The 72089-nt window shown below is 37.4% G+C and overlaps 2 protein-coding genes and 2 pseudogenes across 2 annotated transcripts in view; 2 read left to right on the forward strand and 2 right to left on the reverse strand.

The window, feature by feature from the left end:
• Positions 1-30416: 30416 nt before the first annotated feature.
• On the forward strand, positions 30417-38318 carry LOC143628517 (dicarboxylate transporter 2.1, chloroplastic-like). Its single transcript, XM_077098089.1, has 4 exons — positions 30417-31187; positions 35022-35335; positions 36244-36692; positions 37753-38318. The coding sequence occupies exons 1-4, from the start codon at positions 30417-30419 to the stop codon at positions 37866-37868; spliced, it is 1650 nt and encodes a 549-aa protein (XP_076954204.1). The 3' UTR covers positions 37869-38318.
• Positions 38319-45123: 6805 nt separating this feature from the next.
• LOC143628528 (pentatricopeptide repeat-containing protein At5g13270, chloroplastic pseudogene) lies at positions 45124-47450 on the reverse strand (annotated as a pseudogene).
• Positions 47451-70193: 22743 nt separating this feature from the next.
• LOC143628542 (small nucleolar RNA R71) lies at positions 70194-70294 on the reverse strand (annotated as a pseudogene).
• A 1655-nt stretch (positions 70295-71949) lies between these two features.
• Positions 71950-72089, forward strand: part of LOC143628529 (putative mitochondrial protein AtMg00860) — a 1491-nt gene continuing 1351 nt past the window's right edge. Inside the window, exon 1 of the mRNA XM_077098097.1 lies at positions 71950-72052. Coding sequence (XP_076954212.1) covers positions 71950-72052 — 103 coding nt within the window. The remainder of the gene's footprint in view (positions 72053-72089) is intronic.

Consider the following 72089-nt stretch of genomic DNA (forward strand, 5'->3'; position numbering starts at 1 on the left):
CATTTTATCCAAGTGACCAACTATGTTTCCAGTAGAGACCATATTCTTAAGGAATTCCATCTGAATCATCAATTCAGAATTCTTGATCTTCTCATCAGCATACATTTTTTCAGTCCCTCAATCTCAATAGTCATTCTTGATTGAGTTCTGTATGCTTACATACAATCTTCTTCTAGTCACTTAATCTGGTTTTCATAGGTTGCCTTACTAGTTTCATACATATTCAAAAAGGGTTCCTTTCTACCATACTCTGACTTCCACTTTCCCATCTCCTGATTAATTTCATCAATAGTCATGAGGAGATCAGAAATAGAGATATCAGAATGTACCTATGCATTTGAGGATTCAGCTTTATCCTGCACCTTGGCCAGTGCTTTTTCCATTTCTGTCATATGATTACTCCAATCAAACTCTTCATCTTGAGGTCCCTAGTGACTGCAACATTCCCTTGATCTCTAACCTGATTCATAGTGTTTTGATTTACTCTGTTCTGGTTATTATGAACCTGTATTCGGTTATTTAAGCTTGGAAGGGTTGTTGCTGGGGTTTGTTCTGTTGTTGGTAAGGATTTTGATTGGCTAGTTGATTTCTTTGATGTTGGAAGTTCTGATTTTGATTGACATAGTTTCCCACTTGCTTGGATTGATTGCATTCTCTGGCAAAGTGACCAGGTTGCCGACAGTTGTAGCAAATTGCCTTTGATTTGCCAAATCCTATCCTATCATTTGGTCAAGAAAAGCTTGTTCTTCCTGTCCTGTTATCTAATCTTTTGCTTCTCACAGCAAGCATTGCATCCTGCCATTTGATGTCCATATCCTCTAATTCATCTGCATCAATTTCCTCTAGGTCTTCCTACGCAATACTAGTGTTAACCAGGTTCTTAGCTACAAAGGCATGATATTAATCAGTGAACATGGAAAACTAAGCTTGATAATCTGTTCCATGGCTTGCATTGCTTGGCATGTATGGAGGGTGTCCACTTGCTGATGATAGGTTGCCATCTTCTATTTGTACATTAAACCATGACTGGCTTCCTCCACACACTGATCCTGTTTCAGGTGGCTCTTCAATAATTGGTTGTTGCTGGTTTTGACAGAAAGATTTCCCATAGGTGCTACAAGAGCATTTGTCATTGGAAAACTGGGCTTGTCTTCTCTGATCATATGATTCTCAATCATCTCGTGCTCAGCTGCTTTTAGAAAGACCAACACATCATCCAACTTCAGATTCGGAAATTTTACCTTTTCTTTGATGAATTTGCTGGCTGTATACCATTCACCAAATGAGGATAACGGTTTCTTGTTTAGGTCAAAGTCTGAGATTTGCAAGTCAGTTGTTCTTATCTCATTGACAATAACCATGAATCTCTGCAGCACAGACTTCAATCGTTCACCGTCCTTAAACTTGAATCTATCTAACTACTGCTTCAGCCTATCCATTTTGATGTCTCTTAGTTCAGTATTCCCTTCAAACATGTCAATAACAGCATCATACATCTCCTTTGCAGTTTTGTGATGATTGACAATGGTCAATATTTCCCAGGATAGACCTAGCTTCAGCATAGATAGAGTTTTATCATCTATTTTCTTTATTTTTAGTTCAATAGTGGCACTATTGTTTGTAGCAGTGGACGCAACATAATTTCCATTTGTAATAGATGTCCAAAGTTTCGAGTCATTGTAGTTTATAGCGGCTTCGAAAAGCAGCTTCCATTTAATAAAGTTCTCATGTCTAAGAAGCCTTGGAATCTTGTTCGTAGATATTTCTTGGTGTTCCATTTCAGCAGATCTGACCTCTTAAGCAGTCAAATAGAACAAAGCTTCAAGCTTTATCACAAACCTTCAGTCCCGTGGCCTTCAGTGAGCTACCAATAGCTCTGATACCACTTTTCAGGACCCGGAGTCGAGTGCAAACCTAGAAAAGGCTCACAAGAACACACCAACTCTATAACCCAAAGGCCAATTGAATATCCCGGCGGAATCAGGATATTCAACGGATGGGAGTGAAGGTGTGATACAAGAACAAACGAAACGCAAATGATAATCAATAAGGAAAGATTCAAAGACAAAGATTTACTGTAATAAATGCATCATTCAATGAAACAGTAAAGGAAAGTCAAGGGTTTCGTGAAGGTGGCGGCGGTGGCTATACGAGGAAACAAAAAGAATATTCTTTTAGAATGTTTCTAGTATTCCGTGCGTGCCAACGTTGCCCTAAAATGGAAACCTAGGACCCTATTTATAGACACTGACATTCCTTCTAGAATCCCTATCTATTACATAATGAAAGACAAAAACAAATACAAGTGTAAGAGTCCTCGAGCAATGTAAGAATCTTGCTCGAGCAGATTCACTATGCTAGGTATGCTCAATGAGTGTCTTCGAGCATACTTTACTTAGAATATCTTTAGTGAAGATATTCTCCTCCAGCAAGCTTCATTCCTCTTGACCAATCCTTGCTTCGCTCGAACTAGTCCATCGAGCAAGCCTATTCTTCTTGATGCCTTCAGCCTTGTCTTAACAGACTTATTTAACAATATTTATCATTCTAGGATGTAAATCTTTCTCGGGGGACTGAACCATGCTCGAAGTCCTTTCTTTGAACGTATGACATCTTCTTATGCATCCATGCTGGTCACTATGTGCTCGAACATTCTGTGCTCGGAAACACTTAGTTATAACTTGAATGATCAAGTTGTTTGCTCGATTGGCAATCCATACTCGATGGAAGAAACTTCTTGCTCGTTGAAGTGTAGCTTGCTCGAAGCCTTAACACTTACAAGAATTAACCACCAAAAGTTTTGAAAACCTTGCTTGAAGTAGAAAAACCATGCTCGATACCCTAAGCTTACTCGAAGTCCATACTTAGCCGTTTTCTAAGGAGGTTGAGAAGATTCCAATCTTCCATATCAAAAATACGACTCAACAAGAAATTTCGTCCCCGAAATTCAATATGCCAATTACGTCCCTTTAGGGAAAAGTTTATAAGTATTCATTTTAGGAATTCGTTCTTTTATTCCCGAATGTATTTGGTTCCCCGTTGTGGATACCACCGAACTTCATTTAATGAAATTTTATTTTGTCGTAACTGTTTGATTTTTCTCTTTCAACATTTTCACTAGTTCCTTTATAGAGTTTAGTCGTATACAAGATTTCATGTTGTACTAATTTCGTCCTGTCAGTAAGGCACTCGTTCTGATTCAATATATAAAATATCGGGAGTGAAATAATTTTGTTTAATACGTTACGGGGTTAACCTTCAAGGCATTTTGTACAGTTTCACGTATTTTAGAGTTAAATCATCGTTTTCACTAACTCAACTAACAACTTTCAAAGTTTGATAACTTCTCACGTATATCGGTATAGTCCTTTTGCTAGCCTCAGGCGGCTGTCAGTTTGTTTTTAATATTACGAGTTTTATCCACGGTTTCCGAAATCAATTCGGATTTAGTATTTTGGGGGGTCGCAAATTTTCAATTGAATGGCGAGTTACATTCTTACTCGTATAATATAATATATAGCCACTTGCATAATATTGCGATGATTGTTAATGTACGATGATTGAAATTACCGGTGTCACTTTCCTCAAATGCTTGAATAGTTTATTTGGTTTGATTGTGTCACACCCGACTAGCACAATGCGGAAGCGTAAAACGGGAATGCAACAGACACCTCTGGTATCAACACATTGTTTATAAAGAAACATTACAAACTAACTTACAATATGTTACATTTCCTTGTTTTGTCATTGTTTTACAGTCTAGGTGATACAAACCAAACTAGTTCGTTAACTATACGATCTTACTACTAACTCCCTTGCTTCTATTCACATAGCATCAGCCACACACCTTGGGCAAGTAACAGATCACCAAATCATTCCGATTTAGGTACACCTGAAAAGCAGTTTAAAACAGGTCAACTACTAGAGTTGGTGAGTTTCACGAGTTTCAAGAAAACAGTTATAAGTATTCACAAGTTAACACTTGTAATCATGAAATAAGTATGTATGTATGTAAATGATGTAATTATGCTAAGCTACAGTGAAGCCTTGACTGTATGTGTTGCGTGCATCCATTTCCCACGCTCAATAAACTACTGTGGCTCCCCTTCCGCCCACAAAATGCCCTGGTAGCTATGTCTAACACTACATAGCCTGTTTGTATAAATATGGTCATGTGCAAACGGCGCTATGTGACACGGCAACCAGGCCGATTCCGTTTAGGTTTGTCCAACCAATAGTACTATTCACAAGCCACCGGCTCAAAGTTAATCACTATGATCGTGGGGACTTTCATGTGTTAGCACTTAGATAATTCACATCAATACTTGTTTCAGGAATAATATGTAATCAAACATGCTTTTCACCCCAAAAGTTCGTAAAACAGTTCAGAAGTGGGGTCATGAAACTCACTGTTTAGTAGATAATCAGTAGCACGTCGGTTCGAGGTTTGTATAACTTGCAATCACGGTTTCCTATAATCAATACTATAATAATATTAATATTTTAATATTATTATAATCTCAATACTAAACTGGGCTGTATAACTAATCTGGGTATAGCTAGAACGCCCAGAAAGTGGTAATAGGCTTAGGTTGTGATGTTGTTCAATGTCTAATACTTAAAACCGAACTTGGCTCAGATTCCCATTTTCCCAGCTGGGCCAAGTTGTTCGTTTACGCGTTCAGAAAACAGTTATGGGAAAATAAACTTGGGTAAATGTATTGGTTAATAAAATGATTATGTTATAAAGAAGGATCACATACTGGGGTCCCGGATTAGCCACGGGGCCCGTTTCCGTTTATTCAGTTTGATTTAAGAAGAAACGCGCACAATCCACCCGGATTGTCTAGGTTTCTTATAGAAAAGTTTTTTTTTTAATTAATTAGTCCAAAAATATGATTTTTGATCACTCTTGGTGTTTTGATATTCTCGCAGGTTCGTTAGTCGCGAACTTGCCGGTTTTTATAAAAACTGAATTTGTTTAATCTTCAAATTAGCATAATTAATTAACCGTTAATTATTAAATTATGAAGATTTATCCACTTATCAATTAAAATATGTAGACTTTTATAAAAATATTTTTGTAATTATTTACTGATTTATTAATTTAAAAAAATTCATTTTATCAGTTATATTTCGCTTGAAAATCGTCCGTTTATCCCAAACAATTTCCAAAAAATCCACCAAAATTCCTAAATACTCAAATTATGTCCCAAAACAACTTGTATCAATTCTAGAATGTAAAAAGCTCGTGCAGTATTCTTTTCGGCCCAAATTCGGCTATAAAAATTCACACGAACGCATATACACAAAATACCTTTAGACTTCTCCAAATGATCCCAAAATTCATATGTGATGAAAATACATTAAATATGAGTTTCTAGAAAGTTTCATAATTTTTGGAGCATTTTAACTATTTTTCCCCATTAAACGTCGCAATTCTGTAATAAATTCGCCAAATATTCTCGGATGGTCGAAAAATTACCAAATTTGAACAGGGACTCAATGACATGTCCCTGATGTCCCTGAAAATTTTCAAGGCCTAATAATATGCACATCACAATCTTAACCTAAACAGCCCGTAAGCGAGTGTTTCGACATTACCTTAGCGGTTTTGGTTCGTTTCCGCCTTTCTAATAAACTTTTCAAGCTCTTGTGCTCCTATTTACGCTAGATACAAGTCCTATATCACAAACCAAGAAAGTTTCATCAATAGAACAGCCCTTTAACTTAGGGTTTCGGCTAGTGCACAAAAACGAACTTTTGAACCGTAAAAATGCCGTTTCAACCCTTTAATCCGTGTTTATGGCCAAAAAAAACTATCAAACCAGGTTCCTTACTATGTGTATGATCAAAACATGTTTATGGACCATTTTTAGGATTTTTACATGGTTAGGAATGATTTTTAGCAATTAAGACATGTTTTTATGGTATTAATCAAGGTTAAACAAGTATAAAAGTTATTATTTAAGTTGTTACCTTAGGGTTTTGGAAAAAATCTGGAGTTTTTGCTTGCAGCTGCTTGGACGTCAAATCTTTATCAAATAGAATGAGTAAACAAGCTTAAGGAGTAAGGTTTATAAAAAAAATGGGGTGTGGTGTGGATTGCGACCGGAAGCTTCATGGGCCCATTTTGGCCCAAGTTTCTGATTTTTCAAGCCCAAATATGAAAAGCCCAGTCCAAATTTTGTTCGGTTTTTGGCGCGAAAAACTTATCGGGTGCGTTAAACAGCGCGGAAACGAGTGTTTTTCGGCTAGTCTTGTGTAAAATTAAAAAAACATACTATACGTTTGTAAAAATCGAAAATATTTTCACGGATCACTTAAAACATTTCTAATAAGTGTTTTGGTAAGTCTTTTTCGGCTTATCGGATGATACAATGCTTGGTTTATAACTATCTTTGGCGTTTAAATCTATAGCGGGTGTTTAAACGAGCCTGTTTTCGTTTAACTTGTTTGCTATCAAACTAAGGCCATATTACTAATATTATTGCTTATATTAAACGTATATCACTTATAGATGGCCCCCCAGTATTTCTGGGTCATAACCCGACCTGTTCGGTTAATCGTTCATTTGTTACGCAAAAGGCGTTTATTTTCTTAATCGGTAAATACTTACTGAGGTGTACCTTGTTTTGGCTCAAATGTCACAGATTGTTTATTAGAGGACTACAAACCGTGTTCAGGTTGATTAGGGATCTAAAGTTTCATGCACAACTCGCCAAGTATAAGATTTTGTTAAGACGAGTTTTTCAGTTGAGTAGTTGTTACAAATCAAAAGAAGGTATTCGGAGTGGATTAGTAAGGGAACTATCATTCAGCTCGCATTGCTTACTCGGGATGATTTAGGAACATGTGTTAAGGTGTCCGTTGTAGTTTGTTCCCCCTTCCAATGGGGTATTTCAAACTGTTGTAACGTCCCCGAGGATTTTTAGTAATCCACCTTAACTTAATATAGTGCATAACTTTACAACATATGTGCCTATGATCTTTCTCATACCAGTTCCTCCATAAATTTCCCTTACATCTTTGATGTAACTGTTATAATATATAATTTAAGACGGGGATACAAAAGGCATTAGGGTACTAGGTTTTGTTCCGTGTACTAGATCACTTCTTTATCTAGAAGAGTTAGTATAACAGTTCTATCTCCATATATAAGATCCATGTGAACTCAATTAACTAATCCATACTAACTATTACATAACAACTCCTCACTTCCACTGGGAGTGCATTGACAGGGAATAGCCTGTTGTTTAGGTTAAGAGGACAGTTTTTTTTTGAATAGTATGGTTAATATTTATAGTCTTACATTTGGTGGTCTCTATAGTATAAGGATTTGTTATTGTACTAGCCGGTATATTTTTCCAAGGTATTAATTTGTATGAACGAAACGTCTATTAGTGGCCGTATTAAATAAAATTAAAGTATATTAGGCTAAACTAAGAATGTACCTGTTACTATACTTGTTCTATCCGATTGAATCACAATACGCGACCTCCAGTTGGGTTGGACGTCGATGTCGGTTCTTGCGTTTGTCTTCCCATTGCAATTGAATTTAATTTAGGGCAGTCTTTCTTGATGTGTTCCACATGACCACACTCATAACAGGCATAACGGTTTAATATGGGTTGGTTTTGGTGGATTTGTTGTTGTCGGATTGGTTGAGGTTGGGGTGGTTATGAATTATGAAATTGGGTTGGTTGGTTTATAGTATTCATATTGGTTCTACAATTTCGGGCATAGTTCTCCACTTTCCCACATTTGTGACACACATTGGTCCGACATTCACCAACATGATGATAACCACATTCCCCACACCTTGGGAAAGGCCCGTTATACTTATCTTGCTTCACATCAGAACTGATCATAGCGTAATTTTGTATTGTCGGGCGTGCACGTTTATTAGTTGGTCTTCCTTGTACTCTCGTCCCATACTCGGTTCGTTTTGTACCAGACGATTCCCCAGACATTCTCAGCATCCCACTTCTAACCAAATCAGAAGTTATAATGCCGGCTTGTAACACAACATTTTCGAAAGTTACAGGGCCAGTTGAATTAACCAGGCTCCTGACTTCGGGGGCTAAATTCCAAATGTAGCATTCAGTACGTTTAGGTTCTGGGGTAACTAACCATGGAACTAGACGAGTCAGTTCGTTAAAGCAGTGAGTATATTCCAAATGATCTGCACCCCTCATTTCTAGATTCCAAAGTTCTTGTTCTAATTTCTGAATTTCGTTTATCGGGCAAAAGTGTTTTAACATAAGATCTTTAAGTTCTGCCCAAGACATACGGTTCATTACCTCTTGTCACCGAATTTTCACAACAGTATTCCACCATAATAGCGCATTTTCCACAAACGTAGAGGTAGCAAATTTTACAATACAATCTGGTGGACATTGATAATATTAATGATGGATTCAGTCTTTGCGATCCACTTCACCAGTCCATTTGGTCCTTCATTACCACTAAAATCCATATGTTTACATAACATGAAGTTCTTAAGATGATATCCGTGTTGCGGGGGATTTTGGTTGTTACGCTATTGTTCAAGTTCGGTGGGGGATTATTATTATTGAGGGTAACATTACTATTCAACGGGGGAGTATTAATTGCGACAGTGTTAGAATTTGCCGGGGAAGCATTTGTAGTTGTATTAGTATTTGCCGGGGGAATAGCATTTACGGCCGCGTTAGTATTCGGTACTTGATTTGTATTCATAGTTGTGTTAATATCGACACCGAATTGTGCTGCTATTGTCGGAATTACTGTTTGTAATTTTTGAGCAATCATCTCGGCTACATTTGCCTCAGTCAGTGTGTTTACTTTCTTCGGGGCCATTCTATAACAATAACCAGTCATACCACAATTAACATAATTCACTTACGCAACTAATCACAGAAGGAATCACATTAACAAGCAATCAGGTATTTCAAGTAGCACGTATGTATCACACGAATCTGTTCTCGTGTCTATATACTAAGGATAGTATGTAAAGTTAGCCTAACAAAGGCCAATGTCTATACATATATCAAACGTTGTCACCTAGTGACAAGTAATTTTAACCCAGTAGGGGTCAATGTTCGTAATAAAATATTCAAAGCATCCTCCATATCAGAATAGCACACTACCAGATGCTTGCATGGGGTATCAAAAGCTATATGCCACAATATTGTACTATCCTTATCTATCCGAGTACACATTAGAACAATAATGAACAGTTCACACTTGCACAACAATTATCTCGGTATGAACCCCTCATTAGGTAATTGTTTTTGTCTGGTCTCTCCTGCACGTAGGCATCTAGCCGTTATGTGTTTAATCAGTATGTTATAATAGGAATGCACTCGTATATTCCATTAGACCCTTAGAGGTTGTTAAATATAACTATAGAATATATTCTTTCACCAGGTTATTCGGTACACACAAGCATAATGGGTCTACTAAAAGTGGTAGTTTACTGGTTGGGGTAAGTATGTCCCATTCCAGTCAATTCATGAGCATGAGGTTTCTCTCCTATAATAACCAATTGGAATAACAAAATATAGGAGAGGTTGGAGGTTCTCGTAATAGATGATTTAAAGAGTTTGCTAGTTAGGGAGGCTCATCAGAGTTAGTTGTACTAGTGATATGTAAAGGAAATTATTATTATTATTAATATTTCTTTTTGAAATCTCATTAGTACATTATATGTACTGGTAGTCAGATTAGTCGTATATAATTGAAAATTCAGTTTAGGTAATTATCATATTTATAATTTGATAAATCGGGATCGTCACTAGGTATTTCCCTTAGAAAATAATTTAGTTTAATGTCAAAGAAACAAGTTTATAAGATAAAGATTAGACCCAAGCTAAGAAGCATTATATGTATATTCTCTTGAAATTATTATCCATAGGTCACACCACCCACGGTCCGTTCCCGGGCATTGTATTTTATGCCCTTTTGTGGTTCCGTCACATCACCAGATTTAGTTTAAATTTGCTAAAGCATCCTCGTATTCTCATTCACAGGCAACACTGGTTCTTCGTCTGTCGTAAAATTACCCGGTCTCGACATATTTTGGTGCAATAGTTAGTCATAAAAGAACGTTTTTCGATAACTTAGATCAGCGTAAAGGACATTATTAATTATGATAGAAATAAAATATTTTATTTGTTATGAACAGATATTATATTAATTTTTGTAAGATATAATTTTAATTAGAATAGGAATTAATGTTAATTATAACCGAATATAATGTTCGTTATGATGAGATTCAATATTATCGGTAGTATCGTACATACACGTATCCATATAGCTTGTTTTAGATAAACACGTATGCACATTACATATATACCCCACATCACTTTTATACACGTATGTTGCCATTTTTACCAATTGATATGTTCCGCGACTTCTCTCTGAATTCCCTCGTACAAGCAAGTCTGTTATTATGTTCCGGACCATAATAACTCACTTGCCCTACGAGTTCATCCCGACATCCATCAGTATCTATCGTTACTCATTATTAAGTTTCCCATATATAATCGAGCCTACGGTCATATTATAGGTATCCTAAGAGATAACCTAATCCTTTATAACCAATGGCTCTAATACCAACTTCTGAGTATCGGGCCGCTTAGTGTGTGCAACCCATTTCTTTTCTTTCTTCTCTTATACCACCAGTTAGTTCACAACCAAGTCATATCGTAAACCAATTCTGCGAGTTCGACTTCGGAATCGAAAGTAGCGGGTCTACTTTCCTTGACTAGTGTGCGGACGTGTTGTGGAAGTCCTCTAATGTAGAACTTGGTCCTCTTAGCTTCAATATTCACCATCTCGGGCGCCAGCCTTGACATACAGTTAAACTCAGTGGTGTACTCGCGGTTGTCATCTCTTCCGCTTTCAAGTTCAGAAACCTCATCTCTGCCCTCTCAACTTCAGCATCAACACAGAACTTCTTCACTACCATCTCTCTCAGATCCTCCCACTTCATAGCCTTGATTTCAACAGCAGACTTCCTTTGTTCAACAGTTTCCCACCAGAACATAGCTTCATCACTAAATGATTAAGTAGTGAAGCCCACAGCTTGGTTGGGACGGCACTCGCTAATGCGGATAACCATATCCATTGCGGTTATCCACTGTAGGGTAGCGATCGCGTCACCAGTACCAGTCAGCTGAGGTGGGTCACAACCTTTGAAGGTTCTGTAATTGCAACCACATCGGCCTCTCTTTCCCCTCATTCATCTTCACGGAATGAACCTCGCTTGATGCCTCAACCTCAGTCTCAGTATCTGTGAAAACGTTATCAAGCCACCGCCGGCTCTGATACCAATTGTAAAAACATTATTCGAACGTTTACGAGCCAGGAATCTAGTCGCAATTGATACGTTAAACGAATACTTTATTGATGATCAATACATTACATGAAGATACATTAATGGAAATTCGGCATGGTAACGGTACAGGGGATAAATATGGCACATATCTCTATGCAATAACACTATGGAAGGCCTATTTATAGGCATGTCCCATTCGTTACACTGTAGTAATGAATGAGCCTTCTCATTCGTTAACATCACTAACAAATAAGATATTCCATAGCCCCATTCGCTAAACACCCTTAGCGAATGGGTATACCTTAACGAAAGTGCCACCATTCGTTACACTGTAGTAACGAATGGGCTCTTACATTAACGAATAGCCTAGTCTTTAACGAATCAGGCCTCATTCGCTAAACATGCTTAGCTAATGAGCCTTTATACATTAAGTGTAAAGACAAAACTAGCCCTAGCCTATTTGAACAGCTACGGACACCAAATCCATTGTAAAAACGTTATTACGAGTCAAGATCTGGTTGCAAATCGATACGTTAAGATCGTGTTCATACATTAATGGAGATCGATACATTAAGCCTGGAGAGAATCCGACAGCATAACGTTACATAAACATAAATAAGCACAGATCTCTATGCAAACTAACTATGGAAGGCCTATTTATAGGCAGGTCTCATTCGTTACACTGTAGTAATGAATGAGCCTTCTCATTCGTTAACATTCCTAACGAATAAGGTCTTTCCATAGCCCCGTTCGCTAAACACCCTTAGCGAATGGGTATACCTTAATTAATGAGCTGCCATTCGTTACACCATAGTAACGAATGGGCTCTTACATTAACGAATATGCCTAGTCTTTAACGAATGAGGCCTCATTCGCTAAACATGCTTAGCGAATGAGCCTTCATACATTAAGTGTAAAGACTAAACTACCCCTAGCCTATTCGAACGCTGCGGACACCAAATCCGTGCACTTACAAACTCCCCCTTGTCCGTAGCTGTCGAATGCTTTCCAATACTTTAGCATCCAATACTTTATCCTCCAAAACTTTAGTCTTCAATACTTTAGCATCGAAAACTTTAGCGACGAATACATTAGCGTAGAGTACGTTAACGACGTATACGTTAAAGTTGAATACATTAACCATGAATACTTTATCTGCATATCATCATCCGTACAGCCAACCTCCCCCTTGGCTGATGATTCTTGGGCTTGTGCAAACAAACAAAATGTAACTCTTTGTAAGCAAACCAACAACTTGTAGCTACTCGTATCAGATCTCCCTCTCAAATAAGCATCTCCAAGTGATCATTCCAATCATCCAACTGGTATATGATATGGTTCGATCGAACGAGTCAATCAGCAACAAGTCAGCGACTATCTGTCGCACCGGTAAAGAAAAAATGTCTTTACGCTTAACCTCATCACACATCTTCATGAACAACCCGATCATTCCATATCTTTCACCTCGGTCTTCACTCTCACGATAACGTCTATCCCAAATTATCACTCTTTGAAGCTCTTCGGCAACCAATACGCTTGGATGCACTATTATTTTAGGCATATGATTCAAAGTTCCAACCTTTGTTAATCAATCCCGAACAATCATTTTCTTCAAACAGATGACAAGACTCGTATATTCCTCAACAAGATCAACTCATTCAAGAATTTTCCCCTTCAACAGAAGCAATCCGCCGAATACTCGTAGCCAACATAGTCAGGATCAAAATCCCTCAGAAAGAAGTAATAGGACAGACACTCATATCCCAAATAGTCAAGTTTCAATCTCGACCAAATCAATCCACAATCGAAGAACAAACACAGTCTTGAACTCGGTCAAACATAGCTTTGCAATCACGAATTACCACCCAAATTGCAGTAATTTTTCAAGAAATCATTGCAAATGTAGGAAAGATACCAATCGTTTAAACTCGTTGAAGTTTTTATCTCCCCCATTTCTTGACAAATTCGGCAAGGTCTTGAACAATTCTTCGAAAATCTTCAATAAAATTGTCGTTAACTTAATCAGTTACTCCCCCTCGGCCCCTCAATATGCGTGAAAAGTCGACCGGAAAATATATCACCAAATTTTGTCAGAATAGTTTCCCGCATATTTAAAATATTTCCAAAAAAATTCGTTTAAGAAAATTTTCCAAAAATACTCTCTTTTTTTTTAAGATCCTCATACGTTACTTGTCCTCATTCACTACAATAGTAGCACATTCGTCCAACTTCCATTCACATTCGTTAACCTAATAACGAATGACTTTCATTCGTATGAACAGTGACGAATAGAATCTCAATCATTGTTCACTCATTCGCTATGAAACTGACGAATGTCAGATAAAAAATAACGAATGAGCATGGATAACGAATGAGCCTATGACGAATAAGCACGTAGCAAATGGCCCACATTCGTTAAATTCCAACGAATAACTCATTTGTTAAAACTCCGTAACGAATGAATACTTAAGTTAACGAATGAGTCGTTAAGTGGTCACTGTAGCCGGAAAACCGATTTTCACCTGAAAAAATAGTTACGGTGGCCGGAGAAACGGTTATCATCATCGGAAACTGCAAATCTCCATCACATCTTCAAATTATCATCCCAGATCTTCCACGAAGATGCGGATTTACATTATGAACATGATTCATGCATCAATTTCATCATTAACACATCGAATCATCATCAATCAATATCAACAGTAACCGTGGCCATTAGTGGCGGATTCACTGATTAACTTCCAAATTTAGAAACTAATCCACCAAAATTACATTACAAGATCCGAATTTGTATAAGGAACATGAATAAATCATCAATTCCATCAAATATCCACTGATTTGATCATACTTAGCTCAAACAGTAGTCGGACCTCGATGAACACGAACTGAACCGTATCACGAGCAACCGCCGGCTCTGAAACCAATTGTAAAAACGTTATTACGATCCAACATCTGGTCGCAAATCGATACGTTAAGATCGTGTTCATACATTAATGGAGATCGATACATTAAGCCTAGAGAGAATCCAACAGCATAACGTTACATAAACATAAATAAGCACAGATCTCTATGCAAACTAACTATGGAAGGCCTATTTAACATTCCTAATGAATAAGGTCTTTCCATAGCCACGTTCACTAAACACCCATAGAGAATGGGTATACCTTAATTAATGAGCTGCCATTCATTACATTGTAGTATTGAATGGGCTCTTACATTAATGAATATGCCTAGTCTTTAACGAATGAGGCCTCATTTGCAAAACATGCTTAGCGAATGAGCATTTATACATTAAGTGTAAAGACTAACTACCCCTAACATATTCGAACAGCTGCGGACACCAAATTCGTGGACTTACAGTATCCTTCTTACTACTCTCCACAATCTTCTCAACAGTCTTAGTACGGCTTTCAGTAGACTTTTCTGATTGAAGATTCTTCACTGCAGCAGCAACTGCTTGAGTAATCGCAGCTTGAATAGCAGGATCGAGCTGATACTCTTCTTCACGTACAGTCAGGCTCTGTCTTCACTAGGTTCAATAATCGATTCTTCAGAGGGTACTCGATTAACACGTGGCCTACCACGGCGTCCCTTGCGCCCTCCTTGTCCAGCAGTCTTAGCACTAGTCATCCGAATTCTAAAGGAAAAACACAAATATTGTCACGTGAGGAACTATTTAGTATAAGGATAGTAAAGCTGCATGTAATAACAGTGGCCAACTAGGATTATCTACTCACGTTACTCTCTGTGTCCTATACACTTCCTTTCATGAGTCTACTTGTGCCTGGTTCTACTTAAAGCAGTTAGAACATCAAACATTTCAAATACAAGCAAGCAATTCTATCACTAACAATTCATATAAATTTCCTTACTTATCCCTACGTGATACATAAGGAAATTCACGTATTAGGCTTGCTTGAGTGACAAATGGCATTCTCTGACTGGCATATTCTTTCTTTCTTCTTTAAGTCCCATTCTCTGTTCAAGTCTAAGCATATAGGATGCTTATTCTCTCGAACTTATGCTCTGATAGCAACCTGTAAGGCCCCGGTCCCAGGTGCCCTACTTTCACGCTGGTTGGATTTACTCATTCACATAATTCGGAAAATCAGAGTTAATTAAAACAAATTGCGGAAATAAAAGTCAATCATTTATACATAACATAGTACTTGTTCAAAATGAAATATCATAAATCTTAAACATTAAACATAAATAACACGTGTATTCTTTTCTCTTCGATGCCAGTCTTCGTCTTATTGCCATGTGTCTCATCAAGCCACTTGTCTCATCCTATTCACCTACGTGCATACTAAAAGTCAACTATGCTAAGTGAGTTCTAGTTAATTAACATACAATACATTCACTTACTTGCTAATACGCGTCCGAATATACGTATTAAATACTTACCTGTTCATCATCATTTAAACATACATACTACATTCGTTCATACTTCATACTTTCTACATACCTCGAATGTTATAAGGGTCCGGCTCCCTACATACCTCAGATATTATAAGGACGCGACACCCTACTTATCTCGGAAATTATAAGGATCCGGCATCCTACATACCTCAAAAATTATAAGGATCCGGCATCCTACATACCTCGGTTATTATTAGGGCCCGGTGCCCTCTAACTTACCATACAACCTTACCTTCGTTACATTTTCTTTTACTTCCTTCAATCATAACTAATATATCAAACTAGTGCATACTAGTTAATCAATCTATATCATTCACATTCATACGCAAATATATATCTAGTATACACTTACCATATAAGGTAAGTGTATTAATCTAACACATCGTAGTATGCATACAACCTCGAAAACATAACACATAAAAAGGGGCAAGAACTCACCTGTAGTCGGTTCCGCTCGGAGTTAATTATAATGCCTTTCTTCAACTGTGCCCGACTAACTGTTAATAACGTACACGTATTAATCTCTATATTTGCTTGTTATTCATTTCTTAAGTGAACGGGGTTAAATTTTAAGTTAACTGAACCGATCTGTAAAGCCCCGTTCCCGGAAGCCCTACTTTAGCTTTGGATTTACACATAAACACAGTTCTAAAATCAGAGTTAATTAAAAACTTTTCGCGGAATACACAATATTAAACCTTCTTACATAACATAAGTGCTTGTTTTTAAACAAAATACATTAAGTCTTAAAAGGTAACATAAACGACACGTGAATCTTCTTTTCTTCGATGCCAGTCTTCACTTTGTTGCCACGTGTCTTCTCTCAAGCAACCCGTCGCATCCTATTCACCTGCGTGCATACTAAAAGTCAGCTACACTGAGTAAGTTCTAGTTTAAAAATTTACAGGATTATTCTTACACATTCTTTCATTTACGTACAAATATTATTTGTACTACTCTTACATTATTCTCTTACACATTCTTACAAACATACAATTCTACATACATTCTTGCACAGATATTATAAGGGTCTGCCACCCGACTTCTTGCACAGATATTATAAGGGTCTGCCACCCGACTTCTTGCACCGATATCGTAGAGTCGGCCACTCTATTCTTGCCCAGGTATTACGAAGGGCCTACCACCCTGACTCGTACTATTCTTGCCTAGGTATTAGAAGGGCCTACCACCTTGACTCTTACTTCACATTCCTTCTAGATTCTTACAAAAATGTTAAGTTAAACAACTAACATATACAAGTTCTAACCTCTTTCTTTCATTTTACTTTAATCATTTGTGTTAATCATATAGATATATATATATATATATATATATATCTTTCTTTCATTCTTGCATTAATCATTCACGTTAAGCGCATAAGTATATATGTTACTATTCTTACAAGTATGCACACAGCCCCGAAACCATCTCAAAGAGAAATGGGGCTAGAACTCACCTGGAGCCGATTTCTCTCACCGTCAATGGTAATGCCCTTCCTTAGCTGTGCACGGCTAACTGTACAATACATTATGCGCGTCAATTAACCATTACTACTACTTCTTACATCAAGTTAACGAAACCCTCAACTAACGGGGGTCCGGGGGGCAGCGCCCCTAATAGCGGGATCTAGGGGTGACAGCCCCTAGCAGGGTCCAAGGGGCAGAGCCCCTGGCTGGGGTTGAGCTGCTAGGTCAGCTCGGAAAAATTTTATTTACGTTAATAGGTCCTTTAACAAAAACGCATCAGAAAATAATTCGGGTCACATTTTAATGACAACTTAAACAATTTCGCATGGAAGGAATTTCGCATAGAATTTCGCTTTGCATAACTTTTTCGCTTCTCACGGCTGAGCGAAGCGATATACCTGTTTCGCTTCTCATGGCAGAGTGAAGCGAAATACCTATTTCGCTTCTCATGGATGAGCGAAGCGAAATACCAGATTCGCTTCTCACGGTTGAGCAAAGCGAAATACCTGTTTCGCTTATCACGGGTGAGCGAAGCTCAAATACCTGTTTCGCTTCTCATCGCTGAGCGAAGCGAAATACCTGTTTCACTTCTCATGGATGAGCGAAGCGAAATACCTGTTTCGCTTCTCATGGATGAGCGAAGCGAAATACCTGTTTCGCTTCTCATGGTTGAGCGAAGCGAAATACCTGTTTCGCTTCTCATGGATGAGCGAAGCGAAATACCTGGTTCGCTTCTCATGGCTGATCGAAGCGAAATACCTTCCTTTCTTCATTTTTACATTTTAAAGCTATTTTACTTCGTAACTCTTCCTCAGGACCTGATTTTTACTCTTTTTCAATTTTCGACACATTCTGACCCCATGCACCTGATCCTGAACCCATATCTCCCATAGTCCAAACGCCACCTTTTTATCTTAAAGTGCACCCGAGAGATTATAACTTACCAAGTTTATATTTTTCTTACATTTCACAACCCGATCTATTATTATATCTGTTTGCATGTCGAACTCAACCACAAAACTTAACCTTGTTGGCCAAAACTCACTTTTGGCTTTGGGTTCGGTTCGGATCTGGACAACTCGAGGATCTGGTCGTGATTCTTGTTGTTTGAAGACACTTGATCACCAAGATCTTCCTTACTTTAGCCCGGATTCGGATTCGGGTCTTGAGAGAGTATGTGTGTGTTATAGGGAGTGTGTGTGTGTGTGTGTTGTGGGAAGAAATGGTGAAGGGATGGGAGGAATGGCCCTAAATAGAGGGCTATGGACCCCACCACCCACTTCCTTCAACAATCCCAATCCTTATCCAAATATAAACACGCACACAATTAAACGAGCGACACACACGAAACAATAATTTTCTTTTATTTAGTAATCTCGTAATACGGATGTTACAAGTCTACCCTCCTTAAAAGAGGTTTCGTCCCCGAAACCTAATTATTACTACTAAACAAATGCGGGTAAAACTTGCGCATCTCTTCTTTGACATCCCAAGTAGCATCTGATCTCTTACGATGCTTCCATATCACTTTCACTAGAGGAATAACCTTTTGACGAAGCTGCTTTTCCTTGCGGTCAACTATCTCGATAGGCTGCTCGACATAGTTTAACTGTTCGTCTACCTCGATGTCCAGCAGTGGCACGTGGGATGTGTCATCCGCTAGACATTTTCTCAAGTGAGAAACATGAAAGGTAGAGTGGATTCCTTCTAGCTCATCGGGTAGATCAAGTTTGTAAGCCACTTCGCCCACTCGGGCTAAGATTCTGAACGGCCCAATGTATCTTGGACTTAACTTTCCCTTCTTTCTAAAACGTATAATCCCCTTCCAAGGGGAAACCTTAAGCATCACATTGTCACCAACATTAAACTCGATCGGCCGTCGACGTTTATCGGCATAAGACTTCTGACAATCTTGAGCAGCTTTCATTCTGGCCTTTATCTGATCAAATCTTGAAGAGGTTTCTTGCACCACTTCTAAACTTCCAATTTCGTTCTGACCAATTTCCCCCCAACATACGGGAGTTCTGCAACGTCTTCCATACAGCATTTCAAAAGGAGGCTTGCCAATGCTTGAATGATAACTGTTGTTGTAGGAGAATTCTGCCAAGTGCAAATGATTATCCCAGCTTCCTCCAAAGTCTAACACACAAGCACGTAGCTTATCCTCAAGGGTTTGGATAGTCCTTTCAGACTGCCCATCTGTTTGAGGATGATACGCCGTGCTGATGTTCAGTCTTGTTCCCATAGTTTCTGACGAGATAGCCTCTCGTATAGGCAGAAAGTGAGCACTCTTCGTCAAGCAGTCCACAATCACCCATATGGTATCATGATTCTTAGCTGTACGCGGTAGCTTAGTTAAGAAATCCATGGTGATGTGCTCCCATTTCCATTTGGGTATTTCTAGTGGCTGCATCTTTCCATACGGCTTCTGGTGCTCGGCCTTCACTTGTAAACAAGTTAAGCACTTTCTGACATAATCTACCACCTCATTCTTCATATTCGGCCACCAGTAGTCCTTCTTCAAGTCTTGGTACATCTTAGTAGATCCTGGATGAATCGAGTATCGAGACTTATGGGCCTCATCTAGGACTCGATTCCTAAGATTTCCATGTCGAGGGATCCACATTCTATCAAATCTGGTCTTTACTCCATGAGTATTATCCATCAACTCGGTCTATTGACCAAAAATTCTCTCTTTCTTCATCAATCCTTCATCGACTAACACTTCCATCTGCACTTTGCTGATCTCTTTGAAGAAATCTGAGTTGATGATCAACTTATAAGACTTGATTGTCGCGATAACTTACGCGTTCTTCCGGCTTAAGGCGTCAGCGACTACATTAGCCTTCCCGGGACAATACTTGATCTCATAGTCGTAATCCTTTATCAGTTCTAACCACCTTCTCTGTCTCATATTCAACTCTTTCTGCTCAAAGAAGTATTTCAAACTCTTGTGATCGGTATATATAGTACACTTAGTACCATACAAGTAATGCCTCCAGATCTTGAGAGCATGCACTACGGCTGCTAATTCTAGATCATGCGTCGGGTATGTACTTTCGTGAACTTTCAACTGTCTAGACGCATAGGCTATAACCTTCCCTCGTTGCATCAACACACAACCTAACCCTTGATGTGAAGCATCAGTGCAGACTACCAAATCCTCCTCACCATCAGGTAGAACAAGGATTGGAGCCCGTGTGAGTTTTTTCTTCAATTCTTCGAACGCTTCTTCTTTATTCATACCCCCAACTGAATACTGCAATCTTTCGGGTCATACCTGTCAATTGTGAGGCTATCTTGGAGAAGCCCGGAATGAATCTCCTGTACTAGCCAGCTAACCCTAGGAAACTGCGTATCTCGGTTGGGTTTCGCGGAGTCTTCCAATTCTTTATCGCTTCAATCTTGGCTGGGTCCATAGCAATCCCCTCATGATTGATTATGTGACCTAAAAACTGCACTTCTCGTAACCAAAATGCGCACTTTGAGAACTTAGCGTACAGTTTCTCGACTTTCAATACTTCCAACACTTCCTTCAGATGCTTGGCGTGGTCAGACTTACTCTTCGAATAAATCAATATATTGTCTATAAAAACGATAACCGACTTGTCTAACAATGGCCGACATACTCTGTTCATCATATCCATAAATGTTGCGGGAGCATTTGTTAAGCCAAAGGACATCACGAGGAACTCGTAGTGTCCGTACCGCGTCCGAAACGCTTTCTTCGGGATGTCTGCCTCTTTCACCCTCAACTGATGATAACCTAATCTGAGATCTATACGCGAGAACCAGCTTGCACCTTGTAACTGATCAAACAAATCATCAATCCGCGTCAACGGGTATCTATTCTTTATCGTAAGCTTATTCAACTCCCTGTAATAGATACACATTCTCATACTCCCATCCTTCTTCTTAACAAACAACACCGGCGCGCCCCATGGGGAAACACTCGGCCTTATGAAACCCTTGTCGAGAATTTCTTGTAGTTGGGACATTAATTCCTTCATCTCGGATGGCGCCAGACGATAAGGTGCTTTCGCGACGGGCTGTGCTCCTGGTACTACCTCTATCTGGAATTCTACCTCTCGTTCCGGTGGTAACCCCGGAAGGTCCTCAGGGAATACTTCTGGGTAGTCACACACTACAGGAACGTCTTTCACTTCCTTCGTCTCGCCGTAGCTTTGACAACATACGCCAAGTAGGCACTGCACCCTCGCCTAAACAAACCCCCGGCTTTTATCATCGAGATGAAGTTAAGCCCTGAACTCTCTCTATCACCGTAAATCGTTACTGTACCACCATCCGAAGTCTTCAGTCTTATCAATCTACTCTTGCACACTATCTGAGCTTCGAATTCAGACAGCCAATCCATCCCCAGTACCACATCGAATCCTCCTAAGGTCATCACATACAGGGTAGCAGGGAATCCGCGTCCCTCTAACTCTATCTTGCAATTCTTAACCATCCTTATAATTCTAACCGAGGTCTCACTAGCGGTTTCTACCATAAAAGTTTCAGGTACACGACAACAAATCATCTTAGCTGCCTTACAAAATGAGGTAGCTACAAAACTCCTAGTCGCACCTGAGTCAAACAATACTGAAGTAGAAATACCATTTACCAAGAAAGTACCTGTCACAACATCGGGGATCTTCTTGGCCTGTTCTTGGGTGAGCATGTTGGCTCTCATCTTTGGCATGTTCTTGTCAGCCACTTTCATACCACTTCCCCCAGCTTCATTTACCGAGCACTCTCTAGCCATATGGCAAGTCATTCCGCATTTGTAACAGACAGGCTCACTGTTACAATCACGAGAGTAGTTCCCTGTCTTTCCACACTTGTAGCCAGTGCTCACCCCTGCACCCCACTTACATGCTCCATCGTGCATCTTCCCACAAGTCTTACACGGCTTCTTTTCCCACACCTTCTGCTTCTTCTCCCTTGAATTCCACAACTGAGTACCCGGTCGCTTAGCAGGAGCAACCCCCTTCTTCTCCTTCTTCTCTTCCACTACCACATCGTCCACACCCAGGTCATCGTAAACCATTTCTACGAGTTCGACAGCAGAATCGAAAGTAGCGGGTTTACTAGCCTGGACAAAGGTGCGAATGTTTGGTGGTAGTCCCCTCAAATAGCACTTGACCTTCTTGGCCTCGGTGTTCACCATGTCAGGCACGAGTCTTAACATACGGTTAAACTCAGTAGTGTACTCTCGGAGGGTTATCTTTCCTGCCTTCAAATTCAGGAACTTCATCTCTGCCCTCTCCACTTCAGGGTCTGCACAGAACTTCTTCATGACCATTTCCTTCAGGTCTTCCCACTTCATAGCCTCGATTTCCGCAGCAGTCTTTCTTTTCTCTACCGTTTCCCAACAAAACATAGCTTCTTCCTCGAATGACTGGTTAGCAAAACCCACTGCTTGGTTGGGGAGACATTCGCTAATTCTGATAACCTTGTCCATTGCGATTATCCATTGAAGAGTAGCGATTGCATCCCCTGTACCAAAAAACTTTGGTGGGTCGCAACCTTTGAACAACCTGTAGCTGCACCCACCTTGGCCCTCTTACCAGCATTGACCTTCGCAGACCGATCTTCACTTGATTCCTCTCTCACAGCCACTTCATCTTTCTTAATACTTTCCCCTGTCCTCTCAGCGGTTCCTGCACGGCTCTCGGTTGACTTTTCCTGTTGCTGATTATGTACTGCAGCAGCCACTGCCTGAGTAATGGCATCTTGGATCGCAGGGTCGAGCTGATACCCTTCATTTCTCACAGTTAGGCTTCTTCCATCCTCAGACTCGGTAATCGGTCCCTCGGGGGGTACTCGGGTAGCACGTGGTCTACCATGGCGTCTCGAACTTTCTCCTTGCCCAGCAGTCTTCTTAGTACCAGCCATTCGTATTCTATAAGAAAACACAAACGTCGTCACCTCAAGAATTGTTTAGTACAGGGATAGTAAGGCTAACAGGTAATAACAATGGCCAGTTGTGATTAGTTGATCACAGTACTCTCCGTGTCATACACCCTTCCCTTTGTGAGTCCACTTGTGCTAGTTTCTACATATAATAGTTGGTCGATCACACGTTTCACATTTTTACACATAAACAAGCAATTCTACATCTAGCTATTAAGTTAGGTTTCTTAGTCATTCCTTACTATACCCAAGATCATGATCAACTTACACAAGATGATAACTTTCTAAGCTTGCTTGGAGGACACATGACATTCTCTGACTGGCATCTTCTTTCTTTTCTTTCTTAAGTCCCATTCTCTGTTCGAGTATGGGCATGTAGGATGCTTATTTCTCTCGAACTTATGCTCTGATACCAACTTGTAAGGCCCCGTTCCCGAAAGCCCTACTTTAGCGTTGGATTTACTCAACAACACAGTTCTAAAATCAGAGTTAATTAAAAACTTTTCGCGGAATACATAATATTAAACCTTCTTACATAACATAAGTGCTTGTTTTTAAACAAAATACATTAAGTCTTAAAAGGTAACGTAAACGACACGTGAATCTTCTTTTCTTCGATGCCAGTCTTCACTTTGTTGCCACGTGTCTTCCTTCAAGCAACCCGTCACATCCTATTCACCTGCGTGCATACTAAAAGTCAGCTACGCAGAATGAGTTCTAGTTTAACAGTTTACAGGATTATTCTTACACATTATTTCATTTACATACAAATATTATTTGTACTACTCTTACATTATTCTTACACATTCTTACAAACATACAATTATACATACATTCTTGCACAGATATTATAAGGGTCTGCCACCCGACTTCTTGCACATATATTATAAGGGTCTGCCACCCGACTTCTTGCACCGATATCGTAGAGTCGGCCACTCTATTCTTGCCCAGGTATTACGAAGGGCCTGCCACCCTAACTCTTACTATTCTTGCCTGTGTATTAGAAGGGCCTGCCACCTTGACTCTTACTTCACATTCCTTCTAGATTCTTACAAAAATGTTAAGTTAAACAACTAACATACACAAGTTCTAACTTCTTTCTTTCATTCTTACTTTAATCATTTGTGTTAATCATATAGACATATATATCTTTCATTCATTCTTCCTTTAATCATTCACGTTAAGCACATAAGTATATATGTTACTATTCTTATAAGTATGCACACAGCCCCGAAACCATCTCAAAGAGAAATGGGGCTAGAACTCACCTGGAGCCGATTTCTCTCACCGTCAATGGTAATGCCCTTCCTTAACTGTGCACGGCTAACTGTACAATACATTATGCGCGTCAATTAACCATTACTACTACTACTTCTTACATCTAAGTTAATGAAACCCTCAACTAACGGGGGTCCGGGGGCAGCGCCCCTAATAGCGGGGTCTAGGGGTGGCAGCCCCTAGCAGGGTCCAAGGGGCAGAGCCCCTGGCTGGGGTTGAGCTGCTAGGTCAGCTCGGAAAAATTTTATTTTCGTTAATAGGTCCTTTAACAAAAACACATCAGAAAATGAATCGGGTCACATTTTAATAACAACTTAAACAATTTCGCATGGGAGGAATTTCGCATAGAATTTCGCTTCGCATAACTTTTTAGCTTCTCACGGCTGAGTGAAGCGAAATACCTGTTTCGCTTCTCATGGCTGAGTGACCTATTTCGCTTCTCGTGGATGAGCGAAGCGAAATACCTGTTTCGCTTCTCACGGCTGAGCGAAGAGAAATACCTGTTTCGCTTCTCACGGATGAGCGAAGCAAAATACCTGTTTCGCTTCTCACGGCTGAGCGAAGCGAAATACCTGTTTCGCTTCTCACGGATGAGCGAAGCAAAATACCTGTTTCGCTTCTCATGGCTGAGCGAAGCAAAATACCTTCCTTTCTTCATTTTTACATTTTAAAGCCATTTTACTTCGTAACTCTTCCTCAGGACCTGATTTTTACTCTTTTTCAACTTTCGACACATTCTAACCCCATGCACCTGATCCTGAACCCATATCTCCCATAGTCCAAACGCCACCTTTTTATCTTAAAGTGAACCCGAGAGGTTATAACTTACGAAGTTTATATTTTTCTTACATTTCACAACCCGATCTATTATTATATATGTTTGCATGTCGAACTCAACCACAAAACTTAACCTTGTTGGCTAAAACTCACCTTTGGCTTCGGGTTCGGTTCAGATCTGGACAACTCGAGGATCTGGTCGTGATTCTTGTTGTTTGAAGACACTTGATCACCAAGATCTTCCTTACTTTAGCCCGGATTCGGATTCGGGTCTTGAGAGAGTATGTGTGTGTTCTAGAGAGTGTGTGTGTGTGTGTGTGTTGTGGGAAGAAATGGTGAAGGGATGGGGGGAATAGACCTAAATAGAGGGCTATGGACCACACCACCCACTTCCTTCACCAATCCCAATCCTTATCCAAATATAAACACGCACACAATTAAACGAGCGACACACACGAAACAATAATTTTCTTTTATTTAGTAATCTCGTAATACGGATGTTACAAGTCTACCCTCCTTAAAAGAGGTTTCGTCCCCGAAACCTAATTATTACTACTAAACAAATGCGGGTAAAACTTGCGCATCTCTTCTTCGACATCCCAAGTAGCATCTAATCCCTTACGATGCTTCCATGTCACTTTCACTAGGGGAATAACCTTTTGACGAAGCTGCTTTTCCTTGCGGTCAACTATCTCTATAGGCTGCTCGACATAGTTTAACTGTTCGTCTACCTCGATGTCCAGCAGTGGCATGTGGGATGTGTCATCCGCTAGACATTTTCTCAAGTGAGAAACATGAAAGGTAGAGTGGATTCCTTCCAGCTCATCCGGTAGATCAAGCTTGTAAGCCACTTCGCCCACTCGGGCTAAGATTCTGAACGGCCCAATGTATCTTGGACTTAACTTTCCCTTCTGTCTAAAATGTATAATCCCCTTCCAAGGGGAAACCTTAAGCATCACGTTGTCACTAACATTAAACTCGATCGGCCGTCGTTGTTTATCGGCATAAGACTTCTGACAATCTTGAGCAGCTTTCATTCTGGCCTTTATCTGATCAAATCTTGAAGAGGTTTCTTGCACCACTTCTAAACTTCCAATTTCGTTCTGACCAATTTCCCCCCCAACATACGGGAGTTCTGCAACGTCTTCCATACAGCATTTCAAAAGGAGGCATGCCAATGCTTGAATGATAACTGTTGTTGTACGAGAATTCTGCCAAGTGCAAATGATTATCCCAGCTTCCTCCAAAGTCTAACACACAAGCACGTAGCATATCCTCAAGGGTTTGGATAGTCCTTTCAGACTGCCCATCTGTTTGAGGATGATACGCCGTGCTGATGTTCAGTCTTGTTCCCATAGCTTCATGGAACTTCTTCCAAAACCTTGAAGTAAAGCGGGTATCTCTATCGGACACAATCGATAAAGGCACCCCATGTTTAGTCACCACTTCTTTAACAAACATATTGGCTAACGTTTCTGACGAGATAGCCTCTCGTATAGGCAGAAAGTGAGCACTCTTCGTCAAGCGGTCCACAATCACCTATATGGTATCATGATTCTTAGCTGTACGCGGTAGCTTAGTTATGAAATCCATGGTGATGTGCTCCCATTTCCATTTGGGTATTTCTAGCGGCTGCATCTTTCCATACGGCTTCTGGTGCTCGGCCTTCACCTGTAAACAAGTTAAGCACTTACCGACATAATCTACCACCTCATTTCGCTTCGCTTCTCACGGCTGAGCGAAGCGAAATACCTGTTTCGCTTCTCATGGCTGAGAGAAGCGAAATACCTGTTTCGCTTCTCATGGATGAGCGAAGCAAAATACCTGTTTCGCTTCTCATGGCTAAGCGAAGCGAAATACCTGTTTCGCTTCTCATGGATGAGTGAAGCAAAATACCTGTTTCGCTTCTCATGGCTGAGGGAAGCGAAATACCTGTTTCGTTTCTCATGGATGAGCGAAGCGAAATACCTGTTTCGCTTCTCATGGCTGAGCCAAGCGAAATACCTGTTTCGCTTCTCATGGCTGAGCGAAGCGAAATACCTTCCTTTCTTCGTTTTTACATTTTAAAGCCATTTTACTTCATGACTCTTCCTCAGGACCTGATTTTTACTCTTTTTCAACTTTCGACACATTCTAACCCCATGCACCTGATCCTGAACCCATATCTCTCATAGTCCAAACGCCACCTTTTTATCTTAAAGTGCACCCGAGAAGTTATAACTTACCAAGTTTATATTTTTCTTACATTTCACAACCCGATCTATTATTATATCTGTTTGCATGTCGAACTCAACCACAAAACTTAACCTTGTTGGCTAAAACTCACCTTTGGCTTCGGGTTCGGTTCGGATCTGGACAACTCGAGGATCTGGTCATGATTCTTGTTGTTTGAAGACACTTGATCACCAAGATCTTCCTTACTTTAGCTCGGATTCAGATTCGGGTCTTGAGAGAGTATGTGTGTGTTCTAGGGAGTGTGTGTGTGTGTGTGTTGTGGGAAGAAATGGTGAAGGGATGGGAGGAATGGCCTTATATAGAGGGCTATGGACCCCACCACCCACTTCCTTCACCAATCCCAATCCTTATCCAAATATAAACACGCACACAATTAAACGAGCGACACACACGAAACAATAATTTTCTTTTATTTAGTAATCTTGTAATACGGATGTTACTCGATCATGTAACCTCCTTAAACTGATCGTATTAACATACTTAACCTTATTTCATTAACGAACCAACTTCCTTAGTTTATACCCTTAACGATATTTATTATTATCATATATGTTTATTATTATTTATTTCATTATTACTAGTTTGCATTCTTAACCTTTCTGGTACGCGTCAAGTTTATAGGTTTAAACTTTATTAACGAGTCGGGTTTCAAGTTCGGGTTCGTTTAAGTCCTTACATCCAAATCACACTCTTATTATTATTATTATTATTATTATTATTATTATTATTATTAACTTCCCAAAGGCCCCACTCTTGACCCACTACATAAGCCACAAACCAAGACACCCCATCCTTTCAATTCTCCTTCTTCTCTTTTCTTAGGACATGCAACCCCCGCAGTTCGTCCCCAACTCCAGCCACACAGCAACGTGAACAGGGGTCGAGTCGCCTGAGTCTCACTCGCATTAAACCTAATCGCACATGACGACGTCATGCGATTGAATTTGTGTAAAATACTCGCATGGTCCGTGTGATTCAAATCCGGTAAACGAGTCGCATGCGGAACATGTCGCACGGAAACAACTCGCACAAGAAACGAGCCGCATATAAAGAACTCGCGCGATTAGTTTCTTCTCCGACGAGTCGCATAGGGGCTCGTGCGATTTGGTTTTAATTGAGTCGCACAGGGCTCGTGCGACTGATTCTTCTCAGACAAGTCGCATACGGGTTTATCTGGACCTGTTTCCCCTGCGGCTCGAGCCGTCCCGGGTTCCATTTCAACCTCTTGGGTTTGGGTTCCTTAGCCTTGGCCGAGCCGTTTGAGGTCCAGGTTCCGTAGACTCGTTGAAACCCGTATTGCACTAAGCCCTTTTTACTACAGCCGAGCCTCTCTTCATCCCCGCCATCTGCACCTCTTTATTATTATTATTATTATTATTATTATTATTATTATTATTATTATTATTATTATTATTATTATTATTATTATTATTATTGAGTTAAATCGCTTAACTTAACCAAAGGGCCTAACTTTCTCACTTGATTCAATTAAAACTCGTTTAATTCGGGTTCATTATGTCGGTTCAGCCTGGTTCGTTCGTGTTCAACTTTCAGAGGTTTATTTGTTCATTTATGACTACCTTAACCGAAAAGTGAATGAAATGGGAAGGAACGTAGACGATTATAATATACTCATACCTTACTGATTTGCTTAGATCCGGCTTGTTTGAAATCTTAAAACGAATCTTTAAAATCTTGGATTGAATGTTGTGTATAGAGGTTTGTGTGTGTATGGGTGTGTGTGATAATGATTGGGGAATAATGATGGAATGATAAGGATAAGATTGGGGTTTTTTAGGGGTTTAAATAGACAAGCCTAAAGGCTTTTACACCCATAATCATGTTCAAGTCCAATAACCACCCTAATCTTGCTCTCTTTTCTTTTATTATTTAATTAACTTAAATAACGTATCACGACACACGTTTAATCGAACTTATATTATTTTATTTAAATAAGCCATACAACGAGGATGTTACAAAAAAAACCCGTGTTCTTACATGGACAATTATACGTCGCCTTGTCAAGAGTTACAAGCAGGTATTGGCTAAATATTCTGATTATTGATAAACAAGGTAATCTGACTAATACAACCACAAATGTAATGTACAAGAAAATTTTTTCTTATTTGTAAAATACTTGTGTAATGTTTGTATTCTAGTTCCTGTAATTTAATGTATGTTGTAATTGTATTAACAATATATAATAATTGTGTTATTGATTGTATTTTGCTTAATATTTAAATATTGTAATTTTCGTGTAATACACGGGTCTTAAACTAGTTATTTTGTATTTTTTCTTAAAAAAATTAATAATTAAAAGATGGTCCTCGTTAAAACTAGGGGTGCAAACGAGCCGAGCCGAGCTCGAGCTCAACTAGGGGTCGAGCTCGGGCTCGTTTAGCTTACACAGAGCTCGAGCTCGGCTCGATTTGAGCTCTATTTTCAAAGCTCGAGCTCGGCTCGTGAGTAGATTTTCAAGCTTGAGCTCGGCTCGGGCTTGGCTCGTTAACTATATATCAACTATTTTTTATATAATAATTATTATTTTTATATAATTTTTTTTTCTATTATAGCTTTATGTATATTATAATATATATTATTTAGTTATTTGTATTTATTTTTCATAACATTATATATATTAATTAATAATTATTAAATATATATTTTAAAAAATTATAAAAATGACAGGCTGGCTCGCAAGCCGGCTCGAGCTCGATAAGTAAAGCTCGGTCTCGGACTCGTTTATTAAACGAGCTTATTTTTAGTCTCGGACTTGATTAAGCTCGGCTCGATCAAGCGTTTTAACGAACCGATCTCGAGTAACTCGGCTCATTTGCGCCCCTAGACAAAACCATGAGAAGTTGCATAAATGTAGCCACCCACACCTCAAACAGAAGCGATTCACATCCATCCTGCGGCGCTGTCAGCACACAACATTTTCTGTGGCACATAACTTACATACATCTTCGTCACTCTCCTCTTGAATTCAATCACCAAAAATGGAAGCTTCAGCTCTTTTCTCCAGTTGCCTCCGCCCCCCTCCCCATCACCTCCTCCTCTTCCTCTCGAAACCCCCATCCCACATTTCCTCCAATTTTACACCCCTCCGCTTCCGATCTACCAAACTTAATCCCAATCCCCCGTTTACTACAAAACCAAAACCCCTCAAGCCAATCCTCGCCTCCAATGCCACCACAATCACCCAGCCACAAGAACTAAAACCAAAACCACAAGGAGCCAAACTCCTCCCATTAACCCTCTCCCTCGCCATCGGCTTACTCGTCCGATTCGCAGTGCCAAAACCAGTCCAAGTCACACCACAAGCCTGGCAGCTCCTCTCCATCTTCCTCTCCACCATCGCCGGCCTCGTCCTCTCCCCACTCCCCGTCGGCGCCTGGGCCTTGCTGGGCCTCACCACCACAATCATCACCAAAACCCTACCATTCGCCACCGCCTTCAGCGCCTTTACCAACGAGGTCATCTGGCTGATTGTCATTTCCTTCTTTTTCGCCCGCGGCTTTGTTAAGACCGGCTTGGGGGACCGGATTGCCACCTATTTTGTCAAGTGGCTCGGGAAGAGTACGCTAGGCTTGTCGTACGGCCTCACCTTGAGCGAGGCCTTGATTGCGCCTGCCATGCCTAGTACCACGGCTCGGGCCGGTGGGGTCTTCCTGCCTATTATTAAGTCCTTGTCGCTCTCTGCGGGGAGTAAACCCAATGATCCGTCGTCGAAAAAGCTTGGCTCTTATCTTGTTCAGTCTCAGTTCCAGGTTAGGGTTTTCACATTTTAAATTACATAAATTTACAATGATTTGTCTGAATAATTAATATTATATTGTGTTGAGTTAATGATTGATTTTCTTTATTATTTGGCTAAATGAAGAGACCAAAAACAAATCTATTTTATTACAAATTGTAATTAAATTAGATTAATTTGGGAGATTATGTATGTATGGCTTCTTGTGGAGCAAAAGGCCATGTTTTGATGTGTAAAGTGATACCTAATAAGTAGATAAGCTCTCGTTTAACTTATGAGAGCTTGAGCTCGACAAGTTTTGACCTTTATTTCGGAAGCTTGTGCTCGGCTCGTGAGTAGATAAGCTCAGCTTGGGCTTGACTTGTTTATTAATTACTAGGTTAGAACCCATGTAATACACAGGTTGGCAATAAAATAAAAGCATCAAAAAATAATATAATAATATAAAATAATTACACGAGGTGAAACATGAAACAATATGATTCACAAGTCACTTGAAAGTGTTTTCTTTTTTATTACACTTGAATTTTTGGATACATTTTGACCATTGGTTTAACCATCCTAAACTGAGATTAAGTCCTTTATTGGCAACTTGCTTGATTCTACATTTAAACTGTTGACAAGTCATTTTAGTCTTAATGAACTTCAATAATTGCAGGGCCAATGTACTATAATCTCTAATGGGCTTTATCTGCATGACTCAATAAACGTGTTAAAAACCAAAATTGGTGAAATTTTGATAAATTTCATAAATTAAAACCAACCGTATCAAAGAAGCATGCCTCAAATATTGCTATGGTAAAAGTTGGTTTTTCTCTTATCAAGTTACTCGCTGCTCACTTAACTGAATGATACAGAGTGGTAAATTATTGTACAACAAAAAAAAAAGTAATAAAAATCCAAGCTTAACGTAAAATATTAACTTTGAATATAATCTTAAAAAATTTGAAATGCCAAGTATAAAAAGGCAAAGTTTTTATGAAAATTGGTTAATGTTATACACGTAAAAGTTGACCATATTTAGAAACATACATAGACAACTTTAAAATTTTGTTACAGTGCACTACAGAGCAATATATTTTTTTTAATTTTAAGTATTAGTCATCTAATTGACTGAAATTTTTCGCTTATATGAAGCATTTGATATATTAAAATTAAAAGTTAAAATGCAAAGTAAATAATCCATCAAAAGTTGAAATAGCAGCAAGTTGAAAAAAATGCCATAGAAGTAAAGAGAACTTAGCCGGAAACAACAGAACTGTGATGGCATCTAGCCTGCCTCCCCTGGTTCCACTTGAATATTGTAATTTGATAGTGAAGATCCATAAATGCCTACCGATTAAAACGTCAGTGCATTCTTGTAATATAAAAAAAGACCGAATATGACACATGATATCATTTAAGCAAAAAGCATTGACCACGATTAAGATTACTCACCAAGTGGGCAATGGTTAAACCGTATTAAAGGCATGAAAAGTTTGATAAGATGTAAAGAAATAAATGATGTTATGAAACAGTAAGAATAAATTTAAAGAATTATAGCATGGTCCTAACAACTAACTTTCTCCACCGAACTTGCATCAAAGAGTGCCTAAAGGTTTAACAAATAGTATGCGCAGAAGTTTAAAATAACAATAATTTTTAATTAACAGTGATGTCACCCACCGAGTTCAGGTAGGATGGTGTAGATGGAAAGCAGTCACAGGTATATTGTGCGACAAGAGTTTCCCGACTAAACTAAAGGGAAAATTCTATAGGGTGGCAGTTAGACCTGCAATGCTATATGGAACAGAGTGTTGGGCCATCAAGAAGGCACAAGTGCGGAAGATGGAGGTAGCAGAAATGAGAATGCTACGTTGGATGTGTGGGCACACAAGGCTAGACCGAATAAGAAACGTTGTGTTTCGCGAGAGATTAGGGGTGGCGAACATAGCAGACAAGATAAGAGGGTGGAGATTGAGATGGTTTGGACATGTAAAGAGAAGACAGACGACGAATCTTGTTAGATCCGTAGAAAACATTACTATAGAGGGGAGGAGGGGTAGAGGACGACCGAAATTGACTTGGGATGAGAGGATTAGGCATGATTTGATAGACCTAAACCTCTCCGAGGACATGGTTGAGGATAGGAATTCGTGGAGAAGTAGAATTAAAGTTAAGGATTTTTAAAGAGAATTGAATACCTTAGGGCTTAGACTTAACTTATTTAGGTCGCATACCATAATGGTATTTCCCTTACATATATTATTATTATTATTATAACTATTATTAGCTTTTATATAGCTGTTAAACTGTGATCTTATTATTAATATTATTATAATTAGTAGTAGTTTGTATATAACTGTTAACTTTGATTTCCTTTATTTTGCTTCATACACATGTACTTAGAGCCGAGGGTCTCTCTGGAAGCCACCTCTTCATTCCTTTGGATGGAGGTACGGTGTGCCTACATCCCACCCTCCTCAGACCCTACTTATAGCTTTGCTGTCGGTGGGATTTCACTGGGCATGATTGATTGATTGATTGATTTTAATTAACATGTCATAGAAGTAAAGGTTTAATACCGTAAAATACAGAATTGTGATGGCATCTGGCTCCTCCTTGGTACCACTTGAAATAATACCGTAAAGTCATCATCGTCATACAAAAAATAATCATATGATAGCAACATGAACCATTATGAAGAAATTAATGAATGAATAAGACTCATTAGATTTATGTTAATGGATTCACAACTGAAAGTATGTAAGTAACTTCTAAAATGTTGGTGTTACATATAAAATTAACACAGTTGAAATAAAATAAAAGCTGACTGAAACCAAATCAAAATTTCTGCATATAATTATATAAAAATTCAAGAAGTTACTCAAATTTAAAAACTATAAAACTATAACATATTTCAAACAAAATTAGTGTTACTTTAATCATTTAAATGTTGAAGAAAAGGAAGATTGTTGGCAATCATACCTTGAAACCAGAAGACGATGATCGATGATATTGAGGATTGTGACGAACGGTACCTATGTATAAAAAATTAGGGTTAATATTATAGTTCTAAAATTGAAGAGGATGATCCACAAAGATGATTAATACCTAATTTGTTGATGAAGATCAATTGAAACCAGAACACGATGATCGATATTGAAGATTGTGATGAACTGTACCTGTAAAACAAAATTAGGGTTAATATTATAGTTCTAAAATTGAAGAGAGGCGATCCAATGAAGATCGAAGACTATTGATCGGTAACAGATGAAGTTTTGAGAGATCTAGGGTTTCTTCACAAAGGGTAAACTGCAATCGAATAGGTTTGAGGATTACCTTTGACGTTGAATAGGGATCGGTTTCAAAGCATTTGGACTTGTCAGTAGAATAGTAGGTGAGTGATTTGTATAGCGCCCAAGTATGATTTTGAAAATGAAAATTGTAGGCAAAAAATATGAAGTGTTAGTTAGACTAATTAAATGCTGAGTATGACACGTGGCATTTTGAAGAATTTTGGGGAAAAGAAGAATGAGATATTTGTGGAAAATCCATTCTTTTATTAGATAGAGAGATTTTTAACTAATAAATAGTAATAGATATCAAATAAAGATTATATAAATAATAGGCTCGTTTAGGCTCGCGAGGCAGCTTGAGATCGATAAGTCAAGCTTAGGCTTAGGCTCATTTATCAAACAAACTTATTTTTAGGCTCGAGCTCATTTAAGCTCGGCTCGATTGGAGCTTTTGGCAAGCTGATTTGAATACCTCACACACTATGCTAATGCTTACTATTTATTTCATATTTTCCATTTCTCATGGGACAATTATGATTCTAACAACGTTGTTATATTATGCTTGACAGTGTGCCGGAAACTCTAGTGCTCTATTCTTGACCGCTGCAGCACAAAACCTGTTGTGTCTGAAACTAGCCGAGGAACTGGGGTTAGTAATAGCAAGCCCATGGCTTTCATGGTTTAAGGCGGCTAGTTTACCCGCTTTCGTTTCACTTCTTCTTACTCCATACATTCTGTACAAAATTTACCCCCCGGAAACCAAAGATACACCTGATGCCCCTGCAATGGCTACAAAGAGGCTTCAAGCCATGGGTCCCGTTACAACTAACGAATGGATTATGATTGCCACCATGATTCTTGCCGTCTCTCTTTGGGTATTTGGGTATGTGATATCTGTCAAACTGGTAACTTTTGTGTTGGTGATTTAATGTTTTGTTTTTTGTATCATGGTCATTTTTTGGTTTATTTGCTAAAATGGGGTGAATATGTCGAAGGATTCGTTAGATAAAGAATGAAAAGTATTTTTTTATGGGATTGAGGGGATTTGCTTATTATGTGTGCTTTGGGTTATGTTTTATGTATAACGAGTCAAATAAACGGGTTAATTTAGAGATGTGATGGGTCAGTTTGGGCTCAAACTGATTTTAAAAATGAAATTTTGGTATTGGAATTTGAAGGTGAAAATTTTGAGCCGTACGAAAATGGCCCAAAATAATTAATTTGGGTTAGAAACTTTAGGCCAAAGTTTTTTTGTTAGTTAATAATTTGTTGATTAACGTGGAACTAAAATTTTTGGACTACACCGTTTATTAATTATTTATAAATTACTTAAAATTGGTTTTTCGGTTTCTTCAATGCAGTTTTGGTTTTTGGTTTTAGCAAAAACACTTTGGGGATGTTTCCTCCCACTTGAGCTATTTTTTCTAAAGATATTTTACCATTATCCCACTTGACTCATTTGCTAAAGCTATTTTTTAATTATTTAACCATTAAATAATTAAAAAAACAGCTTTAGCAAATGGGTCAAATGGGACAAAATCTCCGCAAAGTGAATTTTTAGTGCACAAAACCTCTTAAATCATTTTATACAAAAAATAAATAAAAGATAGATTACTATTATTATTATTGAAAAAAGAATTTCTGTGATCATGTCTGACACACTAATTATTTAATAAAAAATATTTAGACAGTAAGTGTTTTGAACCAAACACGTGTCATAACCTGTTTCGACCCGTTCCAAATAACCGACACACTTATTTCTAACGCGGTTTGCTATTATAATCTACACAGGGACGCTATTGGAATCCCGAGTGTCGTTACCGCAATGTTGGGTCTATCAATACTACTATTATTAGGAGTGCTTGAATGGGACGATTGCTTAAGTGAAAAATCTGCATGGGACACACTGGCTTGGTTTGCAGTCCTCGTTGGCATGGCGGGTCAGCTCACAAATCTTGGAATAGTGACGTGGATGTCTAATTGTGTAGCTAAATTTCTTCAATCGTTTGCTTTAAGTTGGCCCGCTGCATTTGGTGTTCTTCAAGGAGCTTACTTTTTAATTCATTACATGTTTGCGAGTCAAACGGGTCATGTTGGAGCATTATACTCTGCGTTTCTTGCTATGCATTTGGCGGCTGGTGTGCCTGGTGTACTGGCGGCACTTGCGTTAGCTTATAACACGAATTTGTTTGGGGCTCAAACGCATTATAGCAGTGGTCAAGCTGCTGTTTACTTTGGAGGTATTTTAATGTTTGTTTTAATTGAATATGCGGTTGAAGTGGCAATTTTGACTCGTTTACTTATGAATGTGTTAGTTTGGGTTGCGTTTAATCTTAAACTGGTCAAATAAACAAGTAAATGTTAGGGGAATAGAGTAAGCAAGTTTAATGCCACACAATTTCTGTTGTAAAATATGGGTGTAACAAGCTGAGCTCGTTCGGTCCGTCAATTTAAGGCAGCTCAGCTCTTCTCGTGAGTAAATTTTCAAGCTCGAGCTCAGCTCGTTTATTATTTATTCAATTTTTATATTTTCCTAATTATTTATTTGTTTATTATATGTAACATATATATATATATATTGTTAATTAACATTATAATAATTTGTAATAACTTTTATATAAATAAAACCCTCATTTAGGCTCGCGAGCGGCTCTAGCTCGATATTTGAAGCCCAGGCTCGAGCTTGTTTGTTGAATGAGTCTCAAAAAAGCTCGACCTCAGGGTCAAGCTCATTTAAGCTCGACTTGATTCAAGTAGCTGACGAGCGGCTCATTTTGTCCCTATTTTTAATGCATATGATCTTCTTAATATTTTTATTCATAGATGTGGGTATATTTTTTTTGTTTAAATACTTAATAATTAACGTGCTAATTACTTATTTATAAAAGATTAATAAACAGGAACTTTTTCGTGTCAACCCAACCCGACCTGACCGTTTTAACCTAAACATGTTTTGACTAATTACCCAACCCGCCCTTTAGATTTTTTTAAAATAAAACTTTGTAATACATTAAGTCAAATTTGAATATTTTTACTAGGTAGTGATAACTTTTTTACTTTTGAGGTCAAACGAAGAAAATTTCAACTTGCAAGTTGCTATAAAGTATTTTAGATTTTTTTAAAATAAAACTTTGTAATACATTAAGTTTCGGAATTCAGACAAATTGCAAAACTACAAAATTTGGTATCAAATAACATTTAGGTTATGTCAAATTTGAATATTTGAGTAGTGATAAGTTGACTTTGAAAGTCTTGGTGGTGGTTTATGACCAAGTTTCTTTTTCTTGTTTTCTTTAACAGCTGGTTATGTGGAACTCCCGGATGTATTTAGAATTGGGTTTATTATGGCTTGTATTAACGCAGTGATCTGGACGGTTGTTGGTGGCATATGGTGGAAGTTTTTGGGGTTGTATTGATTCTCTGAGTTCCATCAAGTAGATAATTTTTATGTTTATTGTGTAACTTGGTTTTGAGCACAAAAGAACTGAAGAAAGCCAGCCCATAATTTGTTGACCTTTCAGTTTTGACCTTTTTGGGATCTTTCATGGTCATCAGTTTGACTTAATTGAGAAATCAAATCATTTTGTTATTTTTGTATGATTGCAGTTGCATCATATATTTGGATGGCACATTTATGGCCTTTATTTGTATGTGTGTGCTCTTTTACTTTGGAACACACACATGGCCAATTGGCAATAGGAGAATATGGAAGTGATAAGGTTTCCCTTGAATAAACCAAAGGGCATTAGTAAGAAATAACTAAGAACATACAATTTTTTGAGCAGAGGGTGCAATGTTTGGCATGCGTAATATGGTCAAGATGCACAAATGGCCACAAAATGTGTCTAAATGGGTTCAGCCCGATTAACTTGGCATGTAACTGGGTTAAGAGGCCTATCAAAACGATAAGATAATTAAGTATATTGTAATTAAATATCTATCTATAATATATATAAACGAAACCCTTAAAATCATACGTGTCGCGATGTGGTCGCTCTCTTTTTATGAAAGTCACCAGATTGCTTGATTTTTAAATGAAGACCTCTCATTGATTTAACTCAAATTTATGGGTATGGGTCTTACCAAAATCAGATAGCTCTTAAACGGGTTATAACATCTTTTTAAATTAAAAATTAATCTTACCAATTATTTGATATGAAAATCCTATAAAATAGGGATATAATAAAATTTAATATCCAATTTAAAAAGAAAAAGATATTATTTATAATTAATAAACAATTTTATAGTAGAAAACATAAGCGTATCATAGGTCACCAAATCCAGATAGCTTTTAAACGGGTTATAACATATCATTTATTTATGAAACTCTTTTATCATCAAACTCTAAGTATTTTATTAACTTTCTTATAATAATATAAATTAAAATCCAAAAAATAAATATTAAAAAACGAAAAATGTAAAACAACCATTCTCTCAAGCCATCAGATTGTTTTATTTGTAAATGAAGGCTTCTCACACATTTGACCCGAATTCACGGGTAAAGGTCTCACGAAACTCAGATAGCTCTTAAACGGGTTATAACATCTCATTATATTAAAAATTAATCTCATCAAATATTTGATATGAAAATCCTATAAAATAGGGATACACTAAAAATTAATATACTATTTTATTTAAAATAAGATATTATTTATAATTAAGAAACAAATTTACAATTAAGAAAATAAACGGGTAATGGGTATCACCAAACCCAAATAGCTTTTAAACCGGATTATAACATATCATTTATTTATGAAACCATTTTATCATCAAACTTCAAGTATATTAATTATCAACTTTCTTACAATAAATAAAATTAAAATCCAAAAATATATATATATAAATATTAAAAACGAATAATGTAAAACAACCCCCGTAATACGAGGGATAAAATCTAGTAAGTTCTATATATCTATAATATATATAAACGAAACACCTAATATCCTATGTGTCGCGATGTGGTCGCTCCCCCTTTTATGGAAGCCACCAGATTGCTTGATTTTTAAATGAGTGTCTCTCATTGATTTAACCCAAATTCTTAGGTATGGGTCTTACCAAAACCAGATAGCTTTTAAACGGATTATACCATCACATTAAATTAAAAATTAATCTTACCAATTATTTGATATGAAAATCCTATAAAATATGAATATATTAAAATTTAATATCTAATTTAAAAAGGAAAAGATATTATTTATAACTAACAAACAATTTTATAGTAAAAAAAACATAAGCGGTTCATGGGTTAACAATTCCAGATAGCTTTTAAACGGGTTATGACATATCATTTATTTATGAAACTCTTTTATCATCAAACCCTAAGTATATAATTAATTTTCTTACAATAAAGAAAATTAAAATCCAAAAAATAAGTATTAAAAAAGGAAAAATGTAACACAACCATTCTCTCAAGCCATCAGATTGCTTTATTTGTAAATGAAGTATTCTTAAGCATTTGACTCAAATTCACAGGTAAAGGTCTCATCAAACCCAGATAACTTTTAAACCGGATTATAACATATCATTTATTTGTGAAACCATTTCATCATCAAACCTTAAATATATTAATTATTAATTTTTTATAATAAATAAATTAAAATTCAAATATACGTATATAAATATTAAAAACGAATAATGTAAAACAACTCCCGTAACACGGGGGATAAAATTTAATTATATATATATATATATATATATATATATATATATATATATATAATTAAGTTGTATTGTAGTTAATTGGGATAGGGTTTTTGAGCCCCCAAAGAACCAAAGAAAGCCACATGTATTTTTTAATTTGGAATTTTGACCTTTCGGGCGACAATAAAATAAGTTGATAAATAAATTTGTATTGTACATGATGGATGGAATGAACGATGAGAAATAGTGGAATATTTTATCGAGAACAGCCATGATTTATTATTATTATTCTTATATTATATTCCAACATATGTTTTTTGTTTTTTTAATTACCCCATAGATATTGTTTTTGTTTATTTATAATATATGAGAAACGAATTTTGTGTTACTTGGTTTTATTTTTATATATTTCTTGTGATTTGGTTAATTAGACAATATGTAGTGCGGCGACAAAAGTGAAGTGTTGGGACGAAATGGGGACACCGCCCCAGCTAAAAAGGGTGATTTGTTAAGGGGTGGGGGTGGCAAATACATATCGTCTTAATTTGTGTGTAGGTAGTTTATGGTTTTATTTAATAATATTATATTATTTATGTGGGCTACATATTGCTCTCTTGACCATGTGTCAAAAATCCCTCTCATTTTATAGTCCTTTCACTATACGTAACCTTATGATTTTATGTTTTATTTAATATACTTAGAATCACATCAATAATAGTTATTATTATTATTATATTTCGTGAGAACGAATAGTTATTTAAAAACAAATCTCACAAGAGGTTCTCTAAAGTGATGTTTATTTCCTGTTACCTTAATAAGACTTATAACTATTATGAATTTTTTAAAGAATATATAAAAATAATTAACCCTGTTTTCAACAAAATCTATAAATTAATAAACAAGCATATTTGGTTATTTAATAACCGCCATGATAAAAACATTGTGCTATACAACTAATGTGATACATATTTACGTTACATCATGTATGAAATGAAACATCTGCTTAAATTTTCATTCGCAAGTGAACCTACTATCGTGTATATCAGTATATCATTATGAATTTATGACTGTGTTTCGTCATATAAACATGCTTACATACACTTTGAAGATCAATTCAGGTCAAACACAAAAATGCATCGTATATTCCCTATTCAAGTTCGTGCATGTTGCTGTCAGATTTCTATTTAATTACATATTAGAGGACACTATGCGTGAATGACACATTATCGATCACATTGGGTGTAACATATTAACTAGGGAAATTAGACAAGTTGTTGTGCAACACTATCACTTATCAAAAGGTCAAGGCACAAATTATGACACTTTATAACAGAAGATTTTCATAACATCTAGTGAACAATGATGGGGGCGTGCGTGCAGCTATGTTTAAAAATAATCGAGTGTTCTTGTTCTTTTTTTGTAATTGCAAGTTGTGTTTTCGAGATTTAGAGACCTCTTAACGCATATACTGTCGCATTAAACCGAGATAACATTATGTCGAGGAATGGTGGGGAAAACATACACTTAGACTAGCCGACAAATCATTGCAACCAACATGATTGTACATTTTCAATTTTGATGTCGTCAATGATGTTTATTACATTCTCACATTTTGTTGAGGTGGTTAGAGTTAAAAGAGCATGTAAAGTATGATGTTCTTGTGCCTCCTTAGAGCATTTTACAATAAGATCTCTCTAGATATACATATCTATATAATTTAACCAATATTATGTTTTTCTTAATCTATCTTCAATTTTTGTTTGAGCTACCAAATGCCATTCTCTTTCTCGCCCATGAGCATTTATTTTGTTAGTTTATCTGGAATCTTTATATATTGAGAATCAATATTCATAGAACTCTAAGTTTTAGAGATATTGATGGAGATGCAAAATAGAAAAATTGGTTTTAAATAATTTTAACTATATCCGATTGGCAAATAACACTTTCAACTTCAGACTTGGCTTATAGCAGTCCTATAACAAACCATAAAATAAGCAAAAGTAAAAATGGAGAAAATAAAAGACGCGTCTGGTGCTTTGCAGCCTCCGCTAGGACCGCAGAGTATGTCTTGTCATACAAGAATATTATCATATAAGCTCTCTTTCTTATAAAGATCTTACAAGTTTTGTAATCTAGCGATGTGGGACAAGAACTCACTTTCTTATTTATACCAAGGTGTAAACATTCTATTTTCATTCCGTCACCAAGATGGCACACTTTGCACTTCGCACGCTTGAGTGTCGCAGCGTCTGAGTGAGTTGAGTGAGGAAGTGAGGGCCCTGAGGAAGCGGAGGGAGCGAAAGCTGGATCGGGTTTCACTGTTGTGTTGGTTAATGCCCAACCACCTTCAAGAAGGCAAAGAAGTCAACTTCATAACCTTTAGTATTTTTGTGGAAAATAAAAATATTTAAATATCCACCCATCTCGCTACACGACGGATTTAGATAAGCTTCATCGCGATACGCGATGATGTGTAATTATCCGAAAACTTTTGCGGTTATCGCGCTACGTGACGGACCCTTAACCAACCCATCGCGATACGTGACGTGAAGGTTACACTGACATGACACGTTGTCTGCCACGTGGCCTAGCTAGGGTTGACTCGGAAACCCTACATGTCTCGTCGCGCTACGCGATGACCTTATTTTAAAGTCGTCGAGATACGCGACCGATTTCCAAATAAGCTATAAAAGGTGTGGGAATCAAACCTTCATTCCTCCCTCATTTCACATGATTCTCTCTCACTTTCTCACATATTAGGGTGTTAGTATAGTACCCTCGAGTAGTTGTAACGATACCCTCTCCGATCAAAAGAAGCTTTTGTACACGAATCTAAAAGCTCTGCCTAAACAAGGTAAGATATTGTGCCATCATGTAAAGTTTCTAATCTTATGATTATCGTTACGATTATTGAGTTTATACTAATCTAGTATACTACATTGCGAAAACCTAGGTGCTTAATACCAAGAAAGCTCTTTATTTATAAACTTGCAAGGTGAGACATTCGAGTTTTTGTACAACTCGTATTTACGTGAGACAACTGGTTTTCCAATGCTGTCATAATGATAAAACTCATGACAGATACTCCAAATGATTTCAAAATATTTCTAAAAGATTTTAATTACATTACAGTGATTAAGTCTCTGTAGACTTACGGGATGGTTACTATTTGTATTGTGGGGTTTTGTATACAAGGCTTGTCTAATGGGCTATTACACGTTACTTGCTTAATTGGACAAGTGTTAGCCAGTAAGTAATATGACCACAACAATAGATACGGTTGAGTGACAAGTACATTTTGGTAATTTGTAAGCAGCCAAATGTAAAAAATATTTTAATGCTGTAACTGTAATATGTGTTATTTACAAATAAATGTATTTACCATTATTTCTTGCTGATCAAATATTTTTAAACATGTTTCAGGTGACTTGTTAAAGACCATGAATGATGTCTGCGAGCCTCCAGCTTAAATAAGTGGTTTGTCGCAAGAATACAGAAATGTGTTTTTGTAAATTAGGGTTTACCCATATAAAACTTATGTTTGTATAAATATGGGGTTTACCCCAGCTTATGAAATAAGAATTATGGTATTTTTAAACTCTAATAATTTTTCCTAACGACGTCCTGATGATTTTACCCCTGCTAAATATTTTAATAATAAACACCAATACCACCGCTCGATGTTTACGGCTCCCCTCCCAGAGTATAGTGTCTGGGGTTGTGACAAGTCCCGACTAAAGGTGTACTTTTTTCTAACAGTCCGCGACTAACGGATAGTTAACTCCACTAGTTTGTTCCTTCTGTGGCATGCCTAGCTGACAGTTGGAAAACAAATACACTTTTACTTGGGATTGCTATTTTCCAATAAGGCATATTTAGGATTATTTTAAACCCGTTTTCTTATAAAGAAATAGATGATTATTACTACGTAATGCTGCCACATAGATGTTTATTGACAGCTTGGCATGCCACGTAAGCATCACACTAACGGATAGTTAACTCTGATAGTCGCGTTGGTAAAAAAATACACCTTTAGTCGGGATCGCTACAAGCTAAGAGTGAAGTTAGAAGTGTTATTTGCCAATATGCCATAATTTAGATTATTTAAAACCAAATTTTTCTACAAAATAAAGGAAATCTCTAAATTTTAGAGATGGAGGTGGAGATGGAGATATGCTCTTAGCAAATCACTTGTTTTGTGTATCAGACGAGCTGTGTAGTAGAAGCGTTACGTGACTAATGTGATGTTTATCTACTTCCAGTCTTGTATAAAATAAAACGTTTGCTTAAATTCCCATCACATGTTACTTGTTATCGTGTTTGCCATTTTTTATTGTGTGTTTCATCATATATTCATATAACATGTGAATTCAGATAAGTCACAAAAATGCGTCGCCTATTCTCTATTCATTTTCGTGCAAATGGTTATCAGAAACCCTTTTAATGGTTGAAGTTAGATGCCACTATGAATTAAACATGTTGAATTTCCTTACAGTAAGAAAGTCAATAGTTGTTTCTAGCTGGTTCAAAGGCAAATTAGGCAGGTGGTTGTGTAACACTGTCAACTTATCAAAGTTTAGGCACACGAAATACAAGGACATGCGTGTAGTTTTTTGTTTGTTTAAAAACGCTCAAGTTCTCTTGTGTCTGTTAGATGAGTTCAATGCATTTACGACTGCATTGAACAAAGATAGCAAATTAATTGAAGAGTAGCGGACAGACATGTTTAAGTTAGCTAATAACTCATTTCAACTATCATTTATCATGATTTGTTTAACTTGTTCATTTTGTGCTACACTTGCAAATAAACCAACTGTGACAAATTGTTCTATGAATTTTAGAGAAAATACAAAGTTAGCTTTGCAAGGATTTTCATTTTCTTATTTTTGAATGTGAGCACCCCCTAAAATCCATCTATTGGCCAGTTTGTAGGACTCAAACCCGTATGATGGGAATAATACCAGATGCCACTAGGCCAAAAGGCCACATGCATTTGCATGTGAAACAAGTACACTCTTATTGCTTTACAAGAGTATTACATTACAAATCAAGAATGGATATATACACTACAAAACTTTGTAAATATGTTATGGAAAACCCAAAACAAAATACGACGATTATGCAATATATCACCAATAGTCACCACAAGAACACACCCCATATTTAAAATGATGAAACCTATTAGCATCTCTAACAACAATCTCACGTCCAGTCGCCAAGGACACACGCTTCGTAAACTCATGACAATCGTTACAAGCCCTCAAATTCTTGAAAATTGTTATACGCGACCCTTCACCCGTTGCAATAAGCCCATAAGCAATTGCAAGTCTCTCACTATGGTCAAGAACCTGCCCCTTCCGTTCCAGCAAAACATCATCATCGCCTTCATCTTCTTCTTCTTCTTCAACATCATTATTATTATTATTCAAACACTCAAACTCCTTTAACTTTGCATAAATTTCATTCGCCTGCAAATGATGGTTATCTCCCACAACAAAACTATGCGCTTTACCATTAGCATATATCCAACTACAACTCACTTCTTTTTTCAGCCTCCTTTTAACCATCATCTTTCTAATCAGGCCCGCGTCTTCCCATTGGTTAGACGACGCATGCAAGTTAAACATGAGTACATATGCTGACGTGTCATCCGGATCAAGTAGCATAACGTTTTCAGCCGCTATTTTCCCTAATTCGAAGTTTTTATGAACCACACATCCCCCTAATAAGCACTTCCAGCTCATCACATTCGGTTCAAAAGGCATGTTGTTTATTAATGAAAATGACTCGTTTAACATCCCACTACGCGCGTAAGCATCGATCAAGCAATTATAGTGATGAATACTTGGTTCTACTCCATATTTACTACTCATGGAGTCTAAACACTGTTTGGCTTCTTTTACCAGACCACAATAGTTAAACACGGTTAAAACTGCTACAAACGTTATGGCGTTTGGTTTCACCTTATAAGAAACCATACGGGTGAACAATTTTAGAGCATCGTGAGCATTACCGTGGTAAGCATAGCCCGCGATTATAGCGGTCCATATCACGTTATCGGATTGTTTTTCAACGGACTCGAATACTTGACGGGCCTCATTTAACATACCAAATTTTGCATACATTGTAATCATAGCACTATCACCGTGTAGGTAAGAAATGAGGCCTCGTTTTATTGCATCCGCGTGAGTCTGTGACCCGAAAATAATATCTGTAACAGATGAACACGCTTGAAAGATGCTAGTGTAAATGTTTGGATTCAATTCAGCATCTATACTTTTTAAATATTTAAATAATTTTAAACATTTGTTAAACTCACCGGCTTGTGAATACCCGGTGATTAATGCACTCCAAGAGTATGCATTCGGTTTAGCTATGCAATCGAATGCTCGTGAAGCAGATTCTATATTTACACATTTCACATACAAGTCCACAAGCGCGGTTCCAACCGCCACGTTATCAGCCATCCCGAGCTTCAAGACATACCCATGAATTTGTTGCCCGATTGTCTTGTTTTTTAATGAAGAGCATGCCTTTAGGGTTATAGAAAACATGTATTCGTCTAATTTAACGCCTAATGTTATCATTTCAATAAGCAAGTCTAGAACTTTTAAACTGTTATCCATGTTCATGTAACTAACCATCAAAGAAGTCCATGTTATCTCATTCTTTTCGGTTAACTGATCGAACACTAGTTTTGCATCCTCTAAACATCCACACTTATCGTACATGTTCAATATCGCGGTACCCATTTTCGCATCATTATCAAACCCTTTCTTGATCGCATGCGAATGCAACTGTTTCCCAAGCTCCAGACCCGACAACCTCAACACACTCACAACAATAGAAACATCCGGTTCAACATCTTCCATACCCGAAAACAGCTCAACCGCTTTGTCCACATCTCCTGCCTTGGCATACGCTGATATAATCACCCCCCACGAACCCAAATTTCTCTCAAACATTTCATCGAACACCTGGCGTGCATCTTCCAAACTCCCGCATTCACACCACATCTGGAGCACCCGAACAGGGGGGTATTTATGAAATCTATACATATGGTTATGCACCAGCTTTCCAGTAGTCAAATCACCTAGCTTGGCGCATGATTTGAGTAAAGATTCGTAGGAGTGAAGGTGCACTGGGATATTGGATTGGTCCATCTGGGTGATGAAGTCTAATGCTTGGTGGGTTTTGTGTTGTTTGCATAGGGAGATTAAGTGGAGGTTTTCTATATGGCCTTGTTGGTGTTGAAGGAATTGGGGTTTTGGTGTGGTGGGTTTTAGAGAGAGTGTGGATGGGATTTGGGAGAAATTTGTGGTGTTTGTTAAAAAGGGTTTGTTGGGGATGGTTGACATTAGTAGAAAGTGTTTTTGGGGAAGATGAAGATGATTGACGACGTATTCCTGTTCCTCGTATAAATCGAAATCCGGTAGCTTTAGTTCAGATGATGGGGTAAAAGGCGGACTAGAGAGAGGGTCTCGGCCGATGGGGCCATGCAAACCAAACCATAACATTATTTAAAAATAAAAAACAAATAAAAAGTCTTTTTTTGTTATCGGTTTACAAAAAGAGAATTGCCAAGGTGTCCTCTATGAGGTGGCTCAATGACAAAAGGTTATCGTTAGCTTGCCCAACCTAGTTGTACAGAGCTCTTAAGTACCTTTAAATTATTTCCAGTTCTTAGGAAAACTCACCCGTCTGAAGGCCCATTGCTGGTAAAACTCGGACGCCCTCAAAATCAAACTTGAGACCACAAAGATCTCAGTCTTCCCTCATTGAGTCATTCATGCCCCCCTCCAAAGTATTGCTAGTGAGGTTTGAACTTGGGTCTCCGTTAAAAAACCCAAGTATCCAATCACTAAACTACGTTGAAAAAGACTCATTTTTTTTAAAGTAAAAGCATTTGAAGGGATATAACACTTTTAGAAAATAGCAAGAACTAATATTTCGACCCCGCGTTATGAGAGGTTGTGAAACCATAGCAGAATACAAAACAGAAACAAATGACATTTATTGAACAAATGGCATGCAAAATATATATATATATATATATATATATATATAGAGGATTAAGAAAGAACTCCTTTTTAAAAAGAGAATTAGAGAATAAATAAAATGTTTTTAATTAATTAAAAAAAATATTTTTAAATTTTCGTTTTTGCCATTATTCTTATATTTTGTTATCATTCACTCGAAAAAAAATAAAAAATATAAAAAAATAATAATAAAAAACTCGTTATAGTGCACAAATACAATACATCGAGTTTTTTTATTGCATATGTGCACTAATGTGTATTTTGATATATGCAATAGTGTTGAATAACATATATCTAATTTTTTGTATTGTATTAGTGCAATAGTGTTTGTTATATTATATCCAAAAATACAAAAAAAAAATCAATATAGTGCATATTTGCATTAGTGTTGTATTGCGTATATGCAATGGTGTGTTTTGAGTACAATTATTAGTGTTGTATGTGCATATATTCAATAGTGTATATTGTATAATGCAATTGTGTTGTATTATATGCAATAAAAAACTATTGTATATATGTAATACACATTAGTGCACATATGCATTACATCGACGATTCTTTTTAGGAACAATATCATCTTATTAAAATGAGGAAAGAAAAAAAACGCAAAATATTAAAAAAAAAAAGTTAAAAATAATTTTTATTAGTTCTCTTTTTATGAAGAGTTCTCTCTAGAACCCACCCCTATATATATATATATATATATATATAGGGGTAGGTTCTAGTGAAAACTCTTCTTAAAAAGAAAACTTAAAAACTCCTAAAAACTTCAAAAAAACTATTTTTAACTTTTTTTTTAATTTTTTTATGTTTCTTTTTTGTCAAATATTCTTATATGTTGTTATTGGTTAAAAAAAAACAGCTTGTCGGTTTAGTGCGCATGTTTAATAGTGTGTTTTGCATATATGCAAAAGTGTTTGTATTGCATAGAATACAACATTATTGCACATATTTGATACACACTATTGTATATATGCAATATAAGACTAATACACACATCGAATGCACATTAGTAAGTATGTGTAATACAACATTAACGCACATGTGCACCACATTGACTTTTATTTTATTATTATTTTTTTTCCATATCATACAACACTACTACACATATACAATACACAAATACTGAATATACGCAATAAAACACTATGAAACTAAAAAATACATAGTAATACACATGTGTAATACAACGATATCGAATAGTAATACGTATGTGCATTACAGCAGTTTTTTTTATTTTTTTTTATATTTTCAGAGTGAAATGTAAGAAAATATAAGAATAATGGCTAAAACAGAATTTTGAAAATATTTTTTTATTTTTAATTAAAAATAATTATTTAGGAGTTTTTTAGTTTTCTCTCTAAAGGTGAGTTTTCTCTTGATCCTCTCCATATATATATATATATATATATATATATATATATATATATATATATATATAGGGTAAGGATCCTAAGAGAACTATTAGCAAATTGAGAAATTTGAGAACCATTTTGGATCACAAAAAAAGCCTCTAAAAAATATTTAAAAAAAATTATAAAACAAAAAAAAAAACGAAAATTTTAAAAATGTAAAACCGAAATTCTTATATTTCATTGCGGTTTCATTAAAAAAACCGAAATTTGTTTTTCTTTTTAATTCATATTATACCTATACACATATTTATACTTTCATTTAATCTCTAGTTACGTAATGTACACATATGTACATTATCATTTACCTTAAATTATACATATGTGTAAAGGAAAAAACATGTGTGTACGTATTATACATATATGTATAATAAAAAAAAACTGATTTTCTTTTTCTTTTTAATTCGTATTATACCTATACATATATGTATACTTTCATTTAATCTCTAGTTACGTAATGTATATATGTATATAGGGTAAGGATCCTAAGAGAACCATTGGCAAATTGAGAACTTTGAGAACCATTTTGAACCACTAAAAAAAACCTCTAAAAAATATTTAAAAAATTATAAAACAAAAAAAACGAAAATTTTAGAAAAGTAAAAAAATCAAAATTCTTATATTTATTCCGGTTTCATAAAAAAAAGAAAAAAAAATCCAAATTTTTTTTTCTTTCTAATTAGTATTATACCTATACACATATGTATAATTTCATTTAATCTCTAGTTACGTAATGCACACTTACGTACATTATCATTTACCTTAAATTATACATATGTGTATAGAAAAAAGCATATGTGTACATATATGTACATATTATAAATATATGTATAATTTAGCTAAACCAAGAATTTTTTTTCGTTTTTTTAGAAACCGGATGATAAATATAAGAACTTTGGTGTTTTTGCTTTTTTAATTTTGTGTTTTTTTTTGTTTTATGATTTTTTTATTTTTGGATTTTTTTTTGGTCCAAAATGGTTTTTATAGTTCTCAATTTCCAAAAAGTTCTCACATGATCATGATCCTATATATATATAGGGGTGGGTTCAAGTGAAAACTCATCTTAAAGAGAAAACTGAAAACTCCTAAAAAACTATTTTTAACTTTTAAATTTTTTTTTTTGAAGTTTCTCTTTTTTCCATTATTCTTATATGGTGTTATTGGTTCATAAAAAAAAAAAAACTTGTCGGTAACTTTGTCGGTGTAGTGCACATGTGTAATAGTGTGCATTGCATATATGTAAAAGTGTTGTATTGCATAGAATGCAACACTATTGCATATATTTGATACACATTGTTGTATATATGCAATATAAGACTAATACGCACATCGAATACACCTTAGTATGTATGTGTAATACAACATTAACACGCATGTGCCCTACATCGACTTTTATTTTATTATTATTTTTTTTCCATATAATACAATACTACTACACATATACAATACACAAATATTGAATATATGCAACAAGGCTTTCTACGGCCTTCACCAGGCTCCTCGAGCATCGTATGCAACGTTGAAAGCTCATCTTTTGGAGCATGGGTATAAGCGTGGAACCATTGATCAGACACTGTTTATAAAGATTGTTGGAAAGGATCGGATCTTGGTTCAGATTTATGTGGAAGACATCATCTTCGGTTCTACCTGCACTGCTCTCTGTTTTGAGTTTGAGGAAGTGATGAAGAAAAGGTTTGAGATGAGCTCATTGGGAGAGATGACAGTGTTTCTGGGTCTGCAAGTTCGTCAAAGCTCGACAGACATTCTGCTACATCAGAGAAAATACGTCGAGGACATGTTGGCAAAATTTGAGTTTCAAGATTCCAAAAGTGCGGCGACTCCTATGGCTGAAAGACCTCTTCTGTGAAGAGTCACAAAATAGATTGAATGAGAAACTCAAAAATAGAAGCAAAGAAATGAAAAGGAAATACAAAGGGGAAGTGAGATTCCTAGTTGAGAATGGGTATGACTTCGATGATGTCAAAGATTTATCAAAGAAAATTCTGCAAGAAAAGGTCAGAATAGTGAAAGAAGCACACCAGATACAAAAAGCAAAATTAGACATTCAAAGAGATCGACAAAGGAAAGATAAAGAAAAGGAAGACAAATTACAAGCTGACCAGAAGAAACAAGAAGCAAAGAAATGGTTTGAGGACCCTAAGAGGGTGAAAATTTTGAAGAATGTGTTATTGAAGAAGGCAATGAAAGAAAATCAAATTGAAAGTCTGCCACAAGAAGAAATGATTGAAATTTGTAATAGAGAACAAAGGATGTACTTGGAAGAAGAGAGAAAATTAAAGGAAGTGTTGAGACTAAAGGAAAACCTGCCTGTTGAGGAAAGTCCTGATCAAATTGTAGAAGAAACACTAACACAGAGTCAACTTCCAGAAATGATATGTGTGTTTTGTAAGAGGGGACAAAATATCTAGAGACAAGTCATCAGGTCTGAGGTGTAGAGGCAACAACCCCAAAGAAATTACTTCAATCTGCCTACTCACCTATATTTTGATTCAAGATCAAGAACTCTAAAAGTTGTTACTGGGGATGGAGTACAAAGTCAGATAGTGTTCAGAAGGGATTTTAGAGAGTTCAGAAGGGAGCAATTGGAAGAGATGGCCAAGCTACAACTATATGACTATCTTCAAAAGGATAGACTGGCCGGAAAACAAAAGAATGACCTTTCAAAATACTTACATGAACAAGCTGAGAAAGGATTTCCATTGCTGGACAAAAAGAGAAAGTGGGCTTATACTGAGGCTGAGAGGATCAGAATGGAGAAAAGATTAAGAGATGTGAGGTGGTCTGAGTTCTCTTTCCCTAGATCGAAAAAGAAAGAAATATCAAAGAAATGAGAACATTGAAGCTCAAACACTCAACAAAGAACAAGTGGCTCAAGTTCAAAAAGAAGAACACTAAGAGAGAGTCTAACTATATGAATGGAGATGTTGGTACCCAACTCCCATGTCCAAGCAGATGGAAGAATCACTAGCATCACTTTCAACCAAAAGAGTGAGAATATGTCACTCAGAAATGCAGAAGGAAGGGTGATTGCTACAGTTGCAAATGACTCAGAGTTACAGTTCATACATGTTCAGGACCTAGCTGATATTATGGTAGTGGAAGTTCCACTGGACTCAATGGACAGTGTTGAACTTGACATGTTCAAGCAACGAGCAGCAGCGGTTAGACAAGACAAACTGATTCGGGCTCGGAGGCTGGAATAAAGATAAGGAGTTGCAAAGACTTGTGCTGACATGGAACATCTAATGAATCTTTTTGCTGTTATCTTTTTATGTATTTTTGTTTTAAATTTGTAATTTGATATACTTGTAATTTGATGTGTAATGCCTTGATGGCAAAATTTTAATTATGTAATGTAATGACTATTTCCTTTATATGATTTGTGATTATAGTTTGACACATGTGTAACTTAATGCAGGTATCTTTTGGTGCATCTGAGCTTGTTCCAATCTAGGGGAGATTGTTGACTCGGATATTTGCAAAGGAAGATTGGAATCTTCTCAACCTCCTCAAGAAATGGATAAGCATAGACTTCGAGCAAGCTTGGACCATCGAGCATGGATTTACTACCTCGATCATGAGGTCTTATGCTCATAAGACTATCTTCTGGAAATTCTTCTAATGTTGAAAGCTTCGAGCAAGCTATACTTCGTCAAGCAAGGATGTTCTCCATCGAGTATGGATTGCAATTCGAGCAAGCAACTTGATCTATCCAGCTTAAACCAAGTCTTTCGAGCATCTTGGTGGGTCGAGCCTGGATACAATAAAGGAATATGTCAAATGTTCTAAGTATAAACTTCGAGCATGGTTCAATCCCGAGCAAGTTTCAGTACCCGAACATGCTGAAGGTGTACACAATAAATCTTAAGGAAATATTGAAGAGATCAAGGAGAACATGTTTGCTCGTGGAACCTATTCAAGAAAAGTTTGAATAAGTTGTGAAGATTGAAGTTTGCTGGAATAGAATACTTTCATGTGAAAATATTCTAAGTAAAGTCTACTCGAAGACATGTTTCGAGCATACTATGCATTAAAAGGTCTGCTCGATAAGGATTTATCATACTCGAAGATCAGTTTACACTTGTAATTATTTGTCATTCATTATGTAATCATTAGGGTTTCTACAAATGTCTATGGGCCTATAAATAGAATCGTAGGTTTTTTGGATAAGGGCGCTTGAGAATATACGGAATACGAGAGCATAACAGTCAGAGTGATTATTCCTCATTAATGCTACCTCGTACCGCCTTCACGAAACCCTAGACATTCCATGCAAACCTAATTAAATGTTTCACTGCTCATTAGTGATATGTTAAAATAAGGTGAACCTTTTGTTTATTTCTCATGTTTTCTATATCATTCTAATTTTCATTCCTAACCCCTGGTTATACTGATTCCGCCGGTATCATCAGAAGTTCTTCAGTTTATTGGATCTGGTGTGTTCTTGTCGACTATTATTAATTCTGCACTAGATCCGGTCCTGAAAATGTCCTGAAACACAAGGATCGCCTTGTAGCAAAAGGGTATTCCCAGCAACAAGGCATTAACTTCCATGAAACCTTTGCTCTAGTTTCACGATTTGAAACCATTAGGTTGGTGCTTTTAGTTGCTACTCAAAGAGGGTGGAAGATTCATCAAATGGATGTAAAGTCAGCCTTCCTAAATGGAGAGCTTACTAAAGAAATCTACATTGATCAGCCAGAAGGGTTTATCTCATCAGATCATCCGGTGATGGTTTACAAACTGCATTAGGCATTATATGGGTTGAAACAAGCACCTAGAGGTTGGTACTCAAAGATTGACAAGTACTTTGAAGATCATGGGTACCTAAAGAATCAGAGTGAACATACACTTTATGTTAAACAAACTGACACAGGTAATATCATATATTTTTGGGTCGTATTTTGTGGTTTATGCTTTGTATTGTTAGACTTGGTTTTGGGCTTAGTTGGGCTTTCATGTAAACCGCGATCATTTGACCTTGGTGGGCCTTTGGTTACATTGGGCCTAGTTGGTAATCTATATATAGGATATGTATTAACAAAGTTAGGATTGTTTGTTCAAGTTTATTTTTACCCGTGTAAGTTGTTAAGAGCTTAAGCACCCGACGTATCAATATACGTGTGTTTTGAAGCTTGTTTATCGTGTTTATTTCTGTTTGTGTTTGCTGCATAGAATCATCTTGGTGATTAGTTTCCGCCTAACCATTGAGTTAATTGATATCACATTGAAAGATTCCGTCTCGGGACTTACAATTGGCATCAGAGCCTATAGACCTATTCTAGGCTCGGTTATTGGTGATATCAAGGATTTGTCGTTGATTTACAGGGGTGTGTTTGGTTGAAGATTTTTGGATCTTGAAGAACTGTTCTTCGTGTTCTTTGGCCGGTGAGGAGTTTAGTTTGGAGCAGATTTTGGTAAATCTTGTGTTTACTTTGAATCCCATCTTTCTCGGGATTTAGTTAAACATTCAAAATTTACCATATCTTGAATTATTCTTAGTTCTCGGTGAATCTGTTTTGGTTTTCAAGAAGATTTTAAGGTTTTCGGGTTGATTTCAAGGATTTCAGGAAGATCTCAAGGCTCTCAGTTAAACTTCAGGGTTTTCGGGAAGATTCTGAGGTTTTCGGGGAGATTTCAAGGTTTTCGGCAGAATTTTCGAGTTCTCGGGTTGTTTCTGACGTTTTCGGTCAACTTTCTGCGTTTTCGGAAGATATTTGATGTTTTCGATTTTCAAGTTCTCGGTCAGGACTATTATGGATCAATCTGCTGTTAGTATGTCCTCAAATGAAACACTTCATCAAGCACTTGACACCATCATGGGGACTACCACTCGTGTGCCCCGTCTTCTGAATTCGGAAGGGTTTGCTGAGTGGAAGTTCGGGTTTGAGAAATATGTAAAGCCAAAGGATGCGAAATTATGGAGGAGTATACTTAGAGGTCCTTAGGTCATTACGTATCAGAGAGAAGGGTCTGATGAGGTGGAGACGAAGCCTGTTGAATCATATACAGATGCTGATTTTGACATAGTTGAGCAGGAAAGGGCTTTGGCTACTTTAACCATTGCACTCTCGCCTGAAATTGCCTTGGGTTTTAGAGAGTTGGATTCTGCTAAAGCATTTTGGGAGGCTCTTATTGAGGTGTTTGGGGGAAATCAAGACATGAGGAAAAGTATGTAGGATCTCCTAAGACAGCAGTTCAACATGTTTAACTATGTCTTGGGAGAAACTCTTGAGAAGCAGTTGCACCGATTCATCTCATTGGTCACTGAGATGAGATCGGCAAATATAAGCCTTACTTCTGCTGAGATTAACAACAAGCTAGTGAACTCACTGCCACAGAACTGGGATCTGAATGTGGCTGTCATCAAGAAGACCAAGGATCTGGCAAGATTGACGCTTTCTGAGCTGATGGCAGTTATCAAGGCTTGTGATATGGAAGACAAGCAGCGAGCAATCAATCATGCGAATACTTACAATGCTGTTGGTTATGGCATTGCCTCCAACAACGCTCTAGTTTCACAAGACAGTTTCTCGTTGTTCAGGACGTCTTAGAGTACGCCAGTTCAACCATAGCAATCTCAGCAGACCTTCTCCTTGTTCAAGACACCACATAGTCAGTCTACTCCACAACCTACGCCGACTCCTCATGTTTTCTTTCCACAACCGGCTCCTGCACCAAAACCACAAACTTCTGTGGTTGCCTCCAAATAGTTTCCCATTCAAATTCCTACCATTCCTAACGAGACACAGGAAAACACAGCTTTAATGGCAGGTTTTATGAAATGCTATAATGCCTTTCTTGCTGGAGACTGGGTGCAACCCATTGTGGCTGTGTCTAGAGCAAAAAAGCTCACCAAAAGGACAGGCAGAAACAACTGGAACGTGCCTGCAAACCAGAAGGCGGGATTCAACAAAAGTTCCTTAAGGTGTTACAACTGTCATGAGCTTGGTCATTTTGCTCGTTAGTGTACCAATCCGGCTAAGGAAGGGAATAGAGAGAGGGCGATGGTTCCTGTGAATGGTGGAAGAGGAGAGAATATGGCCAGTTCGAGTGTGGGCGAGCGTGGTTTGGTGGTCCAAAACTTCTCTTGGGAGGATCAGATGGCAGCATTGAACATAAGTGATCAAGATGCGAATTTTGCTGAGGTGGAAGTTAACGAAGAGGAGAACGAAGCTGAGGAGCAGGTCAAGGATCTTCAGCATGCTTTCATGGTCTTCACCTTCACCAAATCCTCTGAGGTAAGTTCTGTACTATGTTCTCAATCATGCATTGATAAAGTAGGTCTGTATAAAATTCACAATAGCAACCTAATTAGAGAAAATTGAGGGGATTAAATATGAAAATTCCACATTTAAGAAACTTGAAATTCTTTGAAAGACAAAATAGAGGCACAGCAACAAGGTTTTTCAAAACTCTAATCGGATTTTAGCATAAAATGTTGTCACCATCTAGATGCTAAAAAGAAAATCGCTGAACTAACCACCGAGTTAGATGCATCGAGGTTGGAGATAGCCAAACTAACAAATAAATCTGAAAATGCTGAGTTCAACTTTAAAAAATTTGATATCTCTAGTGCTGTTGTTGAGTCAATAGGAAAGAAAATAAGGGTGTGGGTACTGGATATAACATGGTTCCCCCTCCATATAACGCTAATTATACCAGTCTTCCTTTCACCAAAGAAGAAGAAAAAAAAGAAAAATATTTACATTATGGTAAGTCACCTGCAAACGAAAAGGGTACGGCTGATTCAGATTCGGCATCTGAATCAACCCCTGGTGCGAACGATTCTAATGTGTCTATCTCATGTGCAGATGAAGTTAATAGTTGAGGATTGGACTGATGAGGATGATGACTCATCCATTGCTTCTGCTATTTCTTTTAATTTGCCTGTTTTAAACAATAATGTTACTGATGCGTGTGTGGGATCTGTTTTTAAGAGCAAAGACAATTGTTTTGCCACTTTTTCTAAAACTTCAAAAGGCAGTGATCTGTCACTTAATAAATCTGATGAGCTTAAAAACCATATTAAACATTTGTTGCCTAAATTGGTGAGAGAAACAGGTTTTTGCAATGATAAATGTGGTAGCTCAAATGCTAAGTCCAAAGAGGGAAAAACTAGCTCACACAACAAAGCAAGACTGGGGATCGGCCACAACGACTTTTAAGTTTAAAGGCAAATTTGTTTCGACTGTGGCATTCCCGATCACATTGCTAAAAATTGCTCTCGTCTCCCGTATATTCCTTATTATAGACACCATCAGAGGACCATGTCTCATAATGCATACAAAAAGTTTCATTCTAATAATTCAAGGCATTATGAAGCAAGGCTCTTTGATGGCAATTGGAGAAGAAACAAGGCTGACAGGTCAAGTTTTCATCAGACCAAGCCCATTGTGACTCAAAGGCGGAGTGGAAACTCGATTTCGGTTCCAAGAACGAAGTGGGTCTCTGAACCGAAAACGTTTAAAAGGACAAAGCCGACCGAGTTTTCTATCCGCAAACCAGAGACTAAGTCAACCACTTGTGTAAATCACAAAGTTTTCAAACCAAATTACAAATGGTTGCCCAAGTCTCCGATAACAAAATCCTCAACGTCTTCAGATTCGAATTTTGATAATGATGAGGATATGTTATGGCAACCCATAACACGGTTAACTAAGTCAGGCTTACCCAGAACTACTACGGACTGGATCCCCAAAACTAACTATCTCGCACATTGTGCAGGAACAGCTATGGAGGAATATTATCAGACCATGGTTTGTTGATAGTGGCTGTTCCAGGCACATGACGGGGGACATATCTCAGCTAAGTGATATTCAAATCTTTAATGGTGGATATGTTTCCTTTGCGGGAGGAGAGAAAGGGAAGATTACTCAAAAGGGTACCGTGAGTAATGGGGTTCTAATGTTCGAAAACGTTAACTATGTTCAGGAATTGAAGCACAGTCTGCTCAGCGTGTCACATATTTGTGATAAGGGTTTTTCTGCTAACTTTACCAACAAGGAATGCTTGATTCTGAAACCTGGTATCATCATACCAGAGGAGTCGGTCCTGGTCAGACGTTAGAGAAAAGATAATGCCTACCTGATTGACATGAACAAGAACGTTCCTGACGAAATTACATGCTTGTTTTCTAAAGTGTCGGAACATAATGCCATGCTTTGGTATCGTCGCCTTGGTCATGCCAATATCAAAACCCTGAATCGTCTTGCAAAGAACAATATTGTACGTGGCTTGCCAGTTCAAGATTTTGTGACTATCGAGAAGTGTGTGGCTTGTGCGTTAGGCAAGCATCATCGAAAAGCACACAAGTCAAAGCTGATAAATACCATTTCCAGTGTCTTTCAGTTGCTTCACATGGATTTGTTCGGTCCAGTTCATGTCTTGAGTCTATCTCGTAGTAATCATTGTCTGGTCATCACCAACGGCTACTCTCGTTTCTCATGGGCATTTTTTTGCCGAATAAAGGTGAGACAGCTGAATTGATCAAGAAGTTCGTGGTGCTTATGGAAAATCAATTGAAATTGAAGCTCAAGGGAATTCTTTGTGACAACGGCACGGAGTTCAAGAACTCTACACTGAATCAGTTTTGTGTTGAAAAGGGAATTCTTCATCAATACAGCTCAGCTCGTCCTCCGCAGCAAAATGGTGTTGCTGAAAGATGAAACCATACTTTGATCGAAGCTGCAAGAACGATGTTATGTGATTCAAAGTTACCGCTATTTTTCTGGGCTGAAGCAGTCAACACTGCTTGTTACGTTCAAAATCGGGTGGTGATCAACAAATCTCAGATGAAGACTCCCTATGAAATTGTTTATGGTCACAAGCCCACAGTCGCACATTTTCGAGCCTTTGGTTGTCCATGCACCTTATTAAATCTTGAGCAGACTTCGAAGTTTGAAGCCAAGGCAGATGATTGTTACTTTTTTGGTTATGCTGGTCGACCTGCCTACAGAGTCTACAACAAGGCATTAAAACAGATCGTGGAATCATTTGATGTGCGCTGGCTGGAAGTAAATGAGATAGATACTCGTGTGGGGCCTGTCTGGTTATTTGACTATGACAAGCTGTTCAAGCTATTCAATTTGTTTCCTGTGGTTGTTTCAGATAACTCAGGGGGAGGAATTTCTACTGTTGTTGATGATGAAGAAGATATTTCCGTTGACACTCAAGATTCTCCCATACTGAGTGTGGACCCGTCTGAATCTTTAGACACCACTCAGCGGTCATCAGAGAATCTGGAAGAGATCGTCACCGAGACTGTATCCCCACAAGAGCCCTCTATATAGCAGAGATTTCACTAGTTGAGGGGGAGAGTATCATTCGTCAGATTTTCGGTAGCACTCTATTCCCTGATGCCATTCCAAATGAGTATGTTGCCAGTACCTCGTACTCGCACAGTATAGCAACATCGGGATGGAGGAACCCTCTCTCTGAAGCTCCTGAAGATCCATCAAATTTACCAGCAAACTGTTCTGTTCCTGATCACTCCATTCCATCAAGAATTCAACGGGACCATCCCATTGACATTATTATTGGTCCCTTTGAAGCTGGCGTCTCAACCAGAAGCCAGATTGGAACAATCAACAACTGCTTATATTCTTGCTTCATTTCACAAATTGAGCCCAAGTCGATTGACATGGCTCTTCAAGAACCAAGCTGGGTTGACGCCATGCATGAGGAACTAAATCAGTTTGAAAAACTCAAAGTTTGGAGATTGGTCGAGCTACCCGCTGGGAAGAAGTCGTTGGATACGAGATGGGTTTTTCGCAACAAGCAGGATGACACTGGGGTCATTGTTCAAAACAAGGCAAGGCTTGTGGTTCGTGGTTTTCGTCAGGTTGAAGGGTTGGACTATACTGAGGTGTACGCTCCAGTGGCTCGGCTTGAGGCCATTCAGATCTTTTTGGCTTATGCATCGTACATGGGTTTCACAGTCTATCAGATGGTGTTAAGACATTGTTTCTATATGGTGAAGTGAAGGAAGAAATTTATGTGGATCAGCCACCGGGTTTTGTGGATTCTAAGCATCCGTCGTATGTCTTAAGTTGGACAAGGCTCTCTACGGCCTTCACCAGGCTCCTCGAGCATCGTATGCGACGTTGACAGCTCATGTTTTGGAGCACGGGTGTAAGCGTGGAACCATTGATCAGACACTGTTCATAAAGATTGTTGGAAAGGATTGGATCTTGGTTCAGATTTATGTGGAAGACATCATCTTCGGTTCTACCAGCACTGCTCTCTGTTCTGAGTTTGAGGAAGTGATGAAGAAAAGGTTTGAGATGAGGTCGTTGGGGGAGATGACAATATTTCTGGGTCTGCAAGTTCGTCAAAGCTCGACAGGCATTACGCTATATCAGGGAAAATACGTCGAGGATATGTTGGCAAAATTTGAGTTTCAAGATTCCAAAAGTGCAGCGACCCCTAATGCAACACTACTACACATATACAATACATAAATATTGAATATATGCAATTAAACACTATTGAACTTAAAAATACATGGTAATACACATGTGTAATACAACGGTTTCGCACAATAATACGCATGTGCGTTACAGCGAGTTTTTTTTATTTTTTTAAATTTTTTCGAGTGAAGAGTAAGAAAATATAAGAATAATGGCAAAAACAGAATTTTGAAAATATTTTTTTATTTTTAATTAAAAATAATTCTTTAGGAGTTCTTAAGTTTTCTCTCTAAAAATTAGTTTTCTCTTGGTAAGGTTAAAATAAAATCCCACTTGAGTGGTGAAAATTCTAGAAACCCATTCTCAACCACATGTTTTTAATTAAAGTTTGAAACATGTGATTCACAATTAAAGTTAATAAAAAATGTAAAAGTAAATATAACTTTTTCTTTCTCTTGAAAACATATATAAATTTAGTAAAAAAATGTTAAAAAATATAAAACATTTGTTTTTTGATTTTCGATGTTTTGTATTAAATGTAACAACATTTATTACATGTGGAAAAAAAAACGATGTTACATAGGGTTTTCACAACTCAACTAAGTTTTCATTTTATACTTCCCCTATATATATACATATACATACATGTGTGTATATATATATATAATATATATATAAACGAAACCCCTAAAATCCTACGTGTCTCGGTGTGGTCGCTCTGCCCTTTTATGAAAGCCACCAAATTGCTTGATTTTTAAATGAAGGCCTCTCATTAATTTAACCCAAATTCATGGGTATGGGTCTTACCAAAACCAGATAGTTCTTAAACGGGTTATTACATCTCATTAAATTAAAAATTGATCTTACAAATTATTTGATATGAAAATCCTATAAAATAGGGATATACTAAAATTTAATATCCAATTTAAAAAGAAAAAGATTTTATTTATAATTAATAAACAATTTTATAGTAAAAAACATAAGGGGGTCATTGGTCACCAAATCCAGATAGCTTTTAAAATGGGTTATAACATATCATTTATTTATGAAATCCTTTTATCATCAAACACTAAGTATATTATTAACTTTCTTATAATAAAGAAAATTAAAATCCAAATAATAAATAATAAAAAACGAAAAATATAAAACAACCATTCTCTCAAACCATCATATTGCTTTATTTGTAAATGAAGTCTTTTCACGCATTAAACCCGAATTCACGGGTAAAGGTCTCATCAAACCCAAATAGCTCTTAAACTGGTTATAACATCTCATTATATTAAAAATTAATCTAATCAAATAAAAATTCTGTAAAATAGAGATATACTAAAAATTAATATCCTATTTTATTTAAAAATATATATTATTTAAAATTAAGAAACAATTTTATAATAAAGAAAATAAACGGGTAATGGGTATCACCAAACCCAGATAACTTTTAAACCGGATTATAACATATCATTTATTTGTGAAACCATTTCATCATCAAATCTCAAGTATATTAATTATTAACTTTCTTACAATAAATAAAATTAAAATCCAAATATACATATATAAATATTAAAAACGAATAATGTAAAACAATCCCCGTAATATGGGAGATAAAATCTAGTATATATCGAAAACCTTAAAATTCTATGTATCACGATGTGACCCCCTTTATGAAAGCAACTAGATTACTTAATTTCAAAATAATGTACTCTCATTGATTCAACCCGTTTTTGCCAACGGGCCATAAGTTTCCCCAAATCTGGATAGCCACCGGTTATAACACGATACCTACAAACCATCATCCCCTTTCTTTCAATCTCCTTTCGTCTGGAAACCCTAACCACACACACATCTAATACAACACGCTTACCATCACCATCTCTAAGATTCCATTGGCATCTCCGTCTCCATCTCTAACAAACAAGGACTACTGCTGCCTGTCTCCGTGATCTACCCTGAACTCGAAAGCAACCAACAAGCCATGAACCTTAATCATGCCATCCTTCTTCTCCACGCCCTTCCTCTGAAATTTAAGAGCTGCCATGATTTCTTAAACCATCTGCTGGTAGAACGCAAGCCCTAATTTTATGAACATGCATAACTTTATAAGGTGGTTAGGCAGGTGAAGGTGCAGTGGAGGCAGGTTCCGAGGCTACTTGGGAGTCTGAAGATGAGATGATGAGACTCTACCCGCAGTTGTTCTTATCGCATCAGAATTCGGGGACGAATCCCATTGTAAGGGGGTGGACTTGTAACGCCCGTCACTTTCGGTTTAATGATTTCTATCTTGTAAAGTATGTACAATTCTCGGGAGTTATCCGACATTCTTCGATGACCATCCTGTTGTGTTTTAACAAGAATATCAAAGCCATAAAATCCCAATTTTATGTAAAACACAGCGGAAATAAGTTTTAAATCTTGTTAATTAGATATGTATAAAACCGATTTTACACATGCAAAACCCAAGCCCGGATCCATATACGAAATACATATTATTTAACACATGCATGACACTAAAAGTTCATGCATGTCAAACTACCTTTCAAGAGAACAAATCCGGGTGAAGAAGGAGATGATGGAAGGGCAAGAACTTCAAAGGGAATGTCCTCAAGCTTGCATACCCCAAGCCTCCAACAATACACCACTTCTAGCTAGGATTTTCACTTGAAAAACTCCTCTTTCTTGCCTTTGATCTTGGCCGAATCCAAGAGAGAATAGAGGAAGAGTTGAGAGAAAGTTTTATGTAACTTGTGTTATGAGAGAAAGAGAGAAAATGGTCATAAAATATGCACCATCCAAGTCCCCAATGAGACTTCTTGCATGTACCCACTATCTTTGGGATAATAATAAAATAATACAAAGGTGAAACAAAAGGCCATTCAATACGGTGAAACCTGCCTAACTACGGTTTACTACCCCTAATACGCCTGAAGAAGTGCCATTCAATAACATTATCCCCTTCAAGACCCTTACTTGAAATGATTTAGGTACATCTATCATTTATCCTTTTGCCTCAGATGTCATGTCAAATCCAGAGACATAGAGTGATCATTCTCTGTTGATTTAACTTTCAGGCCTTAGACATCTCACTCTCAATGAATAAGAGGGAAAAATCCCCTCTTGACTACATACATCTCTCACAATCACCTTGTACCAGACCTGATCTTAGCCTTATGTACTGTCATGTTTCAGAGCAGCGAAGAACTAAGTCAAAGTATAATACTTGGTGAATATCAAGACCCAATATGTATCTCAGGTTGGAGGATACTATGATCTTCGCCTTTACTCAAATTTACTTCTGATCAATCACAAGGATTCTATGTAGTAATATTTGAGAGCGGGTCAGTCCAATATTTATAACCCATAAATATCTATGAACCTTGGCAGCAACCCTTGCTCTATATTCATATCCCATGAATATCCACCAATGCAAGTTCAAAATAGTCTTACCTTCATATTTGTTCCCAAAAATATGAGCGACTACGGACATTTAGAATAAGTAACATATTCACGGATTTAAACATGCTAAAATGGAACATAACTCAAAATTTCATAATCATAAACCATAATCATACGAATGAGTCAAAATAACAATTGTTCCGATATCCAAATACAAAATTCGATTATATCCAATCACTAGAATACCGAAGTCCTAAGGCACAAGTATGACCCTCATGCTTTGGCCTTTCAAGGAGCTTTGACGGGTGGATTGTTGTGACATTTGAGCCAAAACAAGGTACACCTCAGTACGTAATTACCGATTAAGCAAATAAACGCATTTTGCGTAACAAACGAACGATTAACCGAACGGGTCGGTTTATGACCCAGATATCTCGGGGGGCCATCTATAAGTGATATACGATCTATACAAGTAAAATATTAGAAATATGGCCTTAGTTTGATAGCAAACAAGTTAAACGAAAATATGCTTGTTTAACTACCCGCTATAGATGTAAACGCGAAAGATAGTTACAAACCAAGCATTGTATCATCCGTTAAGCCGAAAAAGACTTACCAAACACTTATTTGAAATGTTTTAAGTGATCCGTGAAAATATTTTTGATTTTTACAAACATATAGTATGTTTTTATAATTTTACACAAAACTAGCCGAAAAACACTCGTTTTCGCGCTGTTTAACGCACCCGATAAGTTTTTCGCGCCAAAAACCAAACCTGAACTAAATTTGGACCGGGCTTTTCGTGTTTGGGCTTGAGAAAACAGATAGTTGGGCCAAAATGGGCCCAAGGGGGCCCAAACCATCCTTCCGATCGGACCAGCCCACCCCACCCCCCATTTTTTTTATATAACTTGTTTAGGAAGCTTGTTTATCCAATTTGGTTTATAAAATCTGAGGTCCAAGCAGCTGCATCCTAAAATTCTAGAAAACCTCCAAACCCTAAGGTAAAGGGCTTAAATAAGTAGCTTTTGAACTTGTTTAAACTTGTTTAATACCATAAAAACATGTCTTGGTTACTAAAAATCATTCCTAACCGTGTAAAAATTCTAAAAATGGTCCATAAATATGTTTTGATCATACACATGGTAAGGAACCTGTTTTGATAGTTTTTTTGGCCATAAACACGGATTAAAGGGTTGAAACGGCGTTTTTACGGTTCAAAAGTTCGTTTTTGTGCACTAGCCGAAACCCTAAGTTAAGGGCTGTTATGTTGATGAAATATTGCTTGGTTTGTGATATAGGACTTTTACCTAGCTTTCTTAGAAGCACAAGAATCTGAAAACTTGATTAAAAGGTCGGAAACGAGCCAAACCCGCTAAGGTAATGCCGAAACACTCGTTTACGGGCTATTTAGGTTAAGGTTGTGATGTGCATATTTTTAGGACTTGAAAATTTTCAGGTACATCAGGGACCATGTCAATAAGTCCCTATTCAAATTTGGTAATTTTTCGACCATCCGAGAATATTTGGCGAATTTATTACCGAATTGGGACGTTTATTTGTGAAAAATAGCTAAAATACTTCAAAAATTATGAAATTTTTCTGGGAACTCAGATTTGATGTATTTTGATCACATATGAATTTTGGGATCATTTGGAGAAGTTTAAAGGTGTTTTGTTTATTTGCGTTCGTGTGAATTTTTACAGTTGAATTTGGGCCGAAAAGAATATTGCACGAGCTTTTTACATTCTGTAATTGATACAGGTTGTTTTGGGACATGATTTGAGTATTCAGAAATTTTTTTGGAATTTTTGGAAATTGTTCAGGGTAAACGGACGATTTTCAGGCAAAATATAGCTGATAAAATGAATTTTTATAAATTAATAAATCAGTAAATAAATTCCAGAAATATTTTTATAAAAATCTACATATTTTAATTGATAAGTGGTTAAATTTTCATAATTTAAGGATTAACGGTTAATTAATTATGCTAATATGAATGTTAAACAAATTCAGTTTTTATAAAAACCGGCAAGTTCGCGACTAGTGAACCTGCGGGAAAATCAAAACACCAAGAGTGATCAAAAATCATATGTTTGGACTAATTAAGTGAAAATGAACTTTTCTATGAGAAACCTGGACAATCCGGGTGGATTGTGCGTGTTTCTTCTCAAATCAAACTGAATAAACGGAAACGGGCCCCATGGCTAATCCGGGACCCCAGTATGTGATCTTTCTTTATAACTTAATCATGTTATTAACCAATACATTTACCCAAGCTTATTTTCCCATAACTGCTTTCTAAACGCGTAAACGAGCAACTTGGCCCAGCTGGGAAAATGGGAGTCTGAGCCAAGTTCGGTCTTAAGTATTAGACATTGAACAAAATCACAACCTAAGCCTATTGCCACTTTCTGGGCGTCCCAGCTACACCCAGATTAGTTATACAGCCCAGTTTAGTATTGAGATTATAATAATATTAAAATACTAATATTATTATAATATTGATTATAGGAACTACGGATAGCAGACCGAACAAACCACGAGCTGATACAGTACTGATTATCTACTAAACCGTGAGTTTCATGACCCCACTTTAAAACTGTTTTACGAACTTTTGGGGTGAAAAGCATGTTTGCTTATATCTATGTACTTATCTGAAACATGTGATGATGTGAATTATCTAAGTGCTAACACACGAAAATCCCCACGATCACAGTGATTAACTTCGAGCCGGTGGCTTGTGAATAGTACTATTGGTTTAACAAACCCAAACGGAGCCAGCACGGTTTGCTGAGACACCAAAACCGTTTGCACATGACCATAATTTTTACGAACCAGCTATGTAGTGTTGGACATAGCTACCGGGGCATGTTGTGGGCGGAAAGGGGCCACAGTGGTTGATTGAGCGTGGGAAATGGAGGCACGCAACACGAACAGTTCAGGCTTCACTGTAACTTAGCATAATTACATCACATACATCATTTACATACATACATACTTATTTCATGATTACAAGTGTTGACTTGTGAATACTCATTACTGCTTTCTTGAAACTCGTGAAACTCACCAACTCTAGTAGTTGACCTGTTTTAATCTGCTTTTCAGGTGTATCTAAATTGGAATGATTTGGTGACCTGTTACTTGCCTGAGGTGTGTGGTTGATACTACGCGAATAGAAGCAAGGGCGATTGTAGTAAGAATGTATAGTTAACGAACTAGCTTTGTTTGTATCACCTAGACTGTAAAACAATGATAGAACGAAGAAATGTAATATATTGTAAATTAGTTTGTAATGTTTCTTTATAAACAATGTGTTGATATCAGAGGTGTCTGTTACATTCCCGTTTTACGCTTCCGCATTGTGTTAGTCGGGGTGTGACAATTGTAGAACCACCCTTAAGTGTAGTATTTCTCGTTAAAACATGTGCGTTTATGTTTAATTTCATGAATTTGGATTACTACACTATGTCGTGCGTTTGTAGGTACAAGTGCTAAAAATGGCGATTCAAGTGAACTATGATGGAGAGGAGCAAAGGACTCGAGAGTTGGAGATGGCAGTCAACAAGTCAAAGAAGAACAAAGGAGTTGGAGCTGAGGCTACCGTAGCTTACGGTAGCCACCGTAAGCTACGGTAGGGTTCCAGCCTAGCCGGCTGCCGTAAACAGATAGATGCTGGCGTAATGGATTTTAAAGCCACCGTAGCTTACGGTGGACTCTGACGCAGAATCTGTAACTGCCATTTAAGTCTGTTTTGGGACGACTTTTGGGTATCTTTTTCATAGTTTTGGATTGGAGACACTTTGGGAGGCGATTTTAAGGAACTATAACTCAATTGTGGGTTGTTTAAACATTAGAGACTTGTTTTTGGTTCTTATGCACATTATAATCGAAGGGATGATGAACCGAATCATGCTTGGCTAATCTCCTTTGTGTTTTCCCTCGGATTGTAAGGTTTCATATTGTTTGTTGATTGAATGTTTATGCAATTGCTGAGATAGTAATTTGATATTATTTCTTTCATAATTATGATGTCTATGTATTGATTGATAAGTTGTTAGTTTGTTTAGTTCGTGTTTTAAACCGTCAGTTCTCGGTGCTATAGGCAATCGGGATTAATCGGGTGGAATTTGGGGTTGGATAATCTAATTGGTTTTTGATTGATTGCCTTGCGTTTGTTAATCCAAGTACTTAGTCCTCAATTACCACAATCGTTTGCATATTCATGAATTATGTTTTTACAGTTCGTCTCAGATTAAACGTTTACATTAACATTCATTGAAACCTGAAACTAAGGGAGAGCATATCCTCTCATCTTTGATTGAAAAACCGTGCCAAGTGTTTTAGTTAATTTTCGTTAATCAAACAAAACAACCAAAACTTTGAGATTTTATTTTCTTCATTTAGTTAAATTTAGTTAATCTATAAAACTACTTGGTAACACATATTCCACAAACTCTTCGTGTTCGACACCCATTTACCACTATCTATTTAGTTGTAATTGGTTTATTTTTGCGCAAGTTTTCGACCTCGTGTCAAATTTTGGCGCCGTTTCCGGGGAGTAGTGCGCAACGTGTGTTATTTTTGTAGTTTTTATTTAAATTGTTATTGTCAGTTTTACGCGGGTTGTGCTAGTGTGCAGGTACTTACACGTATATGCATACAAGACGTTCTCGGTCTTCATCACCGTTAGCGTTTGATCCTGAAATCACGAGAACCTTTCGTCAGAACCGGATTCTGCAAAGGGAAAACAAGGTTATTGGGTCTCCAAGTACAAAAAGTTGAACAACTGACACCACAATCATGGCTTCGGAACACTATACCGCCGATGCCACCACCCATTAATTCACCAAACCCACCATCGACTGTACCCATTACCACCACCAATTCCACAAGTGAACCTACTTCAGCTGCGTTTAGCTTTCAGCCACCAGCTAACCTCCAACCCTTGACAAATTTCATGCCTATTCAAGGACAATCATCAAACTCACCACAACAATCATCTTTCCAATCTCAACAAAATCCATGTTATCAACAACCATACACATTTACCCAAGACCCACCCATAATTCATACTTCACCGGGTCAATGATCAGGCCCGCATTTGTTTGTTGGGCCACGGTATGGTGATGGCAATGAAGGGTATGAAGAGTACGAAGAAGGATAAGCAAGTGGGGTTTATGGGAATCAGTTGAGTATTCAAGGGCAGTTTAGGTATGGATCTGAATTTCAACCGCAACAACAAGTGCAGCAATGGGGTGGACCACATGATAATCAAATGCAGCAGCCACAACCATTGTAACAAGTTCCACAACAACCGCATTATCAACAACCTCAATTTCAACAACCAAATCCCCAACCACAAGTTCAACAAAATATGCAACAAAGGCCCGTTTACCGACAAATGGGTCAACCAAGAGTACCATTGGGGGTACCAAGAAGACATGCAAGGGAAATGGTTAGGGGAATAGAGGCTCATTTTCGACCAATTATCATCAATAACCCATCTCCGGTGGTTATTCCTCAAAACCATAATGGAAGAACGTTTGAGGTGAGAACTAATGCACTTCAAAGGTTTACCAAAGTACAAGGGTCTTGCAATGGAAGAACCCTATTTTCATTTGGAGGCATATGACTCTATTTGCAACACGATTGGGGGTCAAGGTTTTACACCGGATGAGGTTGAGTTGGTTTTATTTCAATTTTCGTTGGAGGATAAGGCGAAGAGATGGTTTTACACATTGCCGTCCGCATCGATTTATACTTGGGCCGAGATGCAACAAAGGTTCTTAGAAGAGTTTTACACGGCCCAAAAGACTAATGATGCGAGACGAAGTTTGAGGTCTTTCCAACAACAATCGGGTGAAATGTTTTATGAAGCATTCGAGAGGTTCAACATGATGATCAAGAATTGTCCTCATCATGGTATAGCTCTTTGGGAGTTGTTGAATGCTTTTCATGAAGGGTTGAATGCGGAAGATGAACGGGATTTGATGTCAATCACAAATGGTACTTTTGGTACAAATTATGAACAAGATGATTGGGCATTCTTGGAACAAATGTCTGTCACATCGAAGAGAAAGGCTCAAACTGCAAGAAGAGCAAGACCGGCAATTGGAAGACCACAAGTTCATGCCGTGGAAGATGTAGGGGTACAAACCACTAATCAAAGAATTGATGTTTGTATCAATTGCAATGAGTTGGGTCATGGGGCTGATGTGTGTACGGTAGGTCAAGCACAAGTTGAAGAGTTGAATGCACTTCAAGGTCAAGGGGGTGGTAATCGGAATTTCAACATGAACTCAAACACTTACCACCCCGGGTTGAGAAATCATCCAAATTTCCGTTATGGAAATCAAGCAACTCAACTCAATCCGAATTTCCAAGGGACTTCTCAAACCACCTTTATCCCTCGTCAACAATACTTCAATCAAGGAAATCAAAGTCAATTTCAAGGAACAGGTGGTAATAAAGGTGGGTCTTTGGGCCAAAGTTCATCAAGTGGGAATAAAGTGATGGACTTGCTAAAGATGATGCAACAAGAGTTGCAAAAGAGGAATTAGTTGGATGAAGCTCGTATACAAAAGGATGCAATTCGTGACTAGGCAATCCAATCATTGACAACTCAAATGGGCCAACTTGCGACCGAGGTATCTAACTTGAAGAAGAACAAAGGTCAACTCCCGAGCAACACCAAGGTGAACCCTACTCACACTACTTCTCGCAATGTGCCGATTAATCAGGTACGTGTTTTAAGAAGAGGTAAGGAGTTTAAAATCAATACCACACTGGAGTTAGTTGAAGGTTTGGTAGAGAATGTGACGAGGGTAGAAAGTGAAGATGAACAAGCCTCACCCATTCAACCCTCTAAATCATCCAGGTTTTCAAACAAAGATTCGGGTCAAAATGAACTTTTAAATGATAAGAGCTAGGAAGTGGAAGAGGTTCCAATTCCATTTCCTTCGGCTTTGATCGATCCGGGTAAGAAAAACGTGATTTTAAAACGGGGTCCTCAAAAGGAGGAGATATGGGAGGTATTTAAATAGGTTAAAGTTAATCTTCCTTTACTTGAGACAATAAAACAAGTACCCGCATATGCAAAATTTTTAAAAGAATTGTGTACTCAGAAAAGACAACAAAAGGTTCCTAAACGGGTTGATTTAACTGAATGAGTGAGTGCAATTCTTAAGGGCGATCTCCCGCCTAAGCTTCAACATCCGGGATCTCCCTTGATTAACATTCAAGTAGGTGACTTTCAAATGTCACGGGCGTTATTGGATCTTGGAGTGGGTGTGAGTATTTTACCGGGGGGTTTATATGACCAATATGATTTTGGTCCACTTAAACGAGTTAAGACCATAGTTGTATTAGCTGATTTATCTCATAAACTTCCTCGGGGGATCGTGCGGGATGTTATTGTTAAAGTAGAAGAATTTTATTATCCTATTGACTTTTTGGTTTTGGATTACTCGTCGGTTGACCCAACACAACAGCAAAACGTTATATTGGGTCGGCCATTTCTAAATACTGCTCATGCTATTATTGATTGCCGGTTTGGTACACATGGCCTTTGGAAATAGAAAAATGCGTTTAAAAGTGTTTACTAATGTTGCTAATTCATTGGCTAGTGAAGAATGTTTTATGGCATATATCATAGATGGGTATGTACCACATGAATATGGGGAAGGTATGTTGGATATTTGTGTTTGTGATGATTCTGAATA

The sequence above is a fragment of the Bidens hawaiensis genome, unplaced genomic scaffold (genome assembly GCF_021521415.1).
Source record: "Bidens hawaiensis isolate Kalapana, Puna unplaced genomic scaffold, B.hawaiensis_p1.1 tig00005019_1, whole genome shotgun sequence".
Classification (NCBI taxonomy): domain Eukaryota; kingdom Viridiplantae; phylum Streptophyta; class Magnoliopsida; order Asterales; family Asteraceae; genus Bidens; species Bidens hawaiensis.

Bases quoted from the DNA above. Each gene is read 5' to 3' on its own strand.
- LOC143628517 (XM_077098089.1), top strand. From the start codon at position 30,417: ATGGAAGCTTCAGCTCTTTTCTCCAGTTGCCTCCGCCCCCCTCCCCAT. The intron at 31,188-35,021 runs GTTAGGGTTTTC...TATGCTTGACAG, and splicing joins TTGTTCAGTCTCAGTTCCAG to TGTGCCGGAAACTCTAGTGC. The intron at 36,693-37,752 runs GTATTTTAATGT...TTTCTTTAACAG, and splicing joins AGCTGCTGTTTACTTTGGAG to CTGGTTATGTGGAACTCCCG.